This window comes from Salvelinus fontinalis, chromosome 27, assembly GCF_029448725.1.
Source record: "Salvelinus fontinalis isolate EN_2023a chromosome 27, ASM2944872v1, whole genome shotgun sequence".
Lineage (NCBI taxonomy): Eukaryota > Metazoa > Chordata > Actinopteri > Salmoniformes > Salmonidae > Salvelinus > Salvelinus fontinalis.
This window is the reverse complement of record NC_074691.1, coordinates 18,308,245-18,380,073: the sequence shown is the minus strand read 5'-3', so window position 1 is coordinate 18,380,073 and position 71,829 is coordinate 18,308,245. Positions and strand designations below refer to the sequence as shown.

At 44.0% G+C, this 71,829-nt stretch overlaps 3 protein-coding genes across 3 annotated transcripts; 2 read left to right on the top strand and 1 right to left on the bottom strand.

Moving 5' to 3' along the window:
- Positions 1-20,664: 20,664 nt before the first annotated feature.
- Positions 20,665-33,627, top strand: tmem63a (transmembrane protein 63A). The gene is made up of 23 exons (XM_055885115.1): positions 20,665-20,783; positions 21,290-21,450; positions 21,594-21,673; positions 21,889-21,967; positions 22,042-22,079; positions 22,192-22,334; positions 22,904-22,955; positions 23,081-23,189; positions 23,287-23,357; positions 23,621-23,701; positions 24,033-24,156; positions 24,476-24,609; positions 24,890-25,045; positions 26,069-26,222; positions 27,944-28,050; positions 28,638-28,724; positions 28,851-28,916; positions 30,765-30,927; positions 31,121-31,226; positions 31,331-31,498; positions 31,658-31,773; positions 31,898-31,945; positions 32,537-33,627. The coding sequence occupies exons 2-23, from the start codon at positions 21,298-21,300 to the stop codon at positions 32,684-32,686; spliced, it is 2,385 nt and encodes a 794-aa protein (XP_055741090.1). The 5' UTR covers positions 20,665-20,783; positions 21,290-21,297; the 3' UTR covers positions 32,687-33,627.
- Positions 33,628-38,754: 5,127 nt separating this feature from the next.
- On the top strand, positions 38,755-44,577 carry rsph9 (radial spoke head component 9). The gene is made up of 5 exons (XM_055885112.1): positions 38,755-39,197; positions 39,394-39,562; positions 39,766-39,895; positions 40,221-40,367; positions 44,242-44,577. Exons 1-5 carry the CDS (start codon positions 38,971-38,973, stop codon positions 44,400-44,402), a joined length of 834 nt encoding a protein of 277 aa, XP_055741087.1. The 5' UTR covers positions 38,755-38,970; the 3' UTR covers positions 44,403-44,577.
- LOC129825206 (39S ribosomal protein S18a, mitochondrial-like) lies at positions 41,241-51,434 on the bottom strand. The gene is made up of 6 exons (XM_055885113.1): positions 51,256-51,434; positions 46,377-46,408; positions 46,003-46,107; positions 45,693-45,816; positions 45,529-45,601; positions 41,241-45,386 (listed from the first exon to the last, which is right to left on the bottom strand). Exons 1-6 carry the CDS (start codon positions 51,407-51,409, stop codon positions 45,242-45,244), a joined length of 633 nt encoding a protein of 210 aa, XP_055741088.1. The 5' UTR covers positions 51,410-51,434; the 3' UTR covers positions 41,241-45,241.
- Positions 51,435-71,829: the final 20,395 nt, after the last annotated feature.

Genomic DNA, 71,829 nt, shown 5'->3' with positions numbered 1-71,829 from the left:
GCTACTCTATCTGGGATGGAAAGGTTGGGCTACTCTGTCTGGGATGGAAAGGTAGGCCTAACTTTTGAAAGTACCATGCTCAGATTCCTAATGATGTCTCAGATTTAATGATTTGCAAACAAGACACAGTGATTAGGCATTGGAGAAACATCATAAGATGAACACATTGGCTATCTCTCTCTGCATTCTTAGCCTGTAGTTTTGGTAATTTACGTGGTATTAAAAATGTTATGCTAATATGTTTATAAAAGGTAATTTTTCTCAGACCTGTAAGTACAATGATAGATTAATGCAATGTTTTTACTTTAAAGGCAATCTTTCCATCCCTACTCTTGTCCACGGTGGTCTGCGAACCCCCAACCTTCTGGCCCGCAGCCCTGTGCGCTGTCAACAGATTCTAAAACTGCATAACTAAGGCTCTGGCCTGTCTAAGAAGTCAGGGTAAATGGTAGACATGAACTCTGTTAGCCATTTTATGTTTTATTTTAGGTATAGGGGAGGGCCACTTTTACATTTTTTTAAGTGTTCAGGGAGGGTTTAGGTCAAATATATTTTGCTGAAGGGAGGGCCATCCATTTTCATTTCATATTTTCTCTATGTAACCCTCATTAAAAATAACATTCACTCCCGTAGTGAGCGTGTTAGACATGACGTGTGTGTTTTCCAACCTGAAGCGTGCCTTGTGTGTAAACCACCAATTACACACGCTGCTAATTACTGTGTTAATGACATAATTAGCACTGCCTGTTCCACAGCTACACAAAGAAATATCCCCCACTACACACACAGAGCGAGGCAGTCAGCGTACACACAGAGATCATATACACACACACACATTTACTGGGAAAAACAGCATCCACATCACAGAGATCTGAAGCTACTCTATGAAACACCATTCATCCTAATTCTGATTCATTCATTGTTTTTGCAGAATAATAAAGTGTAGAATTACCACTCATAGTTTAGTACTACTTTCTTACCGAATTATAACCCCAAAACATCCGTTGCAGGGTGAAGTGGTGTAATTGTTTATGTTTTCAGCCTGGAGGATGAAAACCATTGTGAATCAGAAAGACAGTGCGGTTAGTACACTGAATGTGTCTGGTCACTTACTGGTAAACAAGCCACTATACCTTCCAACTCACAGGGAAATATGCACAAACACACGTATACCTACGTATAGAGGAACATGCAACCTCTAGTGCGAGCATATGCACCTGAGCCTTGTGTGTGCATGTACGACTGCGTTTCTCAGCCTGTGTGTGTGTGTGTGTGTGTGAGTGTGTGAGTGTGTGTGTGTGTGTGTGTGTTTGTGTGTGTGTGTGTGTGTGTGTGTGTGTGTGTGTGTGTGTGTGTGTGTGTGTGTGTGTGTGTGTGTGTGTGCATGCGTGTATCCAGCAGCCCCTCACTCCATCTTGCTGGCTGTTTAAGAATCCAGTCACATCTCTTGCTAGCAGGCAAGCAGTAAGGCGCTTTCACGCTCGCAGGTTTGCTTTGGTTGTCTAATACCCCCTTCTCTTTGTGTGTGTGTGTGTGTTTGTGTATGTGTGTAGTATGTGTTTGAACCTGTGTGTGTGTGTGTGTGTGTGTGTGTGTGTGTGTGTGTGTGTGTGTGTGTGTGTGTGTGTGTGTGTGTGTGTGTGTGTGTGTGTGTGTGTGTGTGTGTGTGTGTGTGTGTGTGTGTGTCTGCTCCTCTGTGTGTGTATTAACCCCTCTCTTTGTGTTGGGGTGTGTGCGGGGGCTCTACGCCGGGCTGATAAACCCACTTAGGCTTGGTCCTGATCCGTCAGCCCAGGGCTGGCAGCCCTGCTTTAGCTGGGAGCTGATCTGTGACGGCCTGCCACTCAAAACCCAGCACCACAGAGACACAGCACAAAGGAGAAGAGGAGAGAGGGAGGAGGAGGAGAGGAGGAGGAGGGGAGGATGAGCGCAAAGAGAGGGAGAGAGGAAGCAGGAGAGGGTATCAGTGTCTTTCGGAAGCGTGCTAGCCCTCGCTCTCTCTGGCTGTCTCCTTATCTCCCTCTCCCCCTCTCTCACTCACTTGCTTTACTTCTGTCTCTGTGTCTCTCTCTTCCCTCTCCCCCTCTCTCTCTGGCTGCATTGCTACATCTCCTCAAAGCTCTCTATGTCATGTTTTCTCTCTCTCACAAACACACTCACATATCTCTTCTCAGAAGGAGAGAGAGAGAGGGGGAGGGGAGGAGGGAAAACAGGATAGTATCAGTAGTGGGATGAATGACAGGGTCGTGCTGGACAGCTATCGCAGTTGAGAAGCCCTGGGAATCTGAGGTGTGTGTGTGTATATGTGTGTATGTGTGTGAGAGAGAGAGAGAGAGAGAAAGAGAGAGAGAGAGCACAGAGAAATGTCATTCTTCATATCTGTCCAGCTCTTTGTCTGTAGAGTCCATATCTCTGGACTGCAGCTACTCAGCAAACACACACACACACCACACAAACACACACTCACACCCACAGTCATACCAGCCAGGTCACCCGTAATGTAAGTCAGTATTCGACGTTCATCCATGTCTGAGGTCGTCAGGGGATGACGTGGAAAGCGGCCACTAGGGGCAACAGTGAGCGCTCTGACCTTCAAGAAGGTTTCAGTTTTGCTAGGGCGTTGTGGACGGGGGTTGTGGATGGGTGTAGAACGTTGTTTTAGAGATTTTGGTTTTAAGCCTATCCCAAAACTTAACCCTAACCTTAACCATTTGGAGTTAATGCCTACCCTAAAGATTTTGGAACGAATGCCTAAACTTAACCCAAACCTTAAAATTCAGAGTTAATGACTAAACTTAACCTTAAAAAAATGTATGTTTGCAACAATGTAAGAGCTAGTTGCTCACACACACACACACACACACACACACACACACACACACACACACACACACACACACACACACACACACACACACACACACACACACACACACACACACACACACACACACACACACACACACACACACACACACACACACACAATGATAAGAAAAGACAGGAGAGGTCACAAGAGCGAAGAAGCAGCTATCCCTCTGCTGATATTTTGTTTATAGCGACGTAAGGTTGGGCCTGGTCTGTACTTGGATAGCAGTGCTGCTGAAAGTGGTTTTGGAGGGCCAGTCGGGGGTAGGTACTCTTCCCTTTGGTCTAAGATCTGATGGGGAAACTTACCTGCATGGAGTGCCGTCCTGTGGTTGAAACGTTACACCAAGGACCTCAGTCGGTTAATGCAGGGGAACTGAACATCCATGGCACTCATGGCTGTGTTAAGCCCAGTGTCCTGGCTGTGTTAACCCCAGTGTCCTGGCTATGTTAACCCCAGTGTCCTGGCTGTGTTAACCCCAGTGTCCTGGCTGTGTTTACCCCAGTGTCCTGGCTGTGTTTACCCCAGTGTCCTGGCTGTGTTAACCCCAGTGTCCTGGCTGTGTTAACCCCAGTGTCCTGGCTGTGTTAACCCCAGTGTCCTGGCTATGTTAACCCAGTGTCCTGGCTGTGTTAACCCCAGTGTCCTGGCTGTGTTAACCCCAGTGTCCTGGCTGTGTTTACCCCAGTGTCCTGGCTGTGTTTACCCCAGTGTCCTGGCTGTGTTAACCCCAATGTCCTGGCTGTGTTAACCCCAATGTCCTGGCTGTGTTAACCCCAATGTCCTGGCTGTGTTAACCCCAGTGTCCTGGCTGTGTTAACCCCAGTGCTGAACCCCAGTCCTGGCTGTGTTAACCCCAGTCCTGGCTGAACTCCCAATTCACAGTACGCCACCTAATTATCCCCAGCTTCTTGTTGGCACTGTAACCACTCCTTGGCTCGCCACTGCCTGTGTGTGGTGAGTGTTCTGGCACAAAATGGTTACTGTGCATCACCTAGGTGGGCAGTTCAGATTGATGTGGTGGGTCGGGTGAGTTACTTGCATGCATCAGCAGGGTGTAACACAAAGAGACAGAAACAGGGAGAGCGAGGGGGAGAAAAAAATATGCCAGAGAAGAGAGAGTAAAGGGGAGCGATCCAGAAAGCGAAAGGAGAAAAACAGATAAGATAAATGATGGAAACTGAGTTGAAGAGGAGATGAGATGAGAGGGGGGAGGAAGTCAGAGAAAGAAGAGAGAGAAGACTTTAAAGCCAACTGAGAGAAAGAGTCAGCTCAGCAGTATAGCGTTAGCCCAGGGTTACTGCGTAGGGCTCCTCATCAGCACCTTCTGCTGTGAATATCAATGACGCATCACTGCTACAGTACACTGCCTCCAGATACAGAGCCATCATCATCATCATCCTGATCATTCTAACCCCAAGATGATGATCATCATCTTCCTCAATGCAATGGCCCAAATGTACTGCGCTAACCTCAGTTCTTCTTCTTCGTCATCATCCTCACCAATGAAAAAAAGCAACTATTTGCTCATTTCAGCACAGTCATCTTCATCAGTTGTTATGTTAAGTTCACTGGGCAAAGGCAAGGTTTACTGGGGTTCTCTCCCAGACCCATACCCACCTGCCCCTGGCACAGACTAAAAGGGATAATAACTGCATGTCGTTCTCTCTCTCGCTTCCCTCTTTCCCTCTTTCCTTCTCATCCTCCAATCATCCCTCTCTTCATTTTTTATTACAGTGAAGCAGAGAGCTGCAAAATCGGCTACAAATTAAACAGCCCCTGCCCCCCCCTCTCTCTCTCTCTCTCTCTTTCCTTTTCCCTTCTGAGCTCCACTGGCTCAATGCCAACAGCCTGTGGAATCACCCACTTGCTGCTAAGATGAGGACACACACACATACACACACTTACACACACATGCACTTATTGCACACTCACAAAAATAAAAGCTCAAGCATATGTGAATGTGTGAAGTGTGTGTGTGTGCATGAGCGAACGTGTGTGTGAGGGGGAAGGCACGAGGCTGATCAGCTCGCTAATGAGAGAGAACACTAATCATATTTCACACTGACATAAACACAATCACAATATCTGTATCTACTGCCTGCAACCTTACTCTTCCTCCCCTCTCCACCTCCTTCCTTCCCTCACTCCCTCTCTACCTTCCTCCCTGCTTCCCTCTCTCTCTAGGATAGAGAGTCTTGGGAATGATGATCATAATGAGTCGGATGAACAACTGAGACAAGATCAACACTGAACACCTGAGACAAGATCAACACTGAACACCTGAGACAAGATCAACACTGAACACCTGAGACAAGATCAACACTGAACACCTGAAACAAGATCAACACTGAACACCTGAAACAAGATCAATACTGAACACCTGAGACAAGATCAATACTGAATACCTGAGACAAGATCAACACTGAACACCTGAGACAAGATCAATACTGAACACCTGAAACAAGATCAACACTGAACACCTGAGACAAGATCAACACTGAACACCTGAGACAAGATCAACACTGAACACCTGAGACAAGATCAACACTGAACACCTGAGACAAGATCAATACTGAACACCTGAGACAAGATCAATACTGAACACCTGAGACAAGATCAATACTGAACACCTGAGACAAGATCAATACTGAACACCTGAGACAAGATCAACACTGAACACCTGAGACAAGATCAACACTGAACAACATACAAACTCCTTCATCCCAGGTGGCAAAACATCTCCTTATCGCTCTTTCTCACTCTTCCCCTCTCTCTCTTCTTCTCAACCTATATCCCTCTCTCGTCTTCTCTATGTCCCTCCCTCTCTCCATCTCAATATAGAGGAGTGTTTTTATTTAAGCTTGGGCTTGGGGGGTGGAGGCAACACACAGTCATTTATCCACTGGTAGTCCTATCCATCACACAGACAATGTACACACTCTACTGCCATGCATCACCTGGGTCGGCAAGAGAACTGTGTGTGTGTGTGTGTGTGTGTGTGTGTGTGTGTGTGTGTGTGTGTGTGTGTGTGTGTGTGTGTGTGTGTGTGTGTGTGTGTGTGTGTGTGTGTGTGTGTGTGTGTGTGTGTGTGTGTGTGTGTGTGTGTGTGTGTGTGTGTGTGTGTGTGTGTGTGTGTGTGTGCTTGCATGCATGTGTGTGTCCGTGTGTGCGTGTGTTTGAGAAAGAGTGATAGCGGGAGAGAGAGAGAGAGAGAGAAGAAGGGGAGAATAGTAGTGAGTGAATAAATGAGGAGAGAGAGATCTACACTAAAAGAAAATATAGAGATAAGGTGGAGAACACAGAGACAGTATAGAAACAGATCCAGGGAGAGAGTGACTAGAGAGCAGTAGTGGAGGACAGAGCACAGACAGAAAAAGAGGGATAGAGAAGTGATAGCAGATAGAGAGAGTGCAGATAGAGGAGTGTAGTTGGACAGCAGGAGTGGGCGGTACATAGAAGCCCCTCTGCTGCAGTTAGGGTCTGTCACCATCCGGACGCCATTTTAAAACCATCAGATTCAGCTCCTCATAAACAAGGGCGTGACCCCGAACATGGCCCCCTCTCTAAATGGCTCTGCTTTCTGTAATGGACCAAAAATGGCTGACTGTGAGGTACAGGGGTTAGTCTGTAATGGAGCCAACATGGCTGACTGTGAGCTATGTGGTTATTCTATAATGGAGCCAACATGGCTGACTGTGAGGTACAGGGTCTAGTCTATAATGGAGCCAACATGGCTGACTGTGAGGTACAGGGTCTAGTCTATAATGGAGCCAACATGGCTGACTGTGCGATACAGGGCTAATCTTTAATGGAGCCAACATGGCTGACTGTAAGGTACAGGGACACACTCTTTTCACGCAATTTCGCCTGGAGGGCTGTGCTATAGATCACGGTGGGCTTAGATTTCAGCGCGCATACAGGTGCACACAGCATTGAGAACGAGCCGAGCACTCGCTCGAGTCCGGATCGTGGAATCTATTTTCAACACACCGCCTAACTACATGATAGATGTTATTGTTTCATCAGGGAGTAACAGAGAGGAAGGCATCTCATGTTCATGTTATGTTTGCTATTTCATGCAGACACAGAATAGAAAGAAGCTAAACAAATTTCTATTCAAATTTTGCATTGTTTGAAGTGAAGAGATACTGTATCATCATGAGACTGAGTGTGTAAGTATGCCTCCAGAATAATATGGTAAAGTTGGCGTCATCTTAGGGCCCTCCCTCAAACAAACAAATAAGATCAAGGACATTCAAAATCGATCAGATTAACAGTTTTTAACGAAGACAGTAATGCTGATACCAAATTCATAAAACTATATACAGTACCAGTCATACGTCTGGACACACCTATGAATTTAAGGGTTTTCCTTTATTTTTTACTATTTTCTACATTGTAGAATAATAGTGAAGACATCAAATCTATGAAATAACACATATGGAATAATGTAGTAACCAAAAAAGTGTTAAACAAATCAAAATATATTTTATATTTGAGATTCTTCAAAGTAGCCACCCTTTGCCTTGATGACAGCTTTGCACACTCTTGGCATTCTCTCAACCAGCTTCATGAGGTTGTCACCTGGAATGCATTTCAATTAACAGGTGTGCCTTCTTAGAAGGGAATTTGTGGATTTTTTTTTCCATCTTAATGCGTTTGAGCCAATCAGTTGTGTTGTGACAAGGTATAGGTGGTAAACAGAAGATAGCCTTATTTGGTAAAAGACCATATTATGGCAAGAACAGCTCAAATAAGCAAAGAGAAATGACAGTCCATCACTACTTTAAGACAGTTGATGCTGAAAATTTCACGAACTTTGAATGTTTCTTCAAGTTCTGTCGCGAAACCATCAAGCACTATGAGGAAACTGGCTCTCATGAAGAACGCCACAGGAATGGAAGACCCAGAGTTACCTCTTGCGCAGAGGATAAGTTCATTAGAGTTATCAGCCTCAGAAATTGCAACCCAAAGAAATGCTTCACAAAATGCTTCACAAGTAACAGACACATCTCACCATCAACTCTAGCATTCATGATCGAATTGCTGCAAACAAACCACTACTAACGGACACCAATTAGAAGAAGAGACTTGCTTGGGCCAAGAAACACGAGCAATGGACATTAGACTGGTGGAAATCTGTCCTTTTGTCTGATGAGTCCAAATATGAGATTTTTGTTTCCAACCGCTGTGTCTTTGTGAGATGCAGAGTAGGTGAACGGATCTCCACATGTGTGGTTCCCACCGTGAAGCATGGAGGAGGAGGTGTGATGGTGTGGGGGTGCTTTGCTGGTGACACTGTCTGTGATTTTATTTAGAATTCAAGGCACACTTAACCAGCATGGTTACCACAGTATTCTGCAGCGATACGCCATCCATCTGGTTTGTGCTTAGTGGGACTATCATTTGTTTTTCAACAGGACAATGACCCAACACACCTCCAGGCGGTGTAATGGCTATTTGACCAAGAAGGAGAGTGATGGAGTGCTGCATTAGATGACCTGGCCTTCACATTTTACATTACATTTACATTTTAGTCATTTAGCAGACGCTCTTATCCAGAGCGACTTACATTAGAGTGCATACATTTTTATTACATTTTACATACTGAGACAAGGATATCCCTACCGGCCAAACCCTCCCTAACCCGGACGACGCTATGCCAATTGTGCGTCGCCCCACGGACCTCCCGGTTGCGGCCGGCTGCGACAGAGCCTGGGTGCGAACCCAGCCCAGCCTGGGTGCGAACCCAGAGACTCTGGTGGCGCAGCTAGCACTGCGATGCAGTGCCCTAGACCACTGCGCCACCCGGGAGGCAGTTCACTTCACAATCACCCGACCTCAACTCAAATGAGATGGTTTGGGATGAGTTGGACCGAAAAGTGAAGGAAAAACAGCCAACAAGTGCTCAGCATATGTGGGAACTCCTTCAAGACTGTTGGGAAAGCATTCCAGGTGAAGCTGGTTGAGAGAATGCCAAGCGTGTGCAAAACTGTCATCAAGGTAAAGTGTGGGAACTTTGAAGAATCTCAAATATAAAATATATTTTGATTTGTTTAACACTTTTTCTGGTTACTACATGATTCCGTTTGTGTTATTTCATAGTTTTGATGTCTTCACTATTATTCTACAATGTAGAAAATAGTAAAAATAAAGAAAAACTCTTGAATGAGTAGGTGTGTCACAACTTTTGACTGGTACTGCATATATATCACATTGTGCGTGTGTGAGAGAGAGAGATGCTCACACAAATAACGTATGTAGCTAGGTCTACTGTTAAACTCACACCATATCCTGCATATCAATGTATTTAGGCATGATGATCATTGATCATACTGACCGAAAGTATTGATTAACACATCACAGTCACTGAAAAGGGAGGGGGAAAAGATAGGCTAGGGTCAGCTAATCTGATCTTGTTCATTTAAACGCAAATCATTCATCTCAGTGATTGAAAGTATACAAGTAATATTGCATGTTGACTAAGCAATCGCAGTGAAATTAGATTAAATCTAGTCATGATCAGTTTCATACTGTATATTTCATTCTGGTAGGTTTAGAAGATCGGCTAGCAACTCAAACTTGACGGTACATATTGGTAAGTTTTGGGAAAACTGGTCCAGCCACTTGGTAGCTAGGTATCACTAGTTCAAATAAAGCAAAATTATGTACTAATATGAAAGTGCAATTGTAAGTTATGAAGTATAAACCACCACAGTGACGTCGGTGAGGAAGTTATGAATGATGTCCCAGGCAGAGTGTTCTCGGTTGAATGTGGATGTGCATTGAACAATCCTTGCACTTTGAAATCCATACCCATCGTGATGTATAGCCCCCCCCCCCCCCCCCCCACCGGGCAGAATGGTGTGAAAATAGTGTACAGGGCTTAGTCTAATGGAGCCAAAATGGTTCATTGGCTTACCTGGGTACTTTACTGAAAGTCCCGGCCACACCTCCTATTAGAGGAAAAAATGTGGATATTGCCATTGAAACTAATTCAAAATAGATGCAATTTGTGCGTTTCCATTTTTTTTGGTGTTATAACTGTATCTATAGTGGTTAGTCTGTAACGGACCCAAAATGGCTGAGCGATTGTGCCTCTCTCCAAAGCTGTCATTTCAATAAACCAGCAAGTACACCTGCTTTAAAAGGTCGAAAGTACAACACAGAGCATGGATTCCTAAGGTCCATCCATCCATCAAAAATAAGTGGCCATCATGAAATGGACATTGTGCTAATGGGAAAGTGTTAATTGTTGTTATTTCAATTAGCATACTGGCATTATTAATGTCACAATACTATGTTTACATGAAATGGGGAGAGACATTAATTGCATTTCACTGTTAGTCTACACCTGTTGTTTACGAAGCATGTGACAAATACAATTTGATTTGATTTGACAATCTGTGACAGAGATTGTGTCAGAGAGAGCAAGAGAGAGAAAGACAGAGCGAGAGAGAGAGAGAAACGGAGAAAGAGAAACGGAGAAAGAGGTGGGGGAGAGAGAAAGATAGTTGATGATCTGATACTGAGTCCACACACACCATCGCAGGCAGTGGTACGGTAATGACATGGAAATGATATGGTAATGATATGGTAATGATATGGTAATCTGGCAGCGTTATTCTACTCACCAGATAAGGAGAGGGAGAGGAACAGCCACAAACTGCACACAAACACACACACACATTTACAAACTCACACACTCACACAAAGACAGAACACAAACTAACTGACTGAGTGAGAGAATATTGAGACTGGGGACTGGGGACGGGGGACTGGGGACGGGGGACTGGGGACGGGGGGGGGGGGGTGATGTGTTCTATCAAGCTGTAGGAGAGGAACAGGCTGAAAGCCGTGGGGTAGGGAGGATAGTTTGAATTCTCTCTCAGCAAAGAGGTCAGTGGACTTCTAAAAAGTCCTGTTTTCAACACAATACAGCAGCACACAAACTGAACCACATCACCAGAAAATGTATTTAGCCTTACTTGTGAGCTTGAACTGAAGGTGTTGACCTGTAGAGCGTTCTGTCTCTTCCTGTTCCTGTCTGAGGATGGTGTGGAGCCATGTGTGGAGCATACAGTGCCTTCAGAAAGTATTCACACCCCTTGACTCTTCACACATTTTGTTGTGTTACAAGGTGGGAATAAAATTGATTTAATTGTCTTTTTTTGTCAACGATCTACACAAACTACTCTGTAATATCAAAGTGGAAGAAAAATTAAAACATTTGTAAAAAATATATATATATTTTTTAACAATTTATCTGGACTATATAACTATCCTACCCCCTTGGTCAATACATGTTAGAATCACCTTTGGCAGTCTTTAAGAGGGTTGCAAACCTGGATTGTACAATATTTGCACATTAATCTTTTAACATTTTATTAATTTAGAAGTGCTCTTATCATGAGTGACTTACATGAGCAATTAGGATTAAGTGCCTTGCTCAAGGACACATCGACAGATTTGTCTCCTAGTCAGCTCAGGGATTCTATCCAGCAACCTTTCAGTTACTGGCCTAATGCTCTTAATCGCTAGGCTACCTGCCGCAGCTCTGTGAAGTTGGTTGTTGATCATTGCTAAACAGCCATTTTCAAGTCTTGCTATAGATTTTAAAGCGGATTTAAGTCAAAACTGTAACTAGGCCACTCAGGAACATTAAATGTCGTCTTGATAAGCAACTCTTCGTAAGTGTAAATTTGGCCTTGTGTTTTAGGTTATTGTCCTGCTGAAAGGTGAATTTGTCTCCTAGTGTCTGTTTGCAAGAAGACTGAACTAGGCTTTCCTCTAGGATTTTGCCTGTGCTTTGCTCTATGCATTTTCTTTTTATCCCACAAAACTCCTCCCTAGTCCATGCCGATGAAAAGCATACCCATAACATGATGCAGCTACCACCATGCTTGAAAATACGTAGAGTGGCACTCAGTGATGTGTTGTGTTGGATATGCCCCAAACATAACGATTTGTATTTAGGACATAGAGTTCATTTCTTTGCCACATTCTTTTGCAGTTTTACTTTAGTGCCGTATTGCAAACAGCATGCATGCTTCGAAATATTTTCTGTCCAGGCTTCTGTCTTTTCACTCTGTCATTTAGGTTAGTATTGTTGAGTAACTACAATGTTGTTGATCCAACAATCTTCAGTTTTCTCCTATCACAGCGATTAAACTCTGTAACTCTTTAAAGTCACCATTGGCCTCATGGTGAAATCCCTGAGAGGGTTCCTTCCTCTCTGGCAACTGAGTTAGGAAGGATGCCTATATCTTTGTAGTGACTGGGTGTATTGATACATCATCCGAAGTGTAATTAATAACTTCACCATGCTCAAAGGGATATTCAATGTCTGCTTTTAAATAAAAAAAATGTATCTACCAATAAGTGCCCTTCTTTGTGAGTCATTGGAAAACCTCCCTTGCCTTTGTGGTTGAATCTGTGTTTGAAATTCACTGCTCGACTGAGGGACCTTACAGATAATTGTATGTGTGGAGTACAGAGAGGAGGTAGTTATTCAAAAAACCATGTTAAACATTACTATTGCACACAGAGTGAGTCAATACAACTTATTATGTGACTTGTTAAGCACATTTTTACTCCTGAACTTATTTAGGCTTGCCATAACAAAGGGGTTGAATGCTTATTTACTCAGCTTTCATAATTCATCAATAAATAAAAACATCTAAAAACATAATTCCACTTTCAAAGTATGGAGTATTGTGTGTAGATCAATGACACAAAATCTCAACATAATACATTTTACATTCAGGCTGTAACACAACAAGATGTGGAAAAAGTCAAGGGCTGGGAATATTTTCTGAACGCACTGTATGCCTGTCAGTGCAACACTGCCCCCCTATGGTCAAACTACACTACTGCAGTGTAACAAGATGACTGATAGCGTAAGAATGATCATAAAGTGGGAGATAGAGTCCCCATTCAACAAATGATATTTCTGAAATAGACCAGACAGACACACTTATGAATATGACTGTCATGACCCTATTATATTGTTGCCTTATGAATAGAATAACAAGCTAAATACTTGGGAAGGTCTGTTTACTTAGTAATGAACAATTGCACATTTTATAATATCTGCTTGTGCCTTTTATTTGAAAATGTACCACATTTTTTAAGCATAAAGAACTGAAACACATATGAATAATTCAAAACAGTCAGAAAACAAACAAGCAACATTAACATGCTAGCAACACCGTTCCCTCTACCAGCCAGCCTCCCACTGTTCCTCCCAGCCCTCCTATCACCATTCCTCCCAGCCAGCCAGCCTCTCAGCCCTCCTACCAATCGGCCAGCCTCCCACCATTCCTCACACCCAGCTCTCCTACCAACCAGCCAGCCTCCCAGCCCTCCTACCACCGTTCCTTCCAGCCAGCCAGTCTCCCAGCCCTCCTACCACCATTCCTCCTACCGTTCCTCCCAGCCAGCCTCCCAGCCCTCCTACCACCGTTCCTCCCAACCAGCCAGCCTCCCAGCCTCCCAGCCCTCCTACCACCATTCCTCAAACCGTTCCTCCCAACCAGCCAGCCTCCCAGCCCCCCTACCACCGTTCCTCCCAGCCAGCTTCCCAGCCCTCCTACCACCGTTCCTCCCAACCAGCCAGCCTCCCAGCCCCCCTACCACCATTCCTCCCACCATTCCTCCCAGCCAGCCTCCCAGCCCTCCTACCACCATTCCTCCCACCGTTCCTCCCAGGCAGCCTCCCAGCACCCCTACCACCGTTCCTCCCAGCCAGCCTCCCAGCCCCCCTACCACCATTCCTCCCACCATTCCTCCCAGCCAGCCTCCCAGCCCTCCAACCACCGTTCCTCCCACCGTTCCTCCCAGCCAGCCTCCCAGCCCTCCTACCACCATTCCTCCCACCGTTCCTCCCAGCCAGCCTCCCAGCCCTCCAACCACCGTTCCTCCCACCGTTCCTCCCAGCCAGCCTCCCAGCCCTCCTACCACCATTCCTCCCACCGTTCCTCCCAGCCAGCCTCCCAGCCCTCCTACCACCATTCCTCCCACCGTTCCTCCCAGGCAGCCTCCCAGCTCTTCCAACACCATTCCTCCCAGCCACGCAGCCTTCCAGCCCTCCTACCATCGTTCCTCCCAGCCAGCCAGCCAGCCTCTCAGCCCTCCTACCACGTTCCTCCCAGCCAGCCTCCCAGCCCTTCTACCACCGTTTCTCCCAGCCAGCCTTTCCAACCCTCCTACCACCATTCCTCCCACCATTCCTTCCAGCCAGCCTCCCAGCCCTCCTACCAACCAGCCAGCCTCCCACCGTTCCTCACACCCAGCTCTCCTACCAACCAGCAAGCCTCTCAGCCCTCCTACCACTATTCCTCCCAGTCAGCCAACCTCTCAGCCCTCCTACCACCATTCCTCCCAACCAGCCTACCATCGTTCCTCCCAGCCAGCTCTCCTACCAACCAGCAAGCCTCTCAGCCCTCCTACCACCATTCCTCCCAGTCAGCCAACCTCCCAGCCCTCCTACCACCGTTCCTCACAACCAGCCAGCCTCCCAGCCCTCCTACCACCGTTCCTCCCAGCCAGCCTCCCAGCCAGCCTCCCAGCCCTTCTACCACCGTTCCTCCCAGCCAGCCTCCCAGCCCTTCTACCACCGTTCCTCGCAGCCAGCCAGCCTCCCAGCCCTCCTACCACTGTTCCTCACAACCAGCCAGCCTCCCAGCTCTCCAACCACTGTTCCTCCCAACCAACCAGCCAGCCTCCCAGGCAGCCAGCCTGACAACTAGCCTACCAGCATTCCTCCCAGCCAACCAGCCTACCAGCCCTCCTACCAGCCCTCTTCCCAGCCCCCTTCCCTGCTCTGTCTGATTGACAGGTGGCTATATTCATGCAATACCACCAGGCGCACGTTCCTACTCCCTCCCGGCCGCTCCATCCGACGGCCAAATTAACCTTCCGTGCCGACGGGAGGGGTTGCTTGGCAAGGGCCAATCAGCAGGTGATTAGGGTGGGGGTGGGCGGGGTGAGGGGTCACAGCGACTGGGCCATCACAAGCCTGATTGGTTTCAATCAGGGACAGCTGGGAACTGAGCCACAGCGGGGCACTAATCAAAGCATCCCACAGCGAAGCATGAACAGTTACACACACACATATACACACACTGAGGTCGGTGCACAAACACACACTTGAACAGATACACACACACAGCGAGGTGTGAGGATTGGGGAGAAATGAACAGTCAAAGACAAATGGGTAAACAGAAAATCCGGTAGGCGGACACACTCACACACAAACACAGAGAGAGAGAAAGAGAGAGCGAGAGAGAGAGGGGGGGGGGGGGAGGGGGGGAAGAGAGTGTCTTGCAAACACATAACTCTGTAGTAACTCTGTCATAAAGAGAAGGCCTCAGTAAATTGGAGGAATAATTTGATGAGACTTGTTAATTTGTCCACCGAGGATTTGTTAGGGGAACATATCATTGGTTGGTATCGCTCTGTCCCGTAGTCTATTCTGACACGTTGCCCGTGTTGGTCTAACAGTGGGACAGCCCATATTCTCCATGTTATATGTGACACAATGATAGACAGCTGTCCCTGATTGAGAACCCTACCCGGCCAAAACATAGAAAACAAATAATAGAACTAAAGAACATAGAATACCCACCCCAAATCACACCCTGACCAAACCAAATAGAGACATAAAAAGGCTCTAAGGTCAGAGAGTGACATTCGGTTTCATGTTCATAGGATGAAGAAGTTTGAGGAAGTACTACTTCAGTTATTTCTTCCTGTTCTTTTGCAGATAATTATACTTAACACTGGTCTGTTCAGTTCCAAAAAGGCACACACACACACACACACACACACGCCCACACACACACAGTTGAAGAACACTTACTCAGAGCATATGGCCAGTGCATTTACTTGTTCAGACCATATGGCCAGTGCACCAGGCAGGTGGAGGTGGAGGAGAACAGTCTCAGGAGCAACTCGAGTGCTTGTGAAAGCACTTTGAAACCTCACAAGACATGCACTCAGGGGTGAACATGACTCATCATCACCATTGTAAAAGCACTGACCATTAGCTGACCTTAAGTAACAACAGCGCATAGGAGTGACACATTCTAAAAGCATCTTCAAACAACATTGAGCATCTTACAAATGTTTTCCTAGATGTGAGATAATTGACTGGTTCTCTGTAATGTTATATACTGTGGAATCGTGACATTATGTACTTTTGAGGAAAATAGGCAAGTTTCTCGACTCATACCCTGACTTTGAGAAGGGATTGTAATGCTTAGCAACCGCGTGACGCAGCATGACAACGTGAATGCGATTGGTCGACAGTCTGCTGGGTGAGGCGTTACATTTGATACAGTATACATTGATTGGTATGTTACATTATATTTATATACTTCAAATACTGCCTGAGACGCCTTTACCATTTGTCTCCGTACTCAATAAATGGTTAAACACTATTTGTGATGGTGTTTTTTGTTCGAATGTATATGCATGAAATACATTATGGAAAACATGTCTCACACAGTCATAGTTAGTAGAATAATGAATGGATTGACAAGATTTTAGCACCGTCAACTTTCAGAAGGTTAGTAGGAAAGTTAATAATGTAAACCACCTAAATATACTCCATGAAATGTGGTATCTATCAGTCTAATCAATGACAACTACAGAACACAACTGTGAAGTTTACGCAAATATTAGCGTTGTAGCTCTTATTGCGGGAATCTGAAACCACTGTGAAATGAGCCACATTAAGCTTATCAGTCAACGTACTATGTGTATTGGACATTCATCTTACACTGCACAGCCTTACCTATGGATTGTGGATCACAATGGTTTCAAGTCCTTCAATAAGAGCTACAATGCAAATATTTGTGCAAACTCTTCAGAGTTGTGTTCTGTGAGTGTCACTGAGTAGACATATACCCCATTTTCATTGATCCGCAATCCATGAGGCTGTGCAGTGAAATACATATGCAATGTAATTCTGAAGTCAAATACATCCACAGTACGATTTCAACAGATTTGAACTTTTTTTGTCAAATTAACTAATTATTGTATTTTTTTTTGTTTATATAACAACATTCCAACCTTGTTTAGCATTATCCAGTCCAAATACAGTGTCAAGAAAAAGTATGTGAACCCTTTGGAATTACCTGGATTTCTGCATAAATTGGTCATTACTTTTGATCTGATCTTCATCTAAGTCACAACAATAGATAAACACAGTGTGCTTAAACTAATAGCACACAAATTATTGTATTTTTCTTGTCTATATTGAATATATCATTTAAACATTCACAGTGTAGGTTGTAAAAAGTATGTGAACCTCTAGGCTAATTACTTCTCCAAAAGCTAATTGGAGTCAGGTGTCAGCTAACCTGGAGTCCAATCAATGAGACGAGATTAGAGATGTTGGTTAGAGCTGCCTTGCCCTATAAAAACTCACAAAATTGAGTTTGCTGTTCACAAGAAGTATTGCCTGATGTGAACCATGCCTCAAACAAAAGAGATCTCAGAAGACCTAAGATGAAGAATTGTTGACTTACATAAAGCTGGAAAGGGTTACAAAAGTATCTCTAAAGGCCTTGATGTTCATCAGTCCACGGTAAGACAAATTGTCTATAAATGGAGAAAGTTCAGCACTGTTGCTACTCTCCCTATTAGTGGCCGTCCTGCAAAGATGACGGCAAGAGCACAGCGCAGAATGCTCAATGAGGTTAAGAAGAATCCTAAACTGTCATCTAAACACTTCCAGAAATCTCTGGAACATGCTAACATCTCTGTTGACGAGTCTACGATACGTGTTCATGGGAGGACATCACGGAAGAACCCACTACTGTCCAAAAAAAACATTGCTGCACGTCTGAAGTTTGCAAAAGTCCACCTGGCTGTTCCACAGCGCTACTGGCAAAATATTCTGTGGACAAATGAAACTACAGTTGAGTTGTTTGGAAGGAACACCCAACACTATGTGTGGAGAAAAAAAGGTACAGCACACCAACATCAAAACCTCATCCCAAATGTAAAGTATGATGGAGGGAGCATCATTGTTTGGGGCTGCTTTGCTCCCGCAGGGCCTGGACAGCTTGCTATCACCGACGGGAAAATGATTTCCCAAGTTTATCAAGACATTTTGCAGGAGAATGTTAGACTATCTGTCCGCCAATTGAAGTTCAACAGAAGTTGAGTGACGCAACAGGACAACGACCCAAAACAGAAGTAAATCAACAACCGAATGGATTCAACAGAAGAAAATATGCCTTCTGGAGTGGCCCAGTCAGAGTCCTGACCTCAACCCGATTGAGGTGTTGTGGCATGACCTCAAGCAAGCAGTTCACACTAGACATCCCAAGAATATTGCTGAACTGAAACAGTTTTGTAAAGAGGAATAGTCCAAAATTCCTCCTGACCGTTGTGCAGGTCTGATCCGCAAATACAGAAAATGTTTGGATGAGATTATTGCTGCCAAAGGAGGGTCAACCAGTTATTATTATTAAATCCAAGGGTTCACATTCTTTTCCCACCCTGCACTGTGAATGTTTACACGGTGTGTTCAATAAAAACATGAAAACGTGTAATTATTTGTGTGTTATTAGTTTAAGCAGACTGTTTGTCTATTGTGACCTAGATGAAGATCAGATCAAATTTATTTCCAAAGGGTTCACATACTTTTCTTGCCACTGTATGGGTGTGTTCGTAAATTCACTGTGGAGTGCCAGAGTGCGCTCAGTGTGATCTGGGCATTTGTAAATTCAGAGCGTTTCGCTCTCGGCGTGTCTGAGGAGTAGGGTTGATCTGAGCATTCTGACCTCACAATGGCAGTCAAGCTAACAGGTTCATGTTGGCTAGCTTGCTAGCTACTTCCATACAAAAATGAGAGAACACCTCTGACCATTTTACTCATCTTAGCATAGCTGGTTAGGCTGTTTTCACATTATCTAGAGCGTTGGTGATTGTATCTGTGATGCTGGCAACAGCTTTTTGGTCCGACATTTACTGGCACCGGCCATATTCAACGGGTGTTGAGCGTTTGTAAATACATCAGTTATTCTGTCCTCTGGCACACTCAGACAAGAGTGCTCTGAAATCGGAGTAGATAGCCAGAGTGAATTTACGAACGCACCCTGTGTCATTATTACACTATTTGTACCAATTTGCATCATTTTCATTGAGGGATGTTTATTTTGAAGGCCAACTGCTAATTCCACCATTTTATGGCTAGCTTCACATAGGCTAGCTTATTATGGCTAGCTTCACATAGGTCCAAGGAACAAGATTCTGTTGTTGATCTAACATTGGTAGAGAAAATAAAAGATTGGTCAGAAGTCAGTGATATGGGGAAACTGGTTGACAATTACATTGGTAAAGGCTTTTATGCATTTTTACTGCTTTTTACAGATGGATCCAAAGACCTAGATAGTTGGCGCACAGGAGCAGGTGTTTATGTTCCTGAATTTGATTTGCAGATATATAGAAGACTAACAGATGAACTATCAGTATACTCAGTTGAACTGTTGGCGATAGTAGTTGCCCTCCAGTGGGTGGAGGACGTACAACCTGTCAGAATTATAGTATGTCTCAAAGAAGTCTAAGAAACTGGACATTATTGTGGCTGCGGCAGAAAAGTGTTTAGGACTTAAGGATTTTACATCTGACTTGCAAGGGGTACTGGCACTGGAATACCCGCCCTCCCAGGTTCCCCTTGAGACTGTGTAGGGATCAGGTCTGTTGTATTTTTTTAACAGAAACATTTTTGTTTTATTTTTTGGTAGTTTGTTCAGTTTTTTAGGGGGAATCCTGTTTCCATCCTGCATAGTAGGTGGCGGGATGTACATTCAATTGTGTGATCGACAATATACCATAGAAGAAGGAGTGATGGCTGCGGTAGCGGTAAGTGTGGATGTAGAGCAATTGCGGTTAAATTCCTGGTGTTGGTGACACGGATATTTGGTGTGACGCAGACCAGGTGGGGAGTGTGGTGAAACACAAGAGTCATTGTCAGTTTTTTTTGTGAGTTTTGAGTCAGAGTCTCTACCGAACATATATATATATATATCCTAACATTTGAGTCACGTTAGGATATATCAGTTTTCCAGTTAGAGATTTTGTGCAGAATCCACTGCGCTGTTTCAGGTGCAACATTTATGGTCACGTTTCAGCAGTGTGTAGAGGGAGATTCCAAGATGTGGGAAGTGTGCAGGATTGTGTAGTTTTGGTGTATAAAGTTGTCTGTGTCAACTGTGGGGGTGCTCATGTTTCTGGGGATTGGAAGGGGTTCAGTGTGAGAGAGGCAGGTTGAAGTGGCCAGAGTCAGAGTAGTGCAGAAGGTGTCATATGCTGAGGCAGTGAAGAAAGTAGAGGGGGATGGGTCAAGGGATCCTGAGTAGATCCCAGAGAGTAGTAAATGTGTGCCAGCACCGAGGGATAGGGCAACGAATGGTTTATGGTTCAGTAAGGTTGGCTTCTTAGCGTTCATAGCAATGGTTATCAACTGTAACGCAAATCACAGAAAATCGAGGTTGTAGTGGCAGCTGCAGAGAAGTTTTAGGGTATACAAGATTTGACTTCAGAAGAGTTACAGGATGTGTTGAGGGGTGCTGTAACCATTCTCCCAGGCCATTGGCATGGTGTAGGAGCAGATCAGTTTAAAGTAGTGGAATAGGGTAGTGGGTTTTTACTTAGTGTAGGTGGTGGTGTCTAGGAACAGGACTAATGAAGATGATTTAATGTAAGTAGGCCGTGACTGGGCTCACACTCCAGTACAGCAGGAGGCGGTGTATGCATTTAAAAGTTCGATCCGATCCGCCAACCAAATCCCAAAGAAGAAGATCCAGTGACCACAACCTTGTTGCTCATTCCTACCTGTGTTATTACCGCTAAAAGTTTTGTCCCCGTATCTTTCGGGCATCAGAGCCTGTCCCAGGTATGTTTTTCTTCAGAAGTCTTGCCAAATCAGATTGATGCATTATAAATCGTGTTGTAACATTTGGAGACGAGACAAAAACAATGAAATGCGGAAGTTAATGTTGCCACTTGTTTTAGCAACCACTAGACTATATGCACTAGTTTAGCCTGCGTTTGAGGGATTTGTCAACTTTTCGCTGTCTCAAACTATTTTTTATCATGTGTTTATTTCTAAGTTATAACAGGGAAGTAATTGCAATGTATAGCTAGTTAGCTAACTACGTGCTAGCAAACATTACGTGAAGCTAACAGCTGTTAGGGGATTGACCCGCGTGACACACTGTAAATGAGATGATATATACTTAACCTAATTTCAGAGATACAAAATATTGCTGTCACTGATTAAAAAAAAAAATTGTATTTGTAATGTAGTCCTCAGTCTCCAATACTTGTCTATCATTTCGTTGAACTGACACATTGTAACATTGTGATACAATCTTGATATGAACAATGTTTTTTATTCAGCTGCTGTGATGTCGTCCTCTTGGTGGGGGCTGGTGAAAAATGGTAGTGCACATCATGTGGACAATAGCAGTTGTTTCAGCTCCACAGAAAGCACCGTCCTCAATGGAAACAGCTTTGGGGGGGTGCCTGTTGTACTGCTGCTGGACTTCAGCTTCTTCTTGGTGTGTGTTGCATCAACTGACACTCATACTGAAACTCATATGACCACATAAGGGGGATTCCAAACCCCAATAGGACAGCGTTACACAACACATGCACACAAATCAAGCCATTTCCTCATTCTGTTGTTGTGTACTTGTCTCAGGTGTTGCTGATCCTCTTCTCCGTCATCAGGAGGAAGCTGTGGGACTATGGCTGCCTGGCACTGATCTCTGACAGGGAAGGGTCCGTTATGACATCAAACAGTATAACTTCCTGTTGAAACCTGAGAAAAACAATATAAACACACTTACCTAAAGGCATATGACTACAAATAATTCTGCAGTGGGTATTACTGCCTGCCAATAGTTGAAGTAATTGTCTATAGAGATAAGTGTCCTATTGACCCCCACCATCCTGCCCTGTCCCAATGATGATGACCTTAGTCGTCTGTGTTTCAGGTTCAGTGAGACATCACACCACCGCTATGGGAGAATGTCGTCCTGTGTGTCCAACGTGGAGGAGCCGGAGCACGAATTGGTAAGGGAGAGGTTGTAATCATCACCATCATCAACTCCATCTAATAGTAATCTTTATCTTTCTTTTTCCTCTAGGGATGCTGCTCCTGGCTCCCCTACATCATCAGAATGGAGTGAGTATTCTTGCTCTCTCTGTGTGTGGGTGGGTGGGTGGGGCGGGCGGGCGGAGCTGTCAATGTTTTCGTATGTTGAGGTTTCACCCTCAATTTGTGTTTCTTTTTCCAGTGAGGAGATGGTGAAGGCGCGTTGTGGGATCGATGCTGTCCACTACCTGTCCTTCCAGCGTCACCTGATCACCCTCCTGGTGCTGGTTACCGTCATCTCTGTGACTGTCATTTTGCCTGTCAACCTGTCTGGTAACCTGCTAGGTGGGTGTGACACACCATGTCAACACAACGCTAATATAATGCAAACACCACCCTGTCAACACAACATTGTTACAAAACTCTCAATATTACTGTATAAGAACCTCACTGTATTACACTCTCACAATGCAATGTGAGCCCAAACACAACACTGCCAGGCAGTGCTTCCTTAGAAGTGTAACAACGACATAACTCAAACTCTACTCACACATAACAGATGTATAAACAGTGTTTAACATAATACTCTGCCATGCTAATCACACTGTACACATAACATTGTTTCGTTGCTATGTCTCACTTTTGCCAGAGCGAGACCGAGAGTATAAACGTCCTCTTTTGTACGACATTACCTACCACTGATGTGTGGCAGTGAAAGTTAATCACTATTCAACACAATGGTGTTTCGTACCACTGACTGAAGCATAACTATTGCAGAGTTTTTTTTAACATGAACTCTTTCAACATTGTAATCAACAGCAACATTGCTGTCAGTCCTCTTATCCTGCTATAATAACATGTTTTTAACAGTCTCACTTGAGGAGATTTAAGTGTCATATGTTATTTTCTTTAAGGAAATGATCCGTACAACTTCGGAAGGACTACTGTTGGTAATCTTCAGAAGGAGTAAGTGTGTGTTCGTGCATGTGTCTGTATGTATGTGTGGTTCTTTCATTGTATATAATATGAACTTCCATTATAATGGTTCCTTATTGCTTTAGGTAACTGTTTGTTCGTTATGATTTCCTCAGTAATAACCTGCTGTGGATACACACAGTGTTTGCAGTCATCTACCTGATCTTGACAGTGTTACTGCTGAGGCGACACACCTCCCAGATGAAGGGCATGGGCAGAGGGCTGGTCAGTTCCTCTGTTCCATCTGTCACAAAACCAACAGTTCATCCCCTCACTAGTAGCTATTACTGATACTGATGAGTTTGCTTTGCTCCCCCCGTAGACCAGAAACACCCTGTTTGCGTCTTCCATCCCCAAAGAAGCCAGTGAAGAGGACATCAGGACCCACTTTACGTAAGTAGACTGGACCGCACCATTCTCCCAACATGGGGGAGTCCACACTCACCCACTAACCCTGTCTTCAGAACCTACACCCACACCTGTAGTGTCTTTGTCTTCACCATGGCAATAAAAGTGATTCAGTTTGACTAGTGATAACTTGCCTGAATGGGCAGACAATGGCTTACAAGGATGAACATTGGACATACATGTACCTGTATATATTTAGACCCTGTGCCTTATCCTCACCTCCATTCTTCCCCTTGCCTTTTCTGCAGTGAGGCCTACCCTACCTGCCGTGTGTGTGAAGTGCACTTGACATATGATGTGGCCAAGCTGATGCACCTGGACAAGGAAAGGTCAGTGCTTTGCCAAACTGCCCTGGTAACGTCACGCTGCCAAGCTGCCCTGGTAACGTCACGCTTCCCTGGTAACGCCACGCTGCCCTGGTAACGTCACGCTGCCCTGGTAACGTCACGCTGCCACGCTGCCCTGGTAACGTCACACTTTCCAAGTAACGTCACGCTGCCCTGGTAATGTCACGCTGCCACGGTAACGCCACGCTGCAGAAATGCATAGCATGTAGTTCTTTCTGATCTGACATGTAGTCAGATATAGCAGTCTGGATTGACTGACTGATTCTTCCCTACCTTTCTTTTACACAAAATCCTGTTGTTTTCTGTCTCTCAGGAAGCGAGCAGAGAAAAACCTGCGCTACTACGAGCGGGTACTTCAGCGAGGGGGCCAGAGGGAGGTGATCAACCCCCGTCTATGTGGTCACCTCTGCTGCTGCCGCACCCGCAACTGTCAGGAGGTGAGAGGGACAATACCAAGAGAAAGCCGGGAGAGGGGTTGCGGGATCTGGGCTGTGTTAGGAGCAGTGAGATTGGGTCGGTGTATCAAGATGGGTGTTTCAGTCTGATGGGGCTTGTAGTGAGTGACTGTGGAGCAACGTGTCAGGCATTTCACACAGATGATACTCTCTCTGTTGTTCCTTAGGTATTATTTGTGTATGTTGTCTTGATTGTAATGTGATATTATGCTTTGTCCAGGTGAGTGATACAGAATGTGTATCTATGTGTCTGTGTTTATATATATGTTTATGCATGTATGTATGTTTTCTGTGGCTCTAGGTAGATGCCATAGAGTACTTCCGTGGCCACGCGGCAGGTCTGTTGGAGGAGGTGAGGATGCAGAGAGAGCTTGTGCCACTGCACCCTCTAGGGATGGTCTTCGTCACTCTGCAGTCTGAGGCAATGGCCACATAGTGAGTTTCTCATCTCTGGGGCTGGTGAGGGGCTAAGGGTCCTATTGATGATTAGGATAGAAATGATTCTCCAACCTCTCTCAGTAGTGTGTAAAGCATTTGTCACCATCCCCAGCTCTGGAGAGCTACAGGGAGTGCAGGCTTTTGTTCCGGCCCAACAGCAAAATGAACATGGAATTGATGACTGTACCATCATTAGTGAAAACAATATTAGTTGATGTATCCACTTTCTTGTGTTATGTAAACATGGTGATTGACAGCTGTCACTCACTCCCCTCAGTATTCTGAAAGACTTCAACGCCCTGGACTGTGGAAATGGGGACAACGCAGTGAGGTGTGGGTGTGGCCGAGAGCCCCAGCCTTCGTCTTGCAGCGCGGCTCTGAAAGTGAGGAACTGGAGGGTTGACTACGCCCCTCATCCCAGAAACGTGTACTGGTGAGTCCCACTATAACCTAACCTACAGTGTGCTGTTTGATAACAATGGTTCAGTATATTCTATCATGTTGAAAATAACCTCTCTTCCTGTTTTTCTGCTCTGTTTTCTTCTCTCTCTCTCTCTCCCTCCATACCTCCTCTCTCTCTGCCTCCATACCTCCTCTCTCTCTGCCTCCATACCTCCTCTCTCTCTGCCTCCATACCTCCTCTCTCTCTCCCTCATTACCTCCTCTCTCTCTGCCTCCATACCTCCTCTCTCTCTCCCTCCATACCTCTCTCTCCTCCCTACATACCTCTCTCTCTCCCTCCATACCTCCTCTCTCTCTCCCTCCATACCTCCTCTCTCTCTCCCTCCATACCCCCTCTCTCTCTCCCTCCATACCTCCTCTCTCTCCCTCCATACCTCCTCTCTCTCTCCCTCCATACCTCCTCTCTCTCTCCCTCCATACCTCCTCTCTCTCTCCCTCCATACCTCCTCTCTCTCTCCCTACATACCTCCTCTCTCTCTCCCTCCATACCTCTCTCTCCTCCCTACATACCTCTCTCTCTCTCCCTCCATACCTCCTCTCTCTCTCCCTCCATACCTCCTCTCTCTCTCCCTCCATACCTCCTCTCTCTCTCCCTCCATACCTCTCTCTCCTCCCTACATACCTCTCTCTCTCTCTCTCCATACCTCCTCTCTCTCTCTCCATACCTCCATACCTCTCTCTCCTCCCTCCACACCTCTCTCTCCTCCCTCCATACCTCTCTCTCCTCCCTACATACCTCTCTCTCCTCCCTGCATACCTCTCTATCCTCCCTACATACCTCTCTCTCCTCCCTACATACCTCTCTCTCCTCCCTACATACCTCTCTCTCCTCCCTACATACCTCTCTCTCCTCCCTCCATACCTCTCTCTCCTCCCTCCATACCTCTCTCTCCTCCCTACATACCTCTCTCTCCTCCCTACATACCTCTCTCTCTCTCTCTCTCCCTACATACCTCTCTCTCTCTCCCTACATACCTCGCTCTCTCTGTCCCAGGGACAACCTTTCAGTGCAGGGCTTCCGCTGGTGGTTCCGATGCCTGCTGCTCAACTTCTTCCTCTTCTTCCTCCTCACCTTCCTCACCACTCCCTCCATCATCATCAGCACCATGGACAAGTTCAACGTCACCAAGCCCATCTACTACCTCAACGTGAGTCAGTCACCTTCTACTAGAATAAAATAGAATATAACTGTATTTGGTTGGTTGGTGAGGCGAGAGGAATGCTGGTGTGGTGAGGCGAGAGGAATGCTGGTGTGGCGAGGCGAGAGGAATGCTGGTGTGGCGAGGCGAGAGGAATGCTGGTGTGGCGAGGCGAGAGGAATGCTGGTGTGGCGAGGCGAGAGGAATGCTGGTGTGGCGAGGCGAGAGGAATGCTGGTGTGGCGAGGCGAGAGGAATGCTGGTGTGGCGAGGCGAGGCGAGAGGAATGCTGGTGTGGCGAGGCGAGAGGAATGCTGGTGTGGCGAGGCGAGAGGAATGCTGGTGTGGCGAGGCGAGAGGAATGCTGGTGTGGCGAGGCGAGGCGAGAGGAATGCTGGTGTGGCGAGGCGAGAGGAATGCTGGTGTGGCGAGGCGAGAGGAATGCTGGTGTGGCGAGGCGAGAGGAATGCTGGTGTGGCGAGGCGAGAGGAAGGCTGGTGTGGCGAGGCGAGAGGAATGCTGGTGTGGCGAGACGAGAGGAATGCTGGTGTGGCGAGGCGAGAGGAATGCTGGTGTGGCGAGGCGAGAGGAATGCTGGTGTGGCGAGGCGAGAGGAATGCTGGTGTGGCGAGGCGAGGCGAGAGGAATGCTGGTGTGGCGAGGCGAGAGGAATGCTGGTGTGGCGAGGCGAGGCGAGAGGAAGGCTGGTGTGGCGAGGCGAGAGGAATGCTGGTGTGGCGAGGCGAGAGGAATGCTGGTGTGGCGAGGCGAGAGGAATGCTGGTGTGGCGAGGCGAGAGGAATGCTGGTGTGGCGAGGCGAGAGGAATGCTGGTGTGGCGAGGCGAGGCGAGAGGAATGCTGGTGTGGCGAGGCGAGAGGAATGCTGGTGTGGCGAGGCGAGAGGAATGCTGGTGTGGCGAGGCGAGAGGAATGCTGGTGTGGCGAGGCGAGAGGAATGCTGGTGTGGCGAGGCGAGAGGAATGCTGGTGTGGCGAGGCGAGAGGAATGCTGGTGTGGCGAGGCGAGAGGAATGCTGGTGTGGCGAGGCGAGAGGAAGGCTGGTGTGGCGAGGCGAGAGGAATGCTGGTGTGGCGAGGCGAGAGGAATGCTGGTGTGGCGAGGCGAGAGGAGTGCTGGTGTGGCGAGGCGAGAGGAATGCTGGTGTGGCGAGGCGAGAGGAGTGCTGGTGTGGCGAGGCGAGAGGAATGCTGGTGTGGCGAGGCGAGAGGAATGCTGGTGTGGCGAGGCGAGAGGAAGGCTGGTGTGGCGAGGCGAGAGGAATGCTGGTGTGGCGAGGCGAGAGGAATGCTGGTGTGGCGAGGCGAGAGGAATGCTGGTGTGGCGAGGCGAGAGGAATGCTGGTGTGGCGAGGCGAGAGGAGTGCTGGTGTGGCGAGGCGAGAGGAATGCTGGTGCTTATTTAACCTTTATTTAACTAGGCAAGTCCGTTAAGAACTAGTTCTTATTTTACAATGACTGCCTACCTTAGCCAAACCCTCCCCTAACCCGGACGACGCTAGGCCAATTGTGCGCTGCCCTATGGGACTCCCGATCACGGCCGGTTGTGATACCGCCCGGGATCGAACCAGGGTCTGTAGTGAAGCCTCTAGCATTGAGATGCAGTGCCTTCGACCGCTGTGCCACTTGGGAGCAATTTGCTGTGTTTTTAATTGTATGTTACCATGTAATGTCTGTTTTGTTTGTTTGTGTGTGTGTGTGTGTGTGAGACAGAGTGCTGTGGTCAGTCAGTTTTTCCCCACTCTGCTTTTGTGGTCCTTCTCTGCCCTGCTGCCCACCATAGTGTACTACTCAACTCTGGGAGAGTGCCACTGGAACAGGTACACACACACAGTAACTTTACTGACATACTGTATCTGTCAGTGGTGTAAAGTACTTAAGGACAAATACTTTAAAGTACTACTTAAGTAGTTTTTTTGGGTATCTGTACTTTAATATTTATATTTTTGGAAACTTTTACTTCACTACATCCCTAAGGAAAATAATGTACTTTTTACTCCTTACATTTTCTCTGACACCCAAAAGTACTCGTTACATTTTGAATGCTTAGCAGTACAGGAAAAGGGTCTAATTCACACACTTATAAAAAGAACATCCCTGGTCATCCATACTGCCTCTGATCTGGCAGACTCACTAAACACAAATGCTTTGTTTGTAAATGATATCTGAGTGTTGAACTATGCACCTGCCCATCCTTAAAATGTAAAAAAATATAATATAAGGAATTTAAAATTATTTATGCTTTTACTTTTCATATTTAAGTAAAACCAAATACTTTTAGACTTTTACTCAGGTAGTATTTTACTGGATGATTTTCACTTTCACTAGTCATTTTCTTTGAAGTTATACTTTTATTCAAGTATGAAAATTGGGTACTTTTTCCACCACTGGTATCTATGTACTGTAGGTCCAGGGAGCAGTTGATTATGATGCACAAGCTGTACATCTTCCTCCTGTTCATGGTTCTGATCCTGCCCTCTCTTGGACTCACCAGGTAATTAATTACCCCACCCTGATCACTTAATGATCAATCCAGATAATCAATGAAATATGAAATAATGTTTTTTTTCTGTAATTGTACTACATTTATCTTATGTGATTGGCTCTTTTCTAATCACAGTCTGGCTGTGTTCTTCCGCTGGCTGTTTGACAAAGAGTTTCTGGCTGATGGGAAGCTAAGGTTTGAGTGAGTGATATACTTTTATCTATGCCTCTGACCTGCCTCTCTTTCTCTCTCAATAACTAGCATCTCATTTACTGTTTCCCTGTATCATAACTAGTATCTAATTTACTGTGTCCATGTACAGTCGTGACCAAAGAATATTGTCACCCTTGGACTTTTTTCCAAATAATGCACAGAAAACGGTTGAAATTAAAACACATTTTGGTATCCACATATGTATGCCTTTTGTTTTTCAGTTGAACAAAACAGAAAAATCTGAGTAATTTACTAAATGTTAGCTTATTCCACAAAGAAGTCCTAAAATGGCCCAAACAATATTATTGGCACCTTCTAGAATTAGTTAGAAATAATTAGATTTCAAGCATATGATTCTTCTTTACTTTGGAATTGATCTCACTTGTGGTGAGTTGGTGCCTGTAATATAAACATCACTCATTCAACCAGTTTGAACAGAGAAAAGGACTCATTCTCCTGTTTTGTGTCACTGTGTACTGCAATGAGCATGGAGGAAAAGAAAAACAGAATTATCTGAGGTCAGACACAAGATTGTCCATGCTTGGCTACAATCTCAAGGCTACAAGTACATCACCAGAGACCTTGATGTTCCTGTTTCCACCGTACGTAATGATATCAAGACGTTTAAGGCCCAAGCCACTGTAGCCAGCCGCACTGGACGTGGCCATGAGAGGGAACTTGATGGAAGATTGCACCGAAGGATTGTTCGAATGGTGGCGAAAACACCTCGATCAACTGCCACACAGATTCAAGCTGCCCTTCAGACAGAAGGTACGACCGTTTCAACTCGCACCATCCGTCGCCAACTCAATGAAAGGGAGTTATATGGTAGGAGACCCAGGAGGACCCCACTGCTGAGAGAGAGACAAGAAAGCCTGACTGCAAATTGCCAAAACACACCCGAACATGCCAAAATCCTTCTGGAAGAATTTCCTGTGGACAGATGAGGCCAAAATAGAGGTTTTGGTAAAGCACACCATCTCTATGTTGATAGAAAACAAAATGAAGCCTTCAAAGAAAAGAACACCTTCCCTACAGTCAAACATGGAGGCAGTTCAGTGATGTTTTGGGGTTGCTTTGCTTCCTCTGTCACTGGGTGTCTTGAGCTGGTACATGGCATCATGAAATCAGGAGAATACCAAGAGATTTTGGAGAGCAGTGTCAGAAAGCTTGGTCTCCGTCAAAGGTCTTTCAGCAGGTCTTTCAGCAGGTCAATGACCCCAAACACACTTCAAAAAGAACCCAGGAATGGTTCAAGACAAAATGCTGGACTGTTCTGAAGTAGCCAGCAGCGAGTCCAGATCCAAATCCCATTGAAAACTTGTGGAGAGATCTGAGAACGGCAGTTGGGAGAAGGCACCCTTCAAATATAGGAGATCTGGAGCAGTTTGCACAAGAGGGAGCCAAACTGCCAATACAGAGGTGCAGGAAGCTCATCGATGGCTAAAGGAAGCGCTTGACTGCAGTTCTTTTGACCATAGGCTGTGCGACTAAATATTAAGTATAGGGTGTCAATAATTTTCTCAATGTCATTTCTATTCATTTCAGATTTTTTTTAAATTGATATATTAAGTTCTGAGTCAATAACAAAGGTTATGTAATAGTAACAGTGAAATAAAGAATTAAAAACTTATTTTTAGGGAAAATTGTGAGTTACTTGAAAAAAGTCCTGTGTACCTGTATAATAACTAGCATCTCATTTACTGTGTCCATGTATAATAACTACCATCTCATTTACTGCGTCCCTGTATAGTAACTAGCATCTCATTTACTGTGTCCATTTCTCTCTCTATCTCTCTCTCTCTCCCTTCCCTCATCTCCCCCCTCCTCCTTCAGGTGTGTGTTCCTGCCTGACCAGGGGGCGTTCTTTGTGAACTATGTCATCACGGCGGGCCTGGTGGGCTCTGGGATGGAGTTGCTGCGGTTGCCAGGGTTACTGCTCTACACCATCCGCATGGCGCTGGCTCGCTCCGCCGCAGAGAGGAAGTATGTCAAACAGGTGAGAATAAGACCCCGCCCCTGTATCAATCAGGGCTCAACGTTACATGAAGTTCAGATCGAGGTATAGAAATAGACAACAATCTGTCATCCATGGTTAGTATGGAATGATTAGCTCAATGTTTATCTTTTCTATCTACGTAGTCATGGATGAAGTTCAGATGATGTGTGATTTAACCTTGTCATGTCTGCAGAACCAAGCGTATGAGTTTGAGTACGGAGCCATGTACGGGTGGACCCTGTGTGTGTTCACTGTCATCATGGCTTACAGCATCACCTGCCCTGTCATAGTGCCTTTTGGTGAGTGATGGGCAACACACACACACGCACACGCACACACACACACACACACACACACAATACTGACCTTGACCTAAAGTTACATTCCCTCTCCGTGTGTCCAGGTCTGCTGTACCTGATGCTGAAGCATCTAGTGGACAAACACAATCTGTACTTTGCCTACCTGCCCGCCCGCCTGGACAGACAGGTGCACCTGGGAGCTGTCAATCAAGCCCTGGCTGCACCCATCATCTGCCTCATCTGGCTCTATTTCTTCTCTGTCCTCCGGACAGGTAACGCACACGCCTGGATGTTTACTGGAGCTCTCATACATAGGAAGCTCACTTATGTCCCTTCTTCTTCTAACTTGGCTGTTTCCCTGGAGTTACCTACTCGAGTTAAAGCAACATTTGTAATGTATCCTCACACTTCTGTATGTGTTTTTGGGTCAGGGTTCATGGCGGACACATCTCTCTTCACTCTGGTGGTCCTGTGTGTAACTGTCTGCATCTGCATCAGCTACACCTGCTTTGGGCACTTCAAGTACCTCAGCCCTCACAACTACAAGGTGTGGTGTTCGTGTGGTGTTCGTGTGGTGTTCGTGTGGTGTTCGTGTGGTGTTCGTGTGGTGTTCGTGTGGTGTCCGTGTGGTGTCCGTGTTTAGACACTAACAGTCCCTGTTCTACCTGCAGTTGAAGGAGGATGAGGATGCCTTGGATGGATTGGCGGACAGCAACATGGTCAGTAACAGGTTTATTCCTTCACCATGAATTTATAGACGGAAGTTATAATCTGTTTGGAAGGGGGGAAGCAATATGGTGGTACCCCTCCCAGTTCTTTCACAAAAATGAGGAAATGAATCGAAGAAACAAAAGCCAATTTAAGAGTTTCAGAACATATCATATATTATTTCTGTCTCTCAATCTAGGCGGCAGATAGCTTAGCGGTTAAGAGTGTTTGGCCAGTAACTGAAAGGTTGCTGGTTCGAATCATTGAGCCGGCAAGGTGTGAAAAATCTGCCGTTCTGCCCTTGAGCAAGGCAGTTAACCCCCAACAACTGCTTCCTCTGTGCCGATGACGTTGATTTAAAGCAGCCCCACAAACATCTGATTCAGAGGGGTTGGGTTAAATGATGAAGACACATTTCAGTTGAATCCATTCAGTTGTGCAACTGACTAGGTATCCCTTTCCCCTTCTGCACATGTACAGTACCATAGTTTTTATGTTTTCTCTATTATTCTACAATGTAGAAAATAGTACAAATAAAGAAACCCTGGAATGAGTAGGTGTGTCCAAACTTTGACTGGTACTGTGTCTCTCTGTGTCCACAGGTCTACCTTCCAAGGGTGCTCAGAACCGAGTCCCCTGAGTCCCCCGCCACATCACCAGATGGGTGTAAAACCCCCCAGTCATACGGGACCACAGACAGCAGCCCATCCTGTCAGAGCCCAGTAGATGATGAACTGTTGATGAACCCCTGAACTTAAAATATCTTCCCCTTCTTTTTGATTTTTCCATGAGTCCTGGAGGCATCCAGTCTCAGAACTGAGGGGATGGCATAGGGGAGTTTATCCCCAAATCTATTGCTGTACCATCCAACACAGGCCCTTCAAATACCCCTAAAATGCATCCTTTCTCTGTCCTTTCATCAAGCTTAGCATGTATCTGATATCAATAGATTGGTCCAAGTAGAGCCTTTGCTTTCACTTATTCAATAGTGCTCCATCTGTGATTCTTTCCAGGAGGGGAGGAGAAAATAAATTGTTACGGGCCTCCTGAGACAACTCTGCCAAGGCTCCACCGAGAGCTGGCAGACACTCAGGATCCAAGCCTTCTGTCAGAAATGCCCAAATCTGATCCTTTTCGTAAGACCTTCCTATGAGGACTGCCTTGGCTAAAGACTATTCAGCACCAATACAGTTTTTTGTTGTTGCTCAAAGTTGCTTTTATATCATAATGTTGGGAAAAACTGCCATGCCATGCATTTCCACTGAGTTTGCGGTTTAATATCCAGGATGCCAGAATAGAAGGCATTTTGGTTCTCTGACCAACAGAGGGCACTCTTGTTGCATGGCAGTTAGTGTCCACCTTAAATTACCTGTACTGAACCAGGGCCTTTCAAATCTGGACCTCAAGGTCTGATGATACAAAAACAATTTTTAGTTGTTTTTGTATTATTTAACAAGGAACTTTTTTTTCATTTTGACTGAATCATCATTTTAACAAATGTTTTATATTAAGCTGATATTTAACATATTTATAGCTTTTTAATTATCAGGATTTTGAACCATAACACAATCTGAACATGAATTGACATAACTATTGATGATGAATGAGAGTAGGCCTATTTATGTGAATATGAACAGCATGGAACTTCTCAGTGTTAAAAATATTGCTTTAAAATGTTAAATGGTTGATACATTATGAGATTCTGTGCCGAATAAGTTACTATGTAAGTAAGTATTAAGTGTCCATAGCCATAGGGGGCACTGCATGACAGATTTTCTATTAGCATTTAGCATTAGCTTCAACAGTGTCATGTAACTACAGGACTTTTCTTTCTTTGATCCCCTTGCTTTCTGCCTTCTCTCTCACCAGTGTGCCTCAGTTTTCAAAAGGACTTTTCTAGGTAACATGTCTTGTAGTACAAGCGATCGGCCGAGTAGTTAAATATGATTAATGAAGTGCTAAGCCCTCCAGATATCTGGGTGGAGGCTTTTCACAGAGCAGAAAAATAGGCTTTTGTTATTAGATTAGGATCAGTGTAAATTCACCTTGTTTTGGGGGGGAATTAATGGAACATATCAGGAACAATAGCAGGATGCAGAAGTGGTTCTTATTGGCTTACTTCAAATTAGTACGTCCTGATTTTGTAGTTTTACCACTGACACTTAATTCACTGTTAATTAGCTGTGACATACATACACACACAGAAGTACATAATATAGTTCAGTTCCCCCAAAAGCCTCTTAAACCAACAGAATAATCTGCAAAACAAACTTTAGTATCTGGAGCGCTTAGCTCTGCAATCAATGGCTCTCAATCTTGGACAAAGAGACAACGTAAAGCAGGGCAAGTTCACCATGTAATCACAGATTGTGTAACAGGAAACTCTAGAGACTGGGAAATAACTTTTGGCAGTATTAAGCTTTGACACCATTTCCTCACCCCTAGCACATGTACTGTACAAATGTGAATAACTACACACAAACATGCATACACACACATACTTGTATATGCATACACCTTTATTTAGGGGGCACTCAAGACATTATACTGTTGGATGCTCAAGGAGCACATGGGTTATCAGGTTTGTTTGGTGTTGTTTGTTGGACCGAGATTTTCAGTTGCACAAGAATTGAAAACATTTTCCCTCATTATGTTAAGGTTGTGTGTGTGTGTGTTGGTGAATGAGAAAGGGAGAGTGTGGGTGAGTGGGTAATAAATAGTAGATTTCATCAGAATGGATTACTGGTGTTAGCCTGTACCGCCTTGGAGTGTGGTTGGGTAATTGGATAGCTGAACACCCAGAAGGCAATTAAAGAGCCATTGAGACTACAGGCAATAATTTGCTTCAGCAACTCATAATAGCAAATGTGCTAACTACCATTCAGATCTCTATGCCTGTTTATGACACTCACACACGAGAAGAAACATGAGTTTTGGGACAGTGAGAGTTTGTGGTGGCTCTAATTGCTTGCAGGTCATCTGCAAGCTCTACGGATGAATTGGGAAAGAGATGTATGTGAGAGTGGACGTCTGTTTGGTGTGTGTCTTTCCCCCTTGGAGAGGTGTTGGAATTGGTGTTATACTCTACTGGCTCTCAAGTCAAAATTCGACGTTCATCCATGTTTCTCAACGTCAAAGTGTTTAAGGTTAAGTTAAGGCATTCATTCCAAATTCTTAAGGTTAGACATTAACTCTGAATGGTTCAGGTTTGGGATAGGCTTAAAACAAAAATATAAAAACCAACTTTCTATCGCTGGATTCACACTCGCAACCTTTGGAATCAGAGGCCGGCGCTTACACCCATCCACCATCACGGCCCACAACCAAAACCTACTTGAAGGTAACATCGCTCACTCTTGCCCTAGTGGCCAGTTTCCACCTCATCTCCTGACGTTCTCAGACATGGATCGATGTCAGATACTGACTTGTATCACGGGTGACCTTGCTGGTTATGCTTGATATGTGTGTTTGTAGGTGCATGTTGTGTGTGTGTGTGTGAGATAGTCGGGCATTGCTGGTGAGCAGAGAGAAAAGCACCAGTTGTTTGCCAGCTCAGTAGAGCAGAAGTAATCTGGAGTTAGGAGCAAGGGAACCTGCCTACTCCAGACCCAGCAGTCAAGAAGCAGTCCAAACATCACAGTGAGGCCTGACCAGCGGTCAGACTGCAAACACAGTGCCTCGGTTCTGACAGTAGGGTTTGGGCTGCAGCAGAAGGAGTGTGTGAAAGTGTGAATATGTCAATGTGAGAATTTTTTTCAAAAGTTTTTCAATCAATTTAGCTGATCATACTGAAGTGGGATATGGACCAATGCAGAGTCAAAAGACTCTTACACCCACACACAATCTCTTTGGTAATGAAGGAGAGGAAGCCATTGATTTAGAATATTGAGACACAGCCCATGTTGCTGTGTTTAATCTGTAGGTGTCGGGCAAGGCCGTATCATTCACCATGTAAAGGGGATCACAGAGCATTTGAGACTGGGCTACAGTCCTAGTCTGGATCAAGACATTTATCCACTGCTAATCCAGATTTACTGCTGCAAGGAGTGTGTACGCAAGTACGTGCAAGTGTGTGTACATTCGCACATGTGCTTATGTGTGAGACAGAACCATCGAACCCAGGGCCCTCACCACATTCTTGGCATTGTGTATTTGTGCTTCATTACACCCCAGACACTTCTTTATTAAGTAATCTCTCTTTCTCTTTTCTTGCTGTTTCTGTCTTCTCTCAGCTCAGGGCAAAGAACTTACCCATGGCCTATCGCAAGATAGTCTCTCGAGCCAGACGGCTTTCTTCCGCAATCTTTGAATACTTCGTTGCCTATAGGCTTATGTTTCTCCAAGGTCGGGGATATGGGAGAGTAATTGCAAGATGGAGGGTTGATGTGTGTTGAATGGATATAAACCATGTTAGTTCCATGGGGGGATCACTCTTCCTTCATGTCACCGCAATGATCGATGGATCTGACCTCTGACCCTGTGAGTTTGTATCTAAACTTAGTTCCAACCAATCAGGCGATCGCGTGGCCCAATGCCAACCAATCAGATGCTACAGAGGCATCGTATTCTACACCATTCCCACCTTTTGTCCCTCAGGATTAGTTCCTTGGCAACGCTGGTCGCCTGGGAGGTGAGGTTCCCAGAGGAGTGGGACCACAGCCCACCAACACCAAGATCAGGGAGGTGGGGGCAATGTTTCACTTAGCAGACACTTTTATACAAAGCAACTTACAGAATTTGTTTTATGTATGGCTAGCCTCGGGAATCAAACATTCAATCCTGGCATTGCACGTGCCATGCTCTACCAACTGAGCCATAGGGAGTTTTCGTTAGTGTGTTTGGGTATGACTGTGTGTGAGCACCTGCTCATATGCATGTACAGTATGCAGAATGTGAAGCTGCACCTGTGTATATATTTGTGTAAGTTTGTGTGAGAGTGTGTGTGCACATGCACGGCTGTTCTGTGGGGACAAAAGGAAAAGGAAAAGTCACCCCACTCGGTCTCTTTGTGTTCTCTGGCTGCGGTCGGGGCCAGGGGGAGGACAAGGAATGGGGTGAGGGAGGGAGGATGAGGGAGGGGGCTGAAGTCTCCAGTCTCCACCGAGGCGGTAGCATGTGATTCCGGCCTGCCAGTTCCTTTTGTTCAGCAATTACACCAAACGCACAGATCCCTGGAAACGGTAAGGTTCTGGTGGCCCGTGGAAGGCATGGGAACAGCCAGCCAGGAAAGAAGTGGAAGCGAATACAGAGCAAGATTTATGAGAACAGGGTTACCTACTTAGCCTTAACAACTGCTTCAGAGTCAGTTCTGCTGCTCGGCTTGTGATGGTAAAGGTTAGGAGAGAAGTAGGGAGGGCTGAGCCTAAATCAGTATTGAAAGAAAGAATCAAGTGATTTAAGGGGGCATGTTCAGCAGGAATGAGAAGAGGGCATTCTTGTTTTTAAGAGAGACAGTGTTTCAATCTAATCTCTGCTATCAGGGGCATGTACCCCTGCTACCCAAGGGGGCCGCTGTTGTAGCACTGTTCCCACAGAGTTGCCAGATGTGTTGAACATTAACATTCACCAAGACAGAACAGTTTGACGTTACAGTGCTGCAACATCCCACAGTGCTACAACTTCAAATGATTTGAGTGTCTATTTCCTCCCTCTATCATCCATCCCACATTCTTCATGTTTCATGCTACTCCTGCTTTCTCTCCATATAGTATCTCTTTCTTCTCCTTCTTTATCCCCACTCTTCAACCCCTATCCATCTCTTCCCATCTCCTCCCTAATACCTCTCTTCTTCCTTTCTGTTACATCCTCTCTGCTCTCTTTCCGGTCCCAAATGCACCTCGTGAGATCTCAGACAGACTCAGGGGTGAGAGGATGAGAAGCTGTCTTGAGCTGGTAAGTTATGATGAGTTAGGGTCATAGGAGTGCTCTAACTCATGAAGGCCCTCTCAGCTCCTGTGCTGCTGTTATGGCTTGTGGATCTAAAGACATCTGTATGAGAAAGTGTACCTTTGGCATTGAGAATTCCCCATCTCCCATTATAAAGTTACGATGGTGGGAAAATATGGCAATCCAATAATATATATAAAATGCGGGCTATATACACACACTTATTTATGTACATGACATGAATCTTATATAAGTATGTAAGTACACAGATCGAGGGACATGAACCCATTGATGCACTCTCACACATAAACACACACAGTAACATTAATGACCCCCTGTCCCATGTGCTCAAGATTCACAGTGGTATAATCTCAGTTCCTATATCCATAAAGTCCTATCCTCCTTTGTGTCACACTGTAGTTAGTGGGATCTGAGCATGCATTCTGCCAGCTGTGCACTGGATCTCTCTCTCTTTTTCTCAATTAAATGTAAGCACTTTATTGGCATGGGAAACATATGTTTACATTGCCAAAGCAAAGTGAAATAGATAATAAACAAAAGGGAATTAAACAATAAAAAAATGCACAGTAAACATTATACTCACACATGTTCCAAAATAATAGACATCTCACTTTTCCTCTCTCACTGTCACTCAATCCACAGCTAAATGGGTGAGAAACAACTCATACTGACAGACCCATTAATCAGAAAGCATTGGGAAACCTCACAAGAGCTCAGAAGAACAGGTTTCTGGCTGTGACTTGAAGGAAAGGCCTTGGAAATCTCCCCCATTCTTTAGTCTAAACACTGAAATATCTGAAGTAGCTAAGACTGTAAATGAGAAAAAATATGAGATGAGGATAGTTAGCCTAACAGACAAGTACGTGGCAGATTGTTGCTGAATTAGAGCCAAGTGTTGAAGATCAGATCGAGAATTGAACTAATTCAATCTCCAGCTAATTTGTGCAGCTCAACTGCTTTGTAGACGGGGAGCAATCCGCAGTTGCTATGACTACATGTAACTAAGGAGATTTGTTGACATTGGCAACCGGACGTTCTTGGCAGCTGTCCCCACGTAACCTAGTTACCAAACATTTTGCCTTTTTATAGAAAGTATTTACTTTTCATTGAGACACGCTTTATACATGCAATGGACTCCAATACCTTATACTACTCCTTGGACCTCGTTTCTGGTAGCGGTTTAACTTTGAGCAGTGAGCAAAAAGCTGCCCTGCAGACTTCCCTGGTCATTCTGAAGAGGAACAACAAATTCAATCGTGTCCTGTTTTGGGGCAAGATTCTGGGCATAAAGGGTGACTATTTCATTGCACAAGGGGTTTCAGAAGATGAGATGACGGATAAAAATAGCCTTTACAGGTAAGAGGTGCAAAGGAAATAGTTTTAGAGCCTCAAATCTATTTTACTACAGGCATATTATTATAGCTAGCTTGCATTTTGTTGTTGTCACTTGTGGGTTTGGAGTTGTGAACCATTCTCCTATTCAATATGTTCTTTCTCTATGTGTGAATGTGTGCCCTCTTGCACATGTGTTTGTGTCCTTTCCCTACTCCAGTTTCAACTGTGTGGACTGGCACTTGCTTCCCCCTGCCACTGAGGCAATGCTAGCGGAAGTGTCTGCTGCAGCAAAGGGTCGCTTCGTGGGAGACCCCTCACATGAGTATGAGCACACCGAGATACGGCGGCAAGGGGAGGGGGACGAGGCTGTGGAGGAGGAAGTCGTGGTGGGGACAAGTGTGACGAATTATATTGTTTAATGTTGAGCTAATGGTGTTTTGCTTATTAATAAGTGTCAGTGATTAATGTACAGTGACTAGATTCATATGACCGTCGTGACTGTGTGTGGTATTATTGCAGAAGAGTGATGACTAGTTTGTTTGGGTGTTGTGACAGATGTTTGGTAATGGTTGTTTGGTTTGTGTTGCAGATTAAGGTGAAAGAGGAGAAGAGGCTGGCCTCCACTGTCCACACCATTGATAAGGAGGTGTCTGTGGTCCCACGCGGTGCCTTCATCAAGAGTCCCCATGGCCTGGTGCAGACCAACCGCAGCTTTGAGGGTAAAGCTACTTTTCAAAGTTATTAATGAAATGGATGGCTCCACGTAGAGTGTGGTGTTTCCCAGTTGAGAATGTGGTCTGACTGTGGAGAGACGGGACACAGCTGTGTGTGTTACTGGCTCGAGAGGATGACTCAGCTGTGTAGTTTTTAGCTCAGAGTGTGTTGGAAGTTGGAACCAGAATCCAGACCATTATTTATCTCACACTGCACATTGTGCATCTATAGTGTACACACGTTTTAGTGTGTTTTCTTTTTCATACACAGACAGAATCATATCATACAATCAGTTACTGAGTGAGTCTGTGTGTTCTGTCTATTCTGAAGGTCTGTCCTCATTGGAGGCGGGTAAACTCAGCTACTTCCTGCACTTCACTGAGCCGCAGAAACTGAAGAAGAAATCCATCCTGGAGATGGCTGACCTCAACCGCTCCATCGACTTCCTGGATCCTTTGAGTGAGGATATCCCCAAAGGTAACAGAGTTCAAAATCTCTCACTACACCACTCCTTTACAGTCATCCTACCGTTCCCCCCCATGGGTGGGGTTTCCTTCCCACATGTTGTCTTTAGAAATAGAACAAGTTCCTTGGGAGACAAAAATGTAATACGAAAATGAGATTACTAAAGTTTGGCATGCTCTGATGTTTTATTTATTTATTTTACCAGGTAAGTTGACTGAGAACACATTCTCATTTACAGAAATGACCTGGGGAATAGTCCAATGGTCACGCTCTATTATACTAAACTAGCCTTTTAATTGGCGCTAATGATCATTTAGGTTGGCAGTTGAGAGCCCAGTTTATCAAGGCATCCTCCTCTGCAGGGCCGGCTCTAGCCTTTTGGGGGACCTAAGCGGGATTTGGTTGGGGGGGGCCCACCTCGCTGCAAAACATTTTAGTGGCCCCCCTCTTGACGATGGAGAGACACATTTGAGTTGTAAAGTTAATTTCTTGTAATTCTACATATTTTGGGAGGTGGAGAGAAAACAGCAATTTTATAACACATTTCATGCAATTCTACTTGTTTTGCCATGGGGCAGAGATTTTTCTTTGCAGTATTACAGCAAATTTCCTATTCTACCCATTTTGCCATGGGATGGAGATGAGATTTTTCAGTTTTAAAGCACAATTTCCTGCAATTCTACACATTTGGTAATAACTTATGCCATGTTAGTATGATATCTGAGTGAGAATGATTTTGTTAGTCAATGGGGTTCTCCTGAAGGTCAGGGCCCCTGGGCACGTGCCCTGTGTGCCCGGTCCATATTCGGCCATGGTTTTATTTCTACAGGTAAGTCAATTAAGAACAAATTCTTACTTACAATGATGATTTGTCAAACACATCAATAAAAAACAATTACACTATACATATCTATATACACATCAATTACACCATACATAAGAAAGCAAACACAAAATACGAAAAGAAAAACACAATCATATGAAACAAATACATTCTTCAGTAAAAAGGCACTCTAACATCCATCTGAATTGCCTTAGAGGCACCAAATCCAACAACTTTAAAGGACTTCTGGAGATAATTTCACATTATAGGTGCCAAAAAAATGAATGCAGATTTACCTAACTTGTGGAGATTGAAGGGAAATCCAGGGTAAGCCATCCCCGATGGGTATTTGGGTATTTGTTCACTCAGGTTCCCTTTATCTAATATTAGGTTTTGGTTTCAAGATCTGATAACATTCAGTATCAAAAATATGCAAAAGTAGAAAGGGCGCAAATACTTTTTCACAGCACTGTATTTATAAGAGGGGCACCATCCAAAGTATGTATGCATACAGTACCAGTCAAAAAAGTTTGGACACATCTACTCATTCAAGGGTTTTTCTTTAGTTTTACTATTTTATACATTGTAGAATAATAGTGAAGACATCAAAACTATGAAATAACACATATGGAATCATGTAGTAAGCAAAAAACTGTTAAACAAATCAAAATATATTTTATATTTGAGATTCTTCAAATAGCCACCCTTTGCCTTGATGACAGCTTTACACACTCTTGGCATTCTCTCAACCAGCTTCATGAGGTAGTTGCCTGGAATGCATTTCAATTAACAGGTGTGCCTTATTAAATTTCTTTCTTTATGAATGCATTTGAGCCAATAAGTTGTGTTGTGGTATACAGAAGACAGCCCTATTTGGCAAAAGATCCAAGTCCATATTATGTCAAGAACAGCTCAAATAAGCAAAGAGAAACGACAGTCCATCATTACTTGAAGACATGAAGGTCAGTCAATCTGGATAATTTCAAGAACTTTGAAAGTTTCTTCAAGTGCAGTCGCAAAAACCATGAGAGCTATGAGCTATGATGAAACTGGCTCTCATGAGGACCGCCACAGGAAAGGAAGACAGAGTTACCTCTGCTGCAGAGGATAAGTTCACTAGTTAACTGCACCACAGATCGCAGCCCAAATGAATGCTTCAGAGTTCAAGTAACAGACACATCTCAACATCAACTGTTCAGAGGAGACTGCGTGAATCAGGCCTTCATGGTATAATTGCTGCAACGAAACCACCACTAAAGGACACCAATAAGAAGAAGAAACATTAGATCGGTGGAAATCGGTCCTTTGGTCTGATAAGTCCAAATTTGAGATTTTTGGTTCCAACCGACGCATCTTTGTGAGACACAAGAGTATGGCACACTTAATCAGCAAGGCTACCACAGCATTCTGCAGCAATACACCATCCCATCTGGTTTGCGCTTAGTGGGACTATCATTTGTTTTTCAATATGACAATGACCCCAAACACACCTCCAGGCTGTGTAAGGGCTATTTGACCAAGAAGGAGAGTGATGGTGCTGCATCAGATCACCCGACCTCAACCCAATTGAGATGGTTTGGGATGAGTTGGACCGCAGAGTGAATGAAAAGCAGCCAACAAGTGCTCAGCATATGGGAACTCCTTCAAGACTGTTGGAAAATCATTCCTCATGAAGCTGGTTGAGAGAACGCCAAGAGTGTGCAAAAGTGTCTTAAATTTTTTTTTTTACCCATTTCCTCCACTTCATCTACACCGATTTAAGTGGATTTTTACAAGTGACAACAATAACGGATCATAGATTTCCCCTGGTCAGTCTGTCAGTTTATATCTGGATGATATCAAACTGTAGTTTGTCTAGACAGACATGTATCACAATTTGTTTGTGGTGTGGGTGCTGTGGAAAAGTGAGAGGCTCACACAGCAGTATCTCTAAAACATCACAGCTGTTCATTTCAAAGGGATGAGCATCTCTGCGGTGTGTGAATGTGTGCCTGCGCGTGAAACTTTCCCAAACCAGCTTACATTACACAGCTGTCCCAGTGACAGCATCATCCTCACTGAGAACTTAAGGGCCAGGCCTCAAGCCTTTGCTGAAGGGAGCGAGAGACCCAGACTAAAGACAGTTTAAGGACAAAATGATGGATCTCCACCGAAAGTGCTTTCCTCTGGTATCTCTGAGTGAAGCTACCCCGCTCACCACAGCGATCCTCCAGACTTGCCTGGAAGTATGTGGCAACAGTTGCTGTTATCGACTTCTGATTTATGCCAATACCCCTTCCATGCCTGTTCTCCCATTGGGTTCCTCCCTATGCCACGTGTGAGTTTTAAACCGCCAGCGTGTTTCAGTGGAAAGTACACTTATCTGGACACCATCACTGAACAGCTTCTCAAATCACATCAACCTGGCAGGAGTGTCTTTGGGTCATGGAAGATGAATCTCTCCCCATAGACAAAGAGCATTGTCAAACACCTCCCAATAGACCCTATTTCTGGAATCTCTGTTTCTAGATATCTCTTGCAAAAGGTTTCAATTAATTCCCCACCCCATAGCATTGTGAAACTGAAATATGAGAGAAAAACAGTATCGAAAAAACTGACACAATTTACTGGAATCGCTGTTCCTAGATAGCTCTGGCACAAGGTTTCATTTCATGTTTAATGCTTTGATAATTGGGAGGTTACAGATTAATTAATTATTTCCAAGAAGTCCTGGAGCCTCCTGATTAATGGTGCAGTGAATCTGCGGTGAGAGAATTCTGCTAGGCTCCCATTCAGCATGAACAGTGTTCTCTGGCTATGGGTGATGGCCATGAGCAGACAGCTGCTCCGCCAGGCCACCCTGATATTTAGAGTCAGGGAAAGGACTTAATAAACCCTTCTAAATTATTGAGCTATCAGCCAACTGTTACCTTTTTGCTGTGTAGACTTCTTTACATAGGGAAGAGTGGATTCAATGAATGAGGGAGTAATGTGAGATCTGTACATGGTCTCTGTTTATGAAAGGTCATGGACGAGCAGCAGTTTGTGTGATAATCTTCATAACCCATATACTTGTGTGTATAGGGTCGTGGAGCTTGCAGTTTGAACGTGGCAGCACAGTGTGTGTGATCCGTAGCATGCTGTGGCTGGGCCTGACCGCGTTCCACGTACCCATGACCCCCCAGCACGGATACATCTACATGGGCGACGGACTGAAGAACCTGGACCTGCCCTTCATGCTTTAAAGAGCCAGTGAGATCCAGAGCTGGAGCCAACACCTACCACTTATCTAAACTGAGAATCATCATAAACCTCTCATCTGAGCAAGCAGTGTTTTATCCCCACCCAAAACAGTTCTATTTATGCAAGAGATGTTTCTTTACTGTTATTTAAAGTAAATAAACAAACTAAAATCATTAATTATTTGTGATTTACCTCCACATGGACTTGGTTCATTTCTGTCAATAGACCCAGTAAATGCTTACTTCCACACTCATGCAAACACACATGGTGGAGGGAGAAAAAGCAGATCCGTTTTATTTGCACATCTGGGTTGTCTTGAAGTACAACATCCCACCTACATCAAAACAGTGCAATACTGACCCAATTGATCTTACAGCAAAGGCTCTATTCAATCTGTATTGCTGAAGCGTTACAGATTCCGCAATAGAAATGTAAAGGTAATGCCCGATTGAGCTGACATATGCAGCGGTTACCGTGAATGCAGTCTCTGGTAAAGCTGGAACATTGCCTTTAAAATGTCAATCACGCTGTAGAGCTGAACTGCCGCGATGCGGATTAATAGAGCCCCTAAATGTGGACTTTAATAGTTTTGTTTCAGGGCATCTTCAAAAAGGTCAAATGACAGAATGGGTTTCCAATGGGCAATGTCCACCAATAGATAAATAGGCTGGACAAATACAGATGCTCCCCCAGCTTTTCCAATGGCTAGTTCTCAAAGTCAATGGAGCTCCAAATGGGCCAGGAGTACTACAAGGAAAGACGTCCAATAGAACTGTTGTACCCCATCTCTGTCCCGCCCACACTGACTTCTGCTGCTGTGAGTTGACATGCCCTCAGGTCATCAATGTTTCAGGTAGAGGATTTTCTTGCCGTACTGTACGTTGTTTCTGAGAGCTGGGTGGCCGACTGAGATGCGGTTTTTACACCACTTCAGCCCCGTCCTATAGATGGGCTTCACTGAATCAATGGACCAGCGAGTCAGATATCTGTGATGCAACAACACAGGTGTGAGTTAGTCAGAGAGAGGATGCACAAGAGTTAGTTGAAAGGTAATGTAATGAGAGGTCTAACAAGAAACAATACAGGTGTGAGAGGGTAGATACTGATGGGGTCAAACACACTCGTTACCTGTTGAGCTGTGGCTTGGGCTTCTTTGTGATGTGACCCTCTGGTAGTGTTGGTTTGTGATCTGGGAGCAGACCTGGAGTAGAAAAGAGAGAGTACTTTTACCACTTTGAAGAGAATACATTTCACAATAGTTGTGCATCCAGATCAGACACACAGCATCGTACCTGCTCTGTGAGCCATCTGCACACAGATGGCGATCTTGCGGTTCTCCTGGGCACAGAGACCAGTGACTCTACGAGGCAGCATTCCTCCATCAGACCTGATGAACTGACTGAGCAACAGGACATCCTAACAAATACAAACACAGGGAATTACTGTACGTCTGCGCTCATAGAACAGGCGCACATATTGACATAAAATGCATGAGACATGGCAGATGTGAGTGTGGACCAGCACTGTTCATCTCACTCTGTTATTCTGGCAGAACAGTCGAGAGGCAGTAAGTATGCAGTCAGGTATCATTGAAACACTTACTGTGTAGTTGTATTTGTTCTGCAGGTTCCATCGATAGATGGGGCACTGGGCTGTGGCGTTGGGTGGCTGTAGTCTGCTTGGGGTATCCTCAGTTGTTCCCTCAATCTGAGAAAATAATGCAATGCTGGTCAATTAATAAATAAGCACAGCACAAATACTTCCATCAATCTACTGTAAATGTCACATTTACTAGCCATCTAGATAAGTGTTCATACTTAACACAATGGTAGAGCTTGTATTATACTTTATATCCTGAAGTGTGTGGATACCGTATTGACTAAAATGCAGTAATCCACAACATAGCTAAAGAGAACACATCGCCACTCAAACAGTGTACAATGATGAACCAACAGGTTAGCAAGCTTGTCACTTACTATTGTTGTTTTGCCTTCTTTCTTTTCCACCACTGTTAACATAAACAACATAGTCAATGTCAAAGTTAGTATAGCTACAATCCAGGACATGTCAGTCAAGCAGTGTTTCATAACAAACCGGTGTTGTGCCGAAAAGCTTCCCCCTGTCGTGCTTTTCCCTATTATGGCTTTTTCTACATTAAAAAAAAAAAAATCTGTTTTAGTTAAGAATGTAGATACAGTAGTAATAATAAAATCATAATAATTCCCAAAATTTGTACTCTGGGCGAAAAATAAAGTTCAAATATGTAAGTCAACATGAGTGCAGAGGAAATGGGGCAAACTAGATCCCAACTATCTCGGCCATATACGAGTCGAGGTCTCGAAGGGAAAAGCGCAGACTTGGAAGATGACAAGGGGGTAATCTTCCCTAAAATAAGCGTGGAACACCAGAGGCCTCAGAGGAGACTCGTCGAAACCCTCATAAAATAAAATAAAAATCAGCAGCCTCCAGAACCACCACACCGGCAAGTAAAAAAAAAATGTTATTTTACCTTTATTTAACCAGGTAGGCTGGTTGAGAACAAGCTCTCATTTACAACTGCGACCTGTCCAAGATAAAGCAAAGCAGTGCGACACAAACATCACAGAGTTACACATGGAATAAACAAGCGTACACTCAATAACGCAATAGAAAAAAAGAAAGTCTATATACAGTGTGTGCAAATGGCGTGAGGAGGTAAGGCAATAAATAGGCCATAGTAGCGAAGTAATTACAATTGAGCGGATTAACACTGTAGTGATAGATGAGCAGATGATGATGTGCAAGTAGTGATACTGGTGTGCAAAAGAGCAGAAAAGTAAATAAAAACAATATGGGGAAGAGGTAGGTAGATTGGGTGGACTATTTATGGGTGGACTATTTACAGATGGACTATGTACAGCTGCAGCGATCGGTTAGCTGCTCAGATAGCTGATGTTTAAAGTTAGTGAGGGAAATGTAAGTCTCCAGCTTCAGCGATTTTTGCAATTCGTTCCAGTCACTGGCAGCAGAGAACTGGAAGGAAAGGCGGCCAAAGAGGTGCTGGCTTTGGGGTTGACCAGTGAGATATACTTGCTGGAGCGCGTGCTACGGGTGGGTGTTGTTATCGTGACCAGTGAGCTGAGGTAAGGCGGAGCTTTACCTAGCATAGACTTATAGATGACCTGGAGCCAGTGGGTCTGGCGGCAAATATGTAGCGAGGGCCAGCCGACTAGAGCATACAGGTCGCAGTGGTGGGTAGTATAAGGGTCTTTGGTAACAAAATGGATGGCACTGTGATAGACTGCATCCAGTTTGCTGAGTAGAGTATTGGAAGCTATTTTGTAGATGACATCGCCGAATTCGAGGATCGGTAGGATAGTCAGTTTTACTTCGGTAAGTTTGCGGCGTGAGTGAAGGAGGCTTTGTTGCGAAATAGAAAGCCGATTCTAGATTTGATTTTGGATTGGAGAGGTTTGATATGAGTCTGGAAGGAGAGTTTACAGTCTAGCCAGACACCTAGGTATTTGTAGTTGTGCAGCCTCCACAACCACCACACCAGCTGCCTACACACCATCGGCCTCCACACCAGCGGCCTCCACCACACCAGCGGCAGCTATTGATATAAACAAATGTATGTATGTAATCTTGTCAGGTTGATCTATTTGTATTGCTCAGTACACCTTCAAGTACATTTTCCAGGTGTTGCAGAGGCTTGGGGAGGAAAAGATGTTTATGTGCTGTTGTCTAGAATCGGCCCATAAACATTTTATCATGATCAACAGAACTGGTCCAAATATGGAGTTGGAAAGTGAGGTAAGACTGTGTTGCACATACAGTATATGTAAACACTGTATGTGTGTGATTAATCTGTGTATTTATGAGGAAAACCTAAATTGTTGTTTTTCCATGTAACAGATTTACCTTCATAGTCTTTTTTTCTGTCAGACCATCAATGCCTACATGTTCCATCTGGTGCGGAATTTTAAAAAGGCAGTCAACCGAGCAAGCTTTCTACAATGACACCTTTAAAATTACTGGCATTTGGGGGAGCAAGAAATCAAAACTTAAGGTTGGTTGGATTATTCTCATAATATTATATGTTATATTTGACAGATTTTGAACTCAAGCAACTATCCTTGCTGTTTTAAATTTCAGATTGATCCAATGATGTACAAGTACATTATTGGCATCATCAATGAACACAACCACTGGACTGTGACGGTAAGAGCCGCTAAGGCAGTGCTAAGAAATACATACATAATACAGAATATACATGTGAACACATACATGTGTGTAATATGTGTGCATGTAATGTGTGTGTGTCTGTCTAAACCATCCCAAAAGAGGGCTCTGTTCCTGGTTTAACTCATCGCCTATTGAAAACACTGTAGGATATGGATCTGTTTGCACTTCCTACGGCTTCCACTAGATGTCAACAGTCTGTAGAACCTTGTCTGATGCCTCTACTGTGAAGGGGGTCCGAATGAGAGGGGAATTAGTCAGGTCCGCCATGACCTGACCATGCTTTCACCATGCGCGTTCACATGAGAGGGAGCTCTGTTCCATCGCTCATCTGAAGTCAATGTAATTCTCCGGTTGGAACGTTATTCAAGATTTATGTTAAAAACATTCTAAAGATTGATTAAAATCATCGTTTGACATGTTTCTACGGACTGTTGCGGAAATTTTGGACATTTCGTCAGCTTTTAGTGAACGCGCTTCCTGACGTTGGATTTGTTTACCAAACACGCTAACGAAAATAGCTATTTTGGACATAAATGGACATTACCGAACCAAACTAACATTTCTTGTGGAACTGGGAGTCCTGGGAGTGCATTCCGACGAAGATCAGCAAAGGTAAGTGAAGATTTATAATGCTTTTTATGAGTTTTGTTGACTGCACAATTTGGCAGGTAACTTTATGGCTTGCTTTTGTGGCTGAACGCTGTTTTCAGATGATTGAATATTGTGTTTTGCCGTAAAGCTTTTTGAAATCTGACACAGCGGTTGCATTAAGAACAAGTGTATCTTTAATCCTATGTAAAACATGTATCTTTCATCAAAGGTTATGACAGATGCACATGCACATTTGTGGCCTGCTGGAGGTCATTTTGCAGGGCTCTGGCAGTGCTCCTCCTTGCACAAAGGCGGGGGTAGCGGTCCTGCTGCTGGGTTGTTGCCCTCCTACGACCTCCTCCACGTCTTCTGATGTACTGGCCTGTCTCCTGGTAGCGCCTCCATGCTCTGGACACTACGCTGACAGACACAGCAAACCTTCTTGCCACAGCTCGCATTGATGTGCCATCCTGGATGAGCTGCACTACCTGAGCCACTTGTGTGGGTTGTAGACTCCGTCTCATGCTACCACTAGAGTGAAAGCACCGCCAGCATTCAAAAGTGACCAAAACATCAGCCAGGAAGCATAGGAACTGAGAAGTGGTCTGTGGTCACCACCTGCAGAACCACTCTTTTATTGGGGGTGTCTTGCTAATTGCCTATAATTTCCACCTGTTGTCTATTCCATTTGCACAACAGCATGTGAAATTTATTGTCAATCAGTGTTGCTTCCTAAGTGGACAGTTTGATTTCACAGAAGTGTGATTGACTTGGAGTTACATTGTGTTGTTTAAGTGTTCCCTTTATTTTTTTGAGCAGTGTATATGAACATTTTTCATCATGAATTTCAGATTGGTTGTGACCGCTGCCCACGATGGTTCCACCAGTCCTGTATGAAAATCATCCCACCATTGGAGGATTATGTCTGCGCTGCATGTCAGGGCTAGGTTAGGCTTGAGTTCCAGGTGACGATATCCCCTGGAAAACTTTCCATAAAAAGTGGACTAAATGTCAAATTTCTTTATGTTATTTGTCTTGTTATATTTGATATGTCATTTTATATCTTAATATGCAAATATAAAAATGTGTATTTCCTATTTAATGTTTGTTAACAAACTTAACTGATGTTTTTGTTATTGTGTGATAATACACAAATATATTTTTCTAAAAACATTAGAAAAGGTCTCTAAAATAAATGTTTATGTTTCTTTATGCTCTAATTTTGCTTGCTGTGGCACACACTATTGGTCAACATGAGCTCCCAAAAATTATTATGAAGTGTGCCGGGCCTTGCAGTCCCAAAATAGAAGGAAGGGGGGGGTGGGGGTCGAGGGTAGTCTTGCCGAACCCCCCCCCCTCTTCTAATTCCTTAATTTTGTAGCTAGAATCAAGTACTTTCTGTGACACAGAGTCAAATACTTTTTCTATAACAAACTTCACACCAGGATAGGCAACCGATATTAATAATTAATGTTTGTGTGTTATATTCAAAACAGAGGGACTAGAATGTAGGCAAGCAATAAACATTTCAGAACAACTACTACTCAAATAAGACATTGTAGAGATGACGAATTTTGGCAAAGAGATTTATTTATAGACTAATACACTTGAAACAAATAGCCAAACCGAAAACTGCAGACATTACAAGTGCCTCCCCGCGATCAACCCGACATAAAAAAATGAAAAACACCCTAACATGAACAGAAATCTCAACTAGCAAGCATGTCACAGCGATGAAGAATTGAGTGCGTACGCGTTCAGCGAAGGGGGAGATTTTGACAGGGGGGAGCATTTCGGCACAACACCGACAAGCTAGTTTAGATGATATACTGCTAGTTCATGCAACTGCAACATGGTCGTTCAAATTATCTAACTTATTATCAACTAACACAATTATGCCTTTAACCTTTGATGCCTTAAATAATCATTATCGAAGGGCAAAGATAACTAAATGGGTGCGCTATTTAAGCTAGCTACAATTTCCAACGCTAGCAGAGTGAACTGTCATATGGCTACAACAGGATTCTACAAGAAACTCACTGTGTCGAATTCCTCTGCTTTGAATATTTCCAAAAACCGAGAGCTGTGGGCATCTTGTTTTCCTCTGAAAGGCACTCATATTGCTGCTGCTGGCCACACATTTAAACCCAGAAAGAGAGGTCCATATGTACCCAAGCACACAGCGCGCTGCCATCTTGGAATGTTGACCTTTTTCTTCTTCTCTGCTATAATGGCGTTTGCAGAAATGCAACGTGCATGCCGCCACCTACTGTACGAGTAGTGAACAGGAAGGAAACAAAATGCGGAAAAACCCCGACGAAAGGATTGCGGTCAGAGTGCAGTATAACTGCACTATGCGGCAAATACTGCGTCGAAAAAAACACCGTTTTTTTATTGCAGTAATTTTGCAATGTAACTGGAATTAGAGTGCAGTATAACCACAGTTCAACTGCAGTACACTGCAGTTATTCTGCAATTACTGCATCCAAAATACCACAGTCGACTGCAGTTACTTCATTTTTATGGCAATCTTTTTTTGTAAGGGAATGGAAAATAGATCAATCAAAAACCTATCCCATTCCTTCAGTCACATTCCATTCAAGATAACATCCCACAGGCTCAAGGGCCTGGGAGGGGCAAACATCTTCTGACAGTATTCCCTGCAATGTTTCAGCTGTTACCCATCTAGCACATTTGGTTCTTTGGAAGTTGTGGGAACGTATGTTTTTGGTTTCACATTGGTTGTGGAATCGAAGCCATACTTTTCCTGACCGGTAACACAAAAAATGTTTTAAACATTCGGAGAACACAAGTGAAAATGTTTCCTGTTCTGGTAATGTTTATTTTTAGTTTGCAGGGATGTTCTTAAAACGTTTTACTCTGGTTCCTTTCCTGGGAGGTTCCCAGAATGTAATAAAAAAATGACATTAAATAGAACCACATGGGAACTTGTGTGGAATGTTCTGTGGAAATACTGAAATTACCACAGATAAACATTGTTTTTCTTAACGTTCTTGGAACAATTTGAGAACATAACTTTAAATAGAACCATACGTTTTTATTTATTTTTATTTAACCTTTATTTAACTAGGCAAGTCAGTTAAGATTTTTTTTATTTTTACAATGACAGCCTACAAAAAGGCAAAAGGCTTCCTGTGGAACGGGGGCTGGGATAAAACTAAAATATAGGACAACACACAAATCACGACAAGAGAGACACCACAACACTACATAAAGAGAGACCTAAGACAACAACATAGCATGGCAGCAACACATGACAACACAACATGGTAGCAAAAACACGTAACAACAACAACATGGTAGCAACACAACATCACAGCAGCACAACATGGTAACAGCACAAAACATGGTACAAACATTATTTGGCACAGACAACAGCACAAAGGCAAGAAGGTATAGACAACAATTTATCACGTGAAGCACCACAACTGTCAGTAAGTGTCCATGGTTGAATCTTTGAATGAAGAGATGGAGATAGAACTGTCCAGTTTGAGCGAACTGAAAAGAGGAGCGACCCAGGGATGTGTGCTTTGGGGACCTTTAACAGAATGTGACTGGCAGAACGGGTGTTGTATGTGAAGGATGAGGGCTGCAGTAGGTATCTCAGATAAGGGGGAGTGAGACCTAAGAGCGTTTTATAAATAAGCATCAACCAGTGGGTCTTGCGACGGGTATACAGAGATGACCAGTTAACAGAGGAGTATTGAGTGCAGTGATGTGTCCTATAAGGAGCATTTGTGGAAAATCTGATGGCCAAATGGTAAAGAGCATCTAGCTGCTCGAGAGCACCCTTACCTGCCGATCTATAAATTACGTCTCCGTAGTCTAGCATGGTTAGGATGGTCATCTGAATCAGGGTTAGTTTGGCAGCTGGGGTGAAAGAGGAGCGATTACAATAGAGGAAACCATGTCTAGATTTAACCTTAGCCTGCAATTTTGATATGTGCTTAGAGAAGGACAGTGTACCATCTAGCCATAGTCCCAAGTACTTGTATGAGGTGACTACCTAAAGCTCTAAACCCTCAGAGGTAGTAATCACACTGGCGGGAAAAGGGGCATTCTTCTTACCAAACCACATGACCTTTGTTTTGGAGGTTTTCAGAGCAAGGTTAAGGGCAGAGACACGAAGAAAGCTTTGTTGTAGAGCGTTTAACACAAAATCTGGGGAGAGGCCAGAGACACCAATAATCCTTAGCCGGCACACAAGAATGGTATGGTCTACCATATCAAAAGTTTTGGCCAAATAAATATAGCAGCACAACATTGCTCAGAATCAAGGGCAATGGTGACATCATTTAGGACCTTTAAGGTTGCAGTGACACATCCATAACCTGAGCGGAAACCAGATTGCATACCAGAGAGAATACTATAGACATCAATAAAACCAGTTAGTTGATTATTGACAGGTTTTTCCAACACTTTTGATTAAAATGGCAAAATAGAAATAGGCCTAGAAAAGTTAGGATCAGCCTGATCTCCCCCTTGAAATAAAGACTGCCTTCCAAGCAATGGGAACCTCTCCGGAGAGGAAAGACAGGTTAAAAAGGTCAGAGATAGGCTTGGCGATGATAGGTGCTGCAACCTTAAAGAAGAAAGGATCTAAACCATTTGACTCAGATGATCTTTTGGGGTGAAGTTTAAGGAGCTCCTTTTACACCTCGGACTCAGTGACTGCCTGCAGGAAGAAACTTTGTAGCTGGTCAGGGGAAAAAGATGGAGGAGCATCAGGGATAGTCGCATTAGAAGGGGTGGGAGATGAGGAAATGTTGGACGGGCAATGAGGCATGGCTGAGTCAAATAGGACTCCTGACTTAATGGTGGTGATTAAAAAGTGAACCTGTAAGAAACGTTATGCTGACGTACTGAAATTCCCACAGAATAACATTGATTTCTTAGCATTCTCTGAACTATCTGAAAACATTCTCAAAGCCAAACCAGTTGTTGAACATTCCTAGAACATTACCAAAATTGAAAGTAATGAAATACCAAGAAAATATATACTTTTTATCTAGTTCATTAAATGTGCTCAGAATAATCCAAAGCCAAGCGACCATCCTGCACCATTCGCAGAAATTTGTGGGAAGGTAGTATGAAAAATACAGTAACCATAGAACAACCACCAAGCTCCAAGAAAATTTGGTTCGCAGAACATTATTTTTATTTATTTTATTTATTTTACCGTTATTTTACCAGGTAAGTTGACTGAGAACACGTTCTCATTTGCAGCAACGACCTGGGGAATAGTTACAGGGGAGAGGAGGGGGATGAATGAGCCAATTGTAAACTGGGGATTATTAGGTGACCATGATGGTTTGAGGGCCAGATTGGGAATTTAGCCAGGACACCGGGGTTAACACCCCTACGATAAGTGCCATGGGATCTTTAATGACCTCAGAGAGTCAGGACACCCGTTTAACGTCCCATCCGAAAGACGGCACCCTATACAGGACAGTGTCCCCAATCACTGCCCTGGGGCATTGGGATATTCTTTAGACCAGAGGAAAGAGTGCCTCCTACTGGCCCTCCAACACCACTTCCAGCAGCATCTGGTCTCCCATCCAGGGACTGACCAGGACCAACCCTGCTTAGCTTCAGAAGCAAGCCAGCAGTGGTATGCAGGGTGGTATGCTGCTGGCTATTATGTGCTAGCTAGTTAGTTCCTGATGACCCCAAAACCTTTCAGCCAATGACACAATTACGTAAAACATTTTTGACTTCTTGTTTGTTTGGGCAGTACAATTAATCACATGAGCAATAAACGCCACAAAATCCACCTTCTTCACAATCAATGTATCAGTTTCCCTCAACTGCTGAATACCCACTTGAATCTCCACAGGCTGTGGTGTATCCACTGTCATAGCTTCCTCAGCTCCACTCTCTCCAACTATTTCCTGCACATCCATGTAGAAGACCTACTGGACAGCCTGAACCTTAACCCATTCATTTATGGTAATGCTAAACATATACCGTCTATTCACAAATGTGTCTGCCGAACAGGGAAAATGCATTTACTCTCCGACGCTGCCCTGAAGCTCTGTCTAAACATCAATATGCCTCTCTTGCGATGCAGTTTTGGAAACATTTGGAACTTTCATATCGACAAGAAATAATTTTCAAAAAACTAAAAAGTTAAATTACTACACACCTTTATATGGTTAGGGTTCCTACACAGACATATGTCCATGTTACAGCGCTTGTATACGGAGAAAGGTGACCACTTTATCTAATTAGCTATCTCTAGCATTTCCAAACATCTGTGTGTAACGAAAGAAGGATGCCAGAAATGTGTGGTAACTGAAAAATATTGTTGGCTGCAATTAAAACTGGTTAAAACAGTATACTAAGTGTATATTTTAAATTTGTTAAATTATTTTGATGAGATATGAAAGGTAAGGGCTTTTTGTTTCTACACCTGTATCACAATTGAGAATTGATTCATGTTTAGGTGGAATATTTGGCTGTTTTGGCTGCCAGTCAGTTTACTTTTGAGCATAGCATATAAGAGTTGTGTAATCAATCTTGTCTGTACGTGAGTAAAATAACTTAATCATAATCTTTATGAAGACACATTTATTGCTAACTGGACGTTGCTTCACTTTACAAGCCACATGAGAGAGAGATGCTTTCCTAATGAACCCTTACATTCACACAGGCCCTCATTAGCATATGGCCAAACAGGATGAAATATGCAAATAACACCACATCCCCTCTTTGAAGAGAACAAATGGTAGACTGCCTTTGTCTCAACAGACCTCAAGGGATTATTCTGCCCTTATGTCGGTAGGTCTGTTCCTGCCTAGTTCTTCTGGAACATTTCAACATAGTCATGAACATAAAATATTTTCTGTAAACTTTAACAAAAAATCCATCTCTCATTTCTTTTAACACAAATCTACCCCGCAGGTAAGTTCGAACTGTAACAACTTGACTGCTGTTGTTTTGTGTATTTATATTTTTGGAGCTCAGTCTTTTGTTCTTGTTTGCTCTGACCCATAAGTCCAGTCTTTGAGGTTTAACTATTGCTCGCCCGGACCTTGTTCTGGGTGTAGCAGGTACATCCAAGATTACCTTGGGTGCTGGTTGTTCTGGCAATGAGGTGTGTCGGAGTGGTGAAGACACGTGAATCTTCTCCTGCCTAGCGTTGTTGTTCTCAGGTCCATCCATAGGGATGAGGTGATGGAACTTCCGTGTGGAACTTCCATCATATCGTGGTGCTACATGTTCCCTCAACACTGTTCCTCTGACCTTTGAGTCAGTCACCCACACCTGTTTTCCAGGTGGAAGTCTGCTGATGTCACTGACTCTGTGACGCTTGTTGAAGCATTTGTAACGCTTCTCATGGGCTGAAGGAGTGGACCAAAGCGCAGCGTGGTACGTGTTCATGATATTTATTAAATTGAACACTGAAACAAAATTACCCAAGAGAAAAACGAACAGTTCCATTAGGTCACTACAACTATACAGAAAACAACTACCCACAAAACACAGGTGTGAAAAGGCTACCTAAGTATGGTTCTCAATCAGAGACAACGATAGACAGCTGCCTCTGATTGAGAAGCACACCCGGGCAAACACATAGAAATAGAAAACATAGAACAAAAACATAGAATGCCCACCCCAACTCACGCCCTGACCAACCAAAATAGAGACATAAAAAGGATCTCTAAGGTCAGGGCGTGACAGCATTGCTGATCCGCACTCCTTCTCTCCTTTTCCTATGAACTGACCGCAGCTGTATTTGGGAATGATGGGTCTAGCAGCGATGGGAGTGTTGGCACTGTGGTACGAAGCTGTCATCCCATCAGCAGTTGTGCCAGGCTGAAGACATTCTAGAGGGGAGTTGACCGATAGGCCAGCAAAGCAAGTTAAGAGTCAGCTACTTTCTTGAAGAGGTTCTTCACTGTCTGAACGTGGCGTTCTGCCTCTCTGTTGCTTTGCGGGAACTTTGGACTGCTGGTGACATTGCAAAATCCATACTCTGCAGCGAAGTCAGAAAGAGGTCTGTAAGGGCAAAATTAGTATGAGCATTAATTTAAGGTTTATATAAATGATAGATGTGTACAATCCCTTTACTCTGGTTGTGTAAGTTGTTGGATTCGCATAAAACTCTGTACTCTGAAACTTACATAGCCGGAACGAGGTGTCTCTGTCCCGAACAAGGTGTCTGAATCTCTGTTCTAAGAACAAACAGTTCTCAGTACTCACATGAGACAGTTGTGGTGGATTATGGAAATGTAACAAGGTTGGGCTATATAAGTGTAACGGATGTGAAATGGCTAGCTAGTTAGCGGGTACGCGCTAATAGCGTTTCAATCAGTTACGTCACTTGCTCTGAAACCTAGAAGTTGTGTTTTTGTGGAGCGATGGGTAACGACGCTTCGTGGGTGGCTGTTGTTGATGTGTGCAGAGGGTCCCTGGTTCGCGCCCGTGTCGGGGCGAGGGGACGGTTTAAAGTTATACTGTTACATTGATGCTGTTGACCCGGATCACTGGTTGCTGCGGAAAAGGAGGAGGTTGAAAGGGGGGTGAGTGTAACGGATGTGAAATGGCTAGGTAGTTAGCGGGTACGCGCTAATAGCGTTTCAATCAGTTACGTCACTTGCTCTGAAACCTAGAAGTAGTGTTTCCACTTGCTCTGCAAGGGCCGCGGCTTTTGTGGAGCGATGGGTAACGACGCTTCGGGGGTGACCGTTGTTGATGTGTGCAGAGGGTCCCTGGTTCGCGCCCGTGTCGGGGCGAGGGGACGGTTTAAAGTTAAACTGCTACATAAGGCAAGCCCCGACTTATAACCATTGGGCTCTCAACGAGTCACCTACGGGTGGGTTGTTGACCAGCTCCATTATTGCAATAAATAATCGATATCAAATAAAGATTGATTGTTTTAAGAAATGATAAAGTCTCTCTCATTTGATTAGATATTCCATGACAGGTCTTCCAGAGAACTGAGGCCCATTGTCTGTAACCAGGACCTCAGGTACCCTATGGCGAGCAAAGATGAACTTCAGATGAACTACAACGTCCGCAGACTTTGTTAGTAACAGGTTTGCCTTTTTCCATATATCTTGAGAAGTTGTCCACCACTAGAAGGTAGGGCCTTTCTTTGCCAGGGCCTCTCAGGAAGTTGTGATGGTATGACTGGTTCTGTGTGGTTTGTGCACTCTTCAATGCATGTCCTGCAGTTAAGCACAAGTTCATTCAGTTTCTGGATGAAAAGAAACTGAATGAACTTAACAGCCTGTTGTGCGCGTTCTCTGCACTTGACCACAACTTTATGACCCTTGTGCAGCTTAGTGAGGATATCATTTCATAAGGCTGATGGAATGACAAGCCTTGCTCCTTTCAACAGAAGACCGTTGTGCACTGTGAGAAAAGCGCGTTCTGGCCAGTACAGTTTCAGTGGTCCTTCACATCCTGAACTCAGACCATCCTTCCTGACACATTGTTATGACTTTTGAGCACACACTGTCAGCTTTGAGTTGCTCTCTCAGATCGCCCATGTAGGAAACAATCGCTGGAAGCTGTTCCATGATGGCTCCTTTTCTGCAGCAGTAGCGTTGGCTTTGACTGGCGCATGTGACAACTTCTTTGTCGTCCACAGACTCTTTTCAGGGACATGAGCAATCGTGTAGGAGTATCTCATGAGTCTCATCCTGAAGCGTTGGATACGTGGGGCAAGGTTGTCCAAGGATTGGTTCCCCAGAGGCTCAGGAGCGGTTTGTGACCAGTTTCCAGCTGAAAGTGTTGACCAATGATAAAGTCCCTGAATCTTTCACATGCCCATGTCAGCCCCAGAGCTTATTATTCCATTTGAGCTTATCTCTGTTTGGTTGGTGTGAGAGGCCGGGAAGCGTAGGCAACGGTTTTCAATTCTTTACTCTTCTTCTGCAGCAGCAGTCCTCCGAGTCGGTAGGAAGACACATCGGCTGACACCTTGATCTCTTTGTTTGGGTCGTACAGGGCTAGCATGGGTGTGGATGTCAGATCCTCCTTCAGCTCTTTGAAGGCTCTAACTTTTTTTTATTTGAGATTAGGTTTCTGAGAGGTTTGTCCTTTTCTGATAATTGAGGGATGAACTTTCCCAGTTGGTTCACCAGTCCTAGAAAACTCTGCAGCTCACTGACATTGGATGGCTCTGCCATCTCCTTGACAGCCTCTGTCTTTGTCGGGTCAAGCTGTACTCCCTTGTCCAAGATAATGTCGCCCAGGAACTTCACTTCCTCCTTTGACCAGTCACATTTGTCCATGTTCAGAGTTAAGACAGCTTTTTCCATCTTCTGCAATGCGGCATGAAGTCTTGCATCATGCTCCTCCTGTGTTTGGCCCCAGACCAACACATCACCCATGTGACAGACCACACCTTCCAAGACTTCAGTGACCTCTGTCACCATTCTGTTCTGGAAGTGTTCAGGTGATGAAAACATGCCAAAAAGAAGAACGGTTGAAGTAGTAACGTCCAAAAGCTGTGATGAAGGTTGTTAGCTTAACCGACTCCTTGGCTAGCGGGATCTGCCAGAAGCCCATGTTCGTATCTCTACACACTCACTCATTGAGACTGGTGTAATAGACACATATCGACACATCCCCGTTCTTCTTTGGGACAACCACCATGCCGGCGCACCAGTCCGTGGGCTCCTCCACTCTGGTGACAACCTTGAACCCTTGCATGCGCTCTAGCTCTTTCTTGACTTTGGCAGCAATGTCAGAGGAATCCGTCGTGGAGTGTGGAGTGAGTAGGGCTCTGCGCTGGGTTTCAGCTTGGTAGTATATGGTTGTTGTGCTGTGCCAAAACCGCTGCACAGTTTTGGATAGCTTTCTTTCAGTGTCTGTAAATCAATGCTGTCAAGTCGAGCAACTAGCTCAAGCTTTGTGATAGCTGGTCTGCCTAGTAAAGGTGGGTGTAGATCTCTGATGACATCATACACGTCCTCCAGTGTCTCTTTTTCTCCCTTTAGTAGAACCACACTTGCGACGCCCATCATGTCCAGCAGCGCTCTTCTTGGTGCTAGCAGAGGTTTTGTAGGTTTTTGCCGAGCTGGCTTGCTGGTTCCAGCAAAAATGTGACTGAACAAATTGTCTGGGATAACAGTCACATCGGCAACAGTGTCTATTTTGATTTTCACATTTCTGTCCATCACTTGAATGTCAGTCATCTCCTGCTGTTACTGTTCCTAGGAAAATGCTATCATCCTCTTCTTGAACCTCATTTACGGCTCTTGATGACGTACACGTAATGTCTCGTTTTCCCACAGGAGTGACACTACTTCATTAGCTGCACAATGTGCTCTTGGATGTTGTCACGTTCGTCGTTATGAGGAGACCAAAGCGCAGCGTGATGTGAATACATACTTTTAATGTAAGAGAATAACCCACCAAACAAGGACCAAGCAGCGTGATAGGAGGGAACAGCGCGTAATGGGGAAATGGACCTGGGACGAAATACTGGACAGAAAAGGATCCTGGACATGGGAGGAAATATTGGATGGAGCAGGACCCTGGACATAGCCAGGGGAGTATCTCCGTCCTAAGGAGGAGTTAGAAGCAGTGAAAACGGAACGGCGATACTACGAGGAAGGATACCGGAGAATAGAGGAACAGTGAAAATATGTAGGTACACGGCTAGCACGGAAGCCAGAGAGGCAGCCCCAAGATTTTTTTTTTTTGGGGGGGGGGGGGGGGGGGGGCACACGAGGAGATTGGCTGAGTCAGGTAGGAGACCTGAGCCAACTCCTCGTGCTTACCGTGGGGCGCGTGTAACTGGTCAGGCACCGTGTTATGTAGAAATGTGCACGGTGTCTCCAGTTCGCATTCTTAGCCTGGCGCTCTCTATTCCAGCTCCTCGCGTTTGCCGGGCTAGAATGGGCATCCAGCCAGGACATATTGAGCCAGTTCTATGTTCTGGATCTCCAATGCGTCTCCACGGTCCCATGTATCCTGTTCCTCCTCTCCGCACTCGCCCTGAGGTGCGTGTTCTCAGCCCGGTACCACCAGTTCCGGCACCACACACCAGGCCTCCAGTGCGCCTCCAGAGTCCAGTACGTCCTGTTCCTCCTCCCCGCACTCGCCCTGAGGTGCGTGTACTCAGCCTGGTACCACCAGTTCCGGCACCACGCACCAGGCCTACAGTGCGCCTCCAGGGTCCACTATGCCCTGTTCCTCCTCCCCGCACTCGCCCTGAGGTGCGTGTACTCAGCCCAGTACCACCAGTTCCGGCACCACGCACTAGGCCTACAGTGCGCCTTCAGGGTCCAGTATGCCCTGTTCCTGCTCCTCGCACTCGCCCTGAAGTGCGTGTCCTCAGCCCGGTACCACCAGTTCCGGCACCACGCACCAGGCCTACAGTGCGCCCCGACAGTCAGGAGCTGCCAGAGCCGCCCATCTGTCCGGAGCTGCCAGAGTCACCCGTCTGTCCGTAGCTGCCAGAGTCGCCCGTCTGTCCGGAGCTGCCAGAGTCGCCCTCCTGTCCGGAGCTGCCAGAGTCGCCCTCCTGTCCGGAGCTGCCAGAGTCGTCCGTCAGTCCGGAGCTGCCAGAGCCGCTCCTCAGTCTAGAGGCGCCCTTCCGTCCAGTGAGTGGCGCCCTCTACGATGGTCTTCAGTCCGGGGCCCGCTGCGAGGGTCAAGACTGAGGTGGGTCAAGACTGAGGTGGAGCGGGGTCCACGTCCCGCACCCGAGCCGCCGCCGTGAAAAAGGCCCACCCGGACCCTCCCCGTTAGAGTCAGGTTTTTGCGGCCGGAGTCCGCACCTTTGGGGGGGGGGGGGGGGGGTACTGTCATGCCCTGACCTTAGTATTCTTTGTTTTTCTTTATTATTTTGGTTAGGTCAGGGTGTGACGAGGGTGGTATGTGTGTTTTTGTCTTATCTAGGTTTTTTTGTATGTCTAGGTGTGTGTGTCTAGTCTAGACATATGTAGGTCTATGGTGGCCTGGACTGGTTCCCAGGCAGCTGTTTATCGTTGTCTCTGATTGGGGATCCTATTTAGGTTGCCATTTTCCAGTTTGGTTTGTGGGTTATTGTGTATGAGATGTTGCATGTCTGCCATCGTTATACTTAGCTTCACATTCGTTTTGTTGTTTTGTATTAGTTTGTTCAAACCTCTCTGGGATATGTGGGACGGTAGCGTCCCACTTGGCCAATACCCAGGGAAAATTTAGAGCGACAAATTTTTAAAAAATGATATAAAATCAAACTTTCATTAAATCACACATGTAAGATACCAAATTAAAGCTACAATCGTTGTGAATCCAGCCAACATGTCAGATTTCAAAAAGGCTTTTCGGCGAAAGCATAAGATGCTATTATCTGATGATAGCACAACAGTAAACAAAGAGAGTAGCATATTTCAACACTGCAGGCACGACACAAAACGCAGAAATAAAATATAAATCATGCCTTACCTTTGACAAGATTCTTTTGTTGGCACTCCAATATGTCCCATAAACATCACAAATGGTCCTTTTGTTCGATTAATCCCATCCATATATATCCAAATTGTCCGTTACTACTTATTTGGCGCGTTTGATCCAGAAAAAAACAGCTTCCAACTTGCGCAACGTCACTACAAAATATCTCAAAAATTACCTCTAAACTTTGCCAAAACATTTCAAACTACTTTGTAATACAACTTAAGGTATTTGTAAACGTTAATAATCGATCAAATTGAAGAAGGGTCTATTTGTTTTCAATACAGGAGATCAACAAACTAACGGTACTTTTCGAGTCTTGCGCAACTCTCAAACAGTACACATGACGTTACACTGTTTCCAGATGGCCTTACTTCTTCATTGCACAAAGGAATAACCTCAACCTATTTCCAAAGACTGGTGACATCCAGTGGAAGCGGTAGGAAATGAAATCAGTGATTAGAAATCCAGTATCCCAATGAAAACTCATTGAACAGACAGTGACCTAAAATTTTTAAAAAATGAATGGTTAGTCCTCGGGGTTTTGCCTGCTACATAAGTTCTGTTATACTTACAGACATGATTCAAACAGTTTTAGAAACTTCAGAGTGTTTTCTATCCAAATAATATGTACTAATAATATGCATATCTTATATTCTGGGGATGAGTAGAAGGAAGTTGAAATTGGGCACGCTATTTATCCAAAAGTGAAAATGCTGCCCCCTATCCTAGAGAAGATAAGTGTTCTTCGTTTCATTAAATTGTCTGTTTCCACTGGCTGCCTTTCTGCATAACTATATCCACTGAGCATGCCTCTTTTGTTCTTACTATGTCACCTCGCAGGCAACTTTGCTGCTTTTCACTTCTTCAGTTTGCCCTGCCATCTCAATGGCTCTCTCTTGCATGAGATCTAGCATAATATCTTTATCTACGCAGTGCTATTGCAAGAAACTATATAAGAAACATTTTCAGTTAAAATCCATTACTGCTTTTTTGGACTGTTTGAAATGTGAATTATTTGCTCCAGACAAGTGCATTTCCAGGCATAGAGCCGACATGGAAATTAATAATATTGAAAGTATTTAGAACCCCCCCCCCCCCCAAAAACAAATCCCTTCTAGAATTCCCCTAAAAGTACAGGTTAAGCTCAAATAATGCAACAAAATGAATTTTATTCAACTGTAAAAACAAGTTTTCCCTGCCAGACAAGGAATGTCCTGACTTTCAAGAATCTCTTAGCTAATTTTCTGATATTTAAAGCCTTGCGGGGGCTGCGGGGTATGTGCTATGCCAGTGCTCGAAGACTGTTGAAGAAAGATGCAGAAAGATACACATATGCGCGCTGCACTGTCAAACGAAGCACAACACTGGAAATCTATTCGCATCCACATAAACTAGTCCAGGCATCGTTCTTTGACGAACACAGTAGGTTGTATATTGAATTCAATATAAGAAAACAGAGAGAGACGAAGAGAGAGAGCCTGCCAATTCCTTAATGTAGCCACTGGCTGTATTGTACAGCCAAAACATGAAGGAACTGGCAGTCTCTTGCTCTCCTCTCTATCTGTTTTCTTCTATTGAATTATATGTAGCCTAATATTTAAACACTTAGCTAAGTGGGCAGGGAGGAACACTTGACACTTGACTAATTTGAAATATGTAGTTGTAAGGTATTATATAAGCCAATGGTCATCTATAAGGCATTTATTCTGTGATTTTCTCCTTTGTCTGATATATGTGTTTATTCATTCACAACCAGGATAGTAAAACTTTATTTTAAGTGTCCGTCATAAAACATTTATAAGGCCATTTATAAATTGTATATTCACCATGTATTAATCATTACTCCCACATTAATAAACCATTTAGTAATCATTAGTAAAGTATTTTTGCAGTCCCTAATCTAAAGTGAGCGCTGTCTATACTTTAGAAATACTTTAGAAACGTTTTGATTGACCAGTGTAATTTCTCACAAAAAGATGGGCATGCCATTGGCAGACATTCCTGCAGTACCTGATTTTAGCTAGGGGGCACTATTTTTATGTTTGGAAAAATAACGTTCCCAAGGTAAACAGACTATTTCTCAGGCCCAGATGCTAGAATATGCATATAATTGACAGATTAGGATAGAAAACACTCTAAAGTTTCCAAAACTGTCAAAATATTGTCTGTGAGTATAACAGAACTGAAATCCAACCCGGAAGTGCCTTTTATTTGGAAAAATCCCTGTTCCATTGCTTGCCCATCCTCCATTTAAAGGGGTATCAACCAGATTCCTTTTCCAATGGCTTCCTCAGGCTGTGACCAGGCTTTAGACATAGTTTCAAGCTTTTATTTTGAAAAATGAGCAAGATTTTTCTAAATGCGGCAGGTGTCCTTTGATTAGTTCCTGCGCGCGAGAGATGTAGCTCAACATTTTCTTTCTCTGTAGTATTCAATAGGTTACCGTCCGGTTGAAATATTATCGATTATGTATGTTAAAAACAACCTGAGGATTGATTATAAAAAACGTTTGACATGTTTCTACAAACATTATGGGTACTTTTTGGAATTTTCGTCTGGACCGGAACGAGCCTGTGGTTTTCTGAACATAACGCGCAAACCAAATGGCGGTTTTTGGTTATAAAACTAATCTTTATCGAACAAAAATAACATTTATTGTGTAACTGGGAGTCTCGTGAGTCTCGTAAGTGCAAACATCCGAAGATTATCAAAGGTAAGCGATTCATTTTATTGCCTTTCTGACTTTCGTGACCAAGCTAATTTGGGGCTAGCTGTTCTTACTGTTTTGTCTAGTGATTGATAAACTCACAAACGCTTGGATTGCTTTCGCTGTAAAGCATATTTTAAAAATCTGACATGATAGGTGGAATAACAACAAGCTAAGCTGTGTTTTGGTATATTTCACTTGTGATTTCATGATTATAAATATTTTTTATATTATTTTTGAATTTGGCGCTCTGCAATTCAGCGGTTGTTTACGAAAACGATCCCGCTAAAGGGATCCGTGCGGCAAGAAGTTAAACAACTCGAGTGTTGCTTTAGCAGTATGCTTAGGGTCATTGTCTTGCTGGAAGGTGAACCTCCATCCCAGTCTCAAATCTCTGGAAGACTGAAACAGGATTCCCTCCAGTATTTCCCTGTATTTAGCGCCTTCAATTCTGACCAGTTTCTCAGTCCCTCCTGATAAAAAACATTCCCACAGCATGATGCTGCCATCACCATGCTTCACTGTGGGGATAGGGTTCTCGGGGTGATGAGAGGTGTTGGGTTTGCACAAGACGTAGCGTTTTCCTTGATGGTCAAAAAGCTCAATTTTAGTCTCATCTGACCAGAGTACCTTCTTCCATATGTTTGGGGAGTCTCCCACGTGACTTTAGGCGAACACCAAACATGTTTTCTTATTTTTTTCTTTAAACAATGGCTTTTCTTCTGGCCACTCCTCCATAAATCCCAGCTCTGTGTAGTGTGCGGTGGTCCTTAAAGTGGTCCTATGGACAGATAATCCAATCTCCGCTGTGGAGCTTTGCAGCTCCTTCAGGGTTATCTTTGGTCTCTTTGTTGCCTCTCTGATTAATGCCCTCCTTGCCTGGTCCATGAGTTTTGGTGGGCGGCCCTCTCTTGGCAGGTTTGTTGTGGTGCCGTATTCTTTCTATTTTTTAATAATGGATTTACTGGAGCTCCGTGGGATGTTCAAAGTTTCTGATATTTTTTTATAACCCAACCCTGATCTCTACTTCTCAGTAACTTTGTCCCTGACCTGTTTGGAAAGCTCCTTGGTCTCCACCGCTTGCTTGGTGGTGCCCCTTGCTTAGTGGTGTGGCAGACTCTGGGGCCTTTCAGAACAGGTGTATAAATACTGAGTTCATGTGAAAGATCATGTGACACTTGGATTGCACACAGGTGGACTTTATTTAACTAATTATGTGACCTTTGAAGGTAATTGGTTGCACCAGATGTGATTTAGCAAAGGGGGTGATTACATATGCACGCACCATTTTCCCCAATTTTTTTCATTGCACTTTGGACTATTTTGTGTATGTCCGTTACATGAAATCCAAATAAAAATACATTTAAATTACAGGTTGTAATGCAACAAATAGGAAAAAACGACAAGGGGGATGAATGCTTTTGCAAGGCACTGTATACACATACATACATACATAACATATACAGATAAATTAATACAGAAAAAAAGAAACAGAAGTCTACTGGACCACAAAGTTCTCGACGTATTTCTCCCGCTGCTGTTGTTCAGATGTTCTTCTTGTCGGTAAGGATAGGGTTAACCTGTCTAGCCCCGGGGTTCCGCTAGCAGAACTCCTCCCACATTCCACTGAAAAGGCAGAGCGCGAAATTCAAAAAATATTTTTGAGAAATATTTAACTTTCACACATTAACAAGTCCAATACAGTAAATGAAAGATAAACATCTTGTGAATCCAGTCAACATGTCCGATTTTTAAAATGTTTTACAGCGAAAACACCACGTATATTTATGTTAGCTCACCACCAAATACAAAAAAGCACAGACATTTCTTTCACAGCACAGGTAGCTTGCACAAAACCAACCAAACTAACCAAGAACCAAACAAACTAACCAAGAAACAACTTCATCAGATGACAGTATTATAACATGTTATACAATAAATCTATGTTTTGTTCAAAAAATGTGCATATTTGAGGTATAAATCATAGTTTTACATTGCAGCTACCATCACAGCTACCATCACAAATAGCACCGAAGCAGCCAGAGTAATTATAGAGACCAACGTGAAATATCTAAATACTCATCATAAAACATTTATGAAAAATACATGGTGCACAGCAAATGAAAGACAAACATCTTGTGAATCCAGCCAATATTTCAGATCTTTTAAGTGTTTTACAGCGAAAACACAATATAGCATTATATTAGTTTACTACAATAGCCAACCACACAACAGCATTGATTCAAGGCAACAGTAGCGATAGCGACAAAACCAGCAAAATATATTAATTATTTCACTAACCTTCATAAACTTCATCAGATGACAGTCCTATAACATCATATTACACAATACATATATGGTTTGTTCGAAAATGTGCATATTTAGAGCTGAAATCCGTGGTTATACATTGTGAAAACGTAGCAACTATTTTCCAGAATCTCCGGATATATTTCTGACACTCACCTATTCTGACCAAATAACTAATCATAACCTTTACTAAAAAATACGTGTTGTACAGGAAATGATAGATACACTAGTTCTTAATGCAATCGCCGTGTTAGAATTCTAAAAAATAGTTTAGTACGACATACAGCTTACGTTATAGTGAGAGAGCGCCCAAAATCTGGGCGGAAACTAACAGTAAACATTTTCGACAGAAATATGAAATAACATCATAAATGGGTCCTACTTTTGTTGAGCTTCCATCAGATTCTTGCACAAGCGGTCCTTTGACCAGAACAATCGTTGTTTGGTTTTAGAATGTCCTTTTTCCCTCTAGAATTAGCAACCAAAACTTGCCAAGTGGCGCGAAGCTGTCCATCGTCACCAAACGCAGAGAACGGAACACGGCAAAACTCCCGAAAAAAATTCAATAATCTGATAAAACTATATTGAAAAAACATACTTTACGATGATATTATCACATTTATCAAATAAAATCAAAGCCGGAGATATTAGCCGTCTATAAGGAAAGCTTTTTAGAAGCCAAAGCTGATGTCCTTCCCGCGTCTTCCTGATCAAAGGAAATTGCGGTCCTGTCATTCCAAGACCTCTCTTTTGACCATAGATATAGCTAGACTCCCCATTTCACCTCTCACTGCCTATTGACATCTAGTGGAAGGCGTATGAAGTGCATGTATAGTCATACATTTCAAGCAAATTGATAGGGAGGCCCTGGAACAGAGCCCCGATTTCAGATTTTTCACTTTCTGACAGGAAGTTTGCTGCAAAATGAGTTCTGTTTTACTCACAGATATAATTCAAACAGTTTTAGAAACTTGAGAGTGTTTTCTATCCAATAGTAATAATAATATGCATATTGTACGAGCAAGAATAGAGTACGAGGCCGTTTGAATTGGGCACGATTTTTCCCCAAAGTGAAAATAGCGCCCTCTATCCTCAACAGGTTTTAATAGATGTCATTGCTAGCTCAAGTTCATTATCCAATGAAAGGATGAGATATTGAGAGGGAGAAAGCAGGAACATACCCCGGCTTTGTTACAGAAAACCAAAGATATATAGGTGGCGCCAGATAAAGATACTCAGGTCTCCCGACCCCTCCTGTCTCAGCCTCCAGTATTTATGTTACAATAATTTACGTGTCGGGGGGGGGGTAAGATCAGTTTGTTATATCTGGAGTATTTCTCCTGTCTTCTCTGGTATCCTGTGTGAATTTAAGTATGCTCCCTCTAACTCTCTTTTTTCTCTCTTTTCTCTCTTCTCTCGGAGGACCTGAGCCCTGGGGACCATGCCTCAGGACTACCTGCCCTGATGACTCCTTGCTGTCCCTAGTCCACCTGCTGTCCCCAGTCCACCTGCTGCTGCTCCAGTTTCAACTGTTCGGCCCGCAGCTATGGAACCCTGACCTGTTCACCGGACTTGCTACCCTGTCCCGGACCTGCTGTTTTCGATTCTCTCTCTCTACCGCACCTCCTGTCTCTAACTCTGAATAGTCAGCTATGAAAAGCCAACTGACATTTAATCCTTAGGTGATGACCAGTTGCACCCTCTACAACTACTGTGATTATTATTATTTGACCCTGCTGGTCATCTATGAATGTTTGAACATCTTGGCCATGTACTGTTATAATCTCCACCCGGCACAGCCAGAAGAGGACCAGCCACCCCTCAGAGCCTGGTTCCTCTCTAGGTTTCTTCCTAGGTTCCTGCCTTTCAAGGGAGTTTTTCCTGGCCACTGTGCTTCTACATCTGCATTGCTTGCTGTTTGGGGTTTTAGGCTGGATTTCTGTGTAGCACTTTGTGATAGGCTGATGTAGAAATGGCTTTATAAATACATTTGATTGATTGATTGATGCTTGATAGTGTTATCAGACCATCTCATGCCTCTTCCTCCTCCTACATAAGCAGAGGACAGAGGACAAAAGCTGGCTGATGATCAACAGAATCCAGAGATGAATCAGAGATGAATAAAGGCCATAGAACAGAACAGAACAGAACAGAACTGTAATGTATTGGTTTTCTTTCACTCAGGATTTAGATGCGTTCTGTCACTGGCATGAAATAAATCATTTATTTTGACAAGATCTGCTTCTAGTCTTGAGGTCTTTTGTTGTCAGGGGTCTGAAAGGACTCGGTGTACTTTTTCTCAGACAACCTACTTTAACAACTACATAAAATTGCGTAGACACTGCCCATTTACTCAGTCTTTTCTGGGTGGGAGGGCGTTGGGGCTGGTAATGGCAGTGTGCTCCTTCTGGCAAATATCTTTTAAAGGTTTATTGAATTTGAAACAGAAGTTAACAAGGTCACAAAAGCAAGAAGAAAATTATTGGCCTCTCCACCCCTCCACCCTTCCTTTTGATTATTGGTACCTTCAGTATAATTATTAGTTTAGAAATAACAGCTTATTTTTATTTTCTCTCGGGGCAAGCTGATGCTTTCAAACAAAACCAGTTGTGAAAGGGAAACCACTGATATAGCCTGGACCTGGAGCCCCTTTGAACATTGAGGGCGTTCTCACTTGATTTACAGGTATCCCAAATGTACAGGATCTACCTATGAGAGAGGTGAACATAACACAAATAGAGGAAAGAAAGAAATTCCAGGATGGAGTTGTTACTTGAACACAAGCAATTCCTTTCTCCCTTTAACTGGAGACAATTTCATGCATTGATTGAAATGTCAAAGACAATATGTTGAATTTGTAGCTTTGAAACACAACGTCAGATCTTCAACGTTATATCCATTATCAGTAAAAAAAACTATAGGCTGTGCTATCGTGAGAATGATTATTGAGAGATCTCTTGATAACTAACACTGTTGCTATCAAAGTCATTCCTGAGGGTAGGTTTAACAGAGCAAATGAAATGTAACCATACTCTAAAGTCATATACAGTGCATTCAGAAAGTATTCACACCCCTTGACATTTTCAACATTTTGTTACATGCAGCTTGAATTTAAAATGGATTATATTAAAATTTGCTGTCACTGGCCTACGCACAATAGCCCATAATCTCAAAGTGAGATTATGTTTTTAGAATTCTTACGAATTAATAAAAAATGAAAAGCTGAAATGTCTTGAGTCAATAAGTACTGTATTTAACCCCTTTGTTATGGCACGGATAAATACGTTCAGGGCTAAACATGTTCAATAACAAGTAACATAATAAACTGCATGGACTCTGTGTGCAATAATATCGTTCAACATGATTTTTGAATGACTACCTTTATCTCTGTATCCCACACATACAATTATCTGTAAGGTCCCAAAGTCAATTTTTTTATTTCAAACCCAAATTTAACCACAAAGACCAGGGAGGTTTTCCAATGTCTTGCAAATAAAGGATCCTATTGATAGATGTTTATTTTTATTTTTAAAGCAGACATTTGCACATGGTAAAGTTATTATTTAAACTTTGGATGGTGTATCAATACACCCAGTCAATACAAAGATACATGCGTTGTTCCTAACTCAGTTGCCGGAGAGAAAGGAAAACGCTAAGGGATTTCACCATGAGGCCAACGGTGTAACGGCTTTCTTCCTGGGATGAAGGAGAGGACCAAAATGCAGCGCAGTTAGTGTTCAACATGTTTAATTAAACAATAAACGATGAACATTAACAAATAACAAAATAACAAACGTGAAAGCCGAGACAGTCCTATATGGTGCAGAACACAAACACAGAGACAGGAAACAACCACCCACAATCCCCAACACAAAACAAGCCACCTATATATGATTCTCAATCAGGGACAACGATTGACAGCTGTCTCTGATTGAGAACCATATTAGGCTGAACACAGAAACAGACGAACTAGACACACAACATAGAATTCCCACCCAGCTCACGTCCTGACCAACACTAAACAAGCAAAACACATAAGAACTTCTAGTCAGGACGTTACAAATGGTGACTTTATAACAGTTAAAGAGTTGAATGACTGTGATAGGAGAAAACTGAGGATGGATCAACAACATTGTAGTTACTCCACAATTCTAACCTAAATGACTGAGTGAAAAGAT

Coding starts and splice junctions, on each gene's coding strand:
- rsph9 (XM_055885112.1), top strand. CDS start 38,971: ATGGACTCCAATACCTTATACTACTCCTTGGACCTCGTTTCTGGTAGC. Junction 39,563..39,765: donor CTGTGGAGGAGGAAGTCGTG/GTGGGGACAAGT, acceptor TTTGTGTTGCAG/ATTAAGGTGAAAGAGGAGAA. Junction 39,896..40,220: donor GACCAACCGCAGCTTTGAGG/GTAAAGCTACTT, acceptor TCTATTCTGAAG/GTCTGTCCTCATTGGAGGCG.
- tmem63a (XM_055885115.1), top strand. CDS start 21,298: ATGTCGTCCTCTTGGTGGGGGCTGGTGAAAAATGGTAGTGCACATCAT. Junction 21,451..21,593: donor TGGACTTCAGCTTCTTCTTG/GTGTGTGTTGCA, acceptor TACTTGTCTCAG/GTGTTGCTGATCCTCTTCTC. Junction 28,725..28,850: donor CCCTCTCTTGGACTCACCAG/GTAATTAATTAC, acceptor TTCTAATCACAG/TCTGGCTGTGTTCTTCCGCT.
- LOC129825206 (XM_055885113.1), bottom strand. CDS start 51,409: ATGGCAGCGCGCTGTGTGCTTGGGTACATATGGACCTCTCTTTCTGGG. Junction 46,409..51,255: donor AAGCAGAGGAATTCGACACA/GTGAGTTTCTTG, acceptor TTATGTTAACAG/TGGTGGAAAAGAAAGAAGGC. Junction 46,108..46,376: donor AAGAAGGCAAAACAACAATA/GTAAGTGACAAG, acceptor TTATTTTCTCAG/ATTGAGGGAACAACTGAGGA.